At 39.7% G+C, this 72089-nt stretch overlaps 2 protein-coding genes across 2 annotated transcripts in view; one reads left to right on the top strand and one right to left on the bottom strand.

The window, feature by feature from the left end:
• The first annotated feature begins 26060 nt into the window (after positions 1-26060).
• Positions 26061-56009, top strand: psma1 (proteasome 20S subunit alpha 1). The gene is made up of 10 exons (XM_077247170.1): positions 26061-26203; positions 27142-27186; positions 32513-32614; positions 33941-34044; positions 42142-42230; positions 44296-44366; positions 46347-46476; positions 46552-46631; positions 55637-55741; positions 55827-56009. Exons 1-10 carry the CDS (start codon positions 26201-26203, stop codon positions 55884-55886), a joined length of 789 nt encoding a protein of 262 aa, XP_077103285.1. The 5' UTR covers positions 26061-26200; the 3' UTR covers positions 55887-56009.
• A 9943-nt stretch (positions 56010-65952) lies between these two features.
• ric3b (RIC3 acetylcholine receptor chaperone b) overlaps positions 65953-72089 on the bottom strand; it is a 30068-nt gene continuing 23931 nt past the window's right edge. Inside the window, exon 6 of the mRNA XM_077247166.1 lies at positions 65953-66837. Within this exon, the coding sequence (XP_077103281.1) occupies positions 66383-66837 (455 nt within the window). The 3' untranslated portion in view covers positions 65953-66382. The remainder of the gene's footprint in view (positions 66838-72089) is intronic.

The raw sequence follows: 72089 nt of genomic DNA, 5'->3' as shown, positions 1-72089 counted from the left end.
ATGCCATATTCTGCTGATTACTGTTATTATATTACTGTTGCCATATTCTGCTGATTACTGTTATTATATTACTGATGCCATATTCTGCTGATTACTGTTATTATATTACTGATGTCATATTCTGCTGATTACTGTTATTATATTACTGATGCCATATTCTGCTGATTACTGTTATTATATTACTGTTGCCATATTCTGCTGATTACTGTTATTATATTACTGATATCATATTCTGCTGATTACTGTTATTATATTACTGTTGCCATATTCTGCTGATTACTGTTATTATATTACTGATGTCATATTCTGCTGATTACTGTTATTATATTACTGATGTCATATTCTGCTGATTACTGTTATTATATTACTGATGTCATATTCTGCTGATTACTGTTATTATATTACTGATGTCATATTCTGCTGATTACTGTTATTATATTACTGATGTCATATTCTGCTGATTACTGTTATTATATTACTGTTGTCATATTCTGCTGATTACTGTTATTATATTACTGATGTCATATTCTGCTGATTACTGTTATTATATTACTGATGTCATATTCTGCTGATTACTGTTATTATATTACTGATGTCATATTCTGCTGATTACTTTTATTATATTACTGTTGCCATATTCTGCTGATTACTGTTATTATATTACTGTTGCCATATTCTGCTGATTACTGTTATTATATTACAGATTTCATATTCTGCTGATTACTGTTATTATATTACTGATGTCATATTCTGCTGATTACTGTTATTATATTACTGTTGCCATATTCTGCTGATTACTGTTATTATATTACTGTTGCCATATTCTGCTGATTACTGTTATTATATTACTGATGTAATATTCTGCTGATTACTGTTATTATATTACTGTTGCCATATTCTGCTGATTACTGTTATTATATTACTGTTGCCATATTCTGCTGATTACTGTTATTATATTACTGATGCCATATTCTGCTGATTACTGTTATTATATTACTGATGTCATATTCTGCTGATTACTGTTATTATATTACTGATGCCATATTCTGCTGATTACTGTTATTATATTACTGTTGCCATATATTCTGCTGATTACTGTTATTATATTACTGATACCATATTCTGCTGATTACTGTTATTATATTACTGTTGCCATATTCTGCTGATTACTGTTATTATATTACTGATGTCATATTCTGCTGATTACTGTTATTATATTACTGATGCAATATTCTGCTGATTACTGTTATTATATTACTGATGTCATATTCTGCTGATTACTGTTATTATATTACTGATGTCATATTCTGCTGATTACTGTTATTATATTACTGATGTCATATTCTGCTGATTACTGTTATTATATTACTGATGTCATATTCTGCTGATTACTGTTATTATATTACTGATGCCATATTCTGCTGATTACTGTTATTATATTACTGATGTCATATTCTGCTGATTACTGTTATTATATTACTGATGTCATATTCTGCTGATTACTGTTATTATATTACTGATGTCATATTCTGCTGATTACTGTTATTATATTACTGATGCCATATTCTGCTGATTACTGTTATTATATTACTGTTGCCATATTCTGCTTATTACTGTTATTATATTACTGATGTCATATTCTGCTGATTACTGTTATTATATTACTGATGTCATATTCTGCTGATTACTGTTATTATATTACTGTTGCCATATTCTGCTGATTACTGTTATTATATTACTGATGTCATATTCTGCTGATTACTGTTATTATATTACTGATGTCATATTCTGCTGATTACTGTTATTATATTACTGTTGTCATATACTGCTGATTACTGTTATTATATTACTGTTGTCATATACTGCTGATTACTGTTATTATATTACTGATGCCATATTCTGCTGATTACTGTTATTATATTACTGATATCATATTCTGCTGATTACTGTTATTATATTACTGATGTCATATTCTGCTGATTACTGTTATTATATTACTGATGTCATATTCTGCTGATTACTGTTATTATATTACTGATGTCATATTCTGCTGATTACTGTTATTATATCACTGATGTCATATTCTGCTGATTACTGTTATTATATTACTGATGTCATATTCTGCTGATTACTGTTATTATATCACTGTTGTCATATTCTGCTGATTACTGTTATTATATCACTGTTGTCATATTCTGCTGATCACTGTTATTATATTACTGATGCCATATTCTGCTGATTACTGTTATTATATTACTGATGTCATATTCTGCTGATTACTGTTATTATATTACTGTTGCCATATTCTGCTTATTACTGTTATTATATTACTGATGTCATATTCTGCTGATTACTGTTATTATATTACTGATGTCATATTCTGCTGATTACTGTTATTATATTACTGTTGCCATATTCTGCTGATTACTGTTATTATATTACTGATGTCATATTCTGCTGATTACTGTTATTATATTACTGATGTCATATTCTGCTGATTACTGTTATTATATTACTGTTGTCATATACTGCTGATTACTGTTATTATATTACTGTTGTCATATACTGCTGATTACTGTTATTATATTACTGATGCCATATTCTGCTGATTACTGTTATTATATTACTGATATCATATTCTGCTGATTACTGTTATTATATTACTGATGTCATATTCTGCTGATTACTGTTATTATATTACTGATGTCATATTCTGCTGATTACTGTTATTATATTACTGATGTCATATTCTGCTGATTACTGTTATTATATTACTGATGCCATATTCTGCTGATTACTGTTATTATATTACTGTTGCCATATTCTGCTGATTACTGTTATTATATCACTGTTGTCATATTCTGCTGATTACTGTTATTATATCACTGTTGTCATATTCTGCTGATTACTGTTATTATATTACTGATGTCATATTCTGCTGATTACTGTTATTATATTACTGATGCCATAATCTGCTGATTACTGTTATTATATTACTGTTGCCATATTCTGCTGATTACTGTTATTATATTACTGATGCCATATTCTGCTGATTACTGTTATTATATTACTGTTGCCATATTCTGCTGATTACTGTTATTATATTACTGATGCCATATTCTGCTGATTACTGTTATTATATTACTGATGTCATATTCTGCTGATTACTGTTATTATATTACTGATGTCATATTCTGCTGATTACTGTTATTATATAACTGATGCCATATTCTGCTGATTACTGTTATTATATTACTGTTGCCATATTCTGCTGATTACTGTTATTATATTACTGATGTCATATTCTGCTGATTACTGTTATTATATTACTGATGTCATATTCTGCTGATTACTGTTATTATATTACTGATGTCATATTCTGCTGATCACTGTTATTATATAACTGATGCCATATTCTGCTGATTACTGTTATTATATTACTGATGCCATATTCTGCTGATTACTGTTATTATATTACTGATGTCATATTCTGTTGATTACTGTTATTATATTACTGATGTCATATTCTGCTGATTACTGTTATTATATTACTGATGTCATATTCTGCTGATTACTGTTATTATATTACTGATGCCATATTCTGCTGATTACTGTTATTATATTACTGTTGCCATATTCTGGTTATTACTGTTATTATATTACTGATGCCATATTCTGCTGATTACTGTTATTATATTACTGATGTCATATTCTGCTCATTACTGTTATTATATTACTGATGTCATATTCTGCTGATTACTGTTATTATATTACTGATGTCATATTCTGCTGATTACTGTTATTATATTACTGATGCCATATTCTGCTGATTACTGTTATTATATTACTGTTGCCATATTCTGCTGATTACTGTTATTATATTACTGATGCCATATTCTGCTGATTACTGTTATTATATTACTGATATCATATTCTGCTGATTACTGTTATAATATTACTGTTGCCATATTCTGCTGATTACTGTTATTATATTACTGATGCCATATTCTGCTGATTACTGTTATTATATTACTGATGCCATATTCTGCTGATTACTGTTATTATATTACTGATGTAATATTCTGCTGATTACTGTTATTATATTACTGTTGCCATATTCTGGTTATTACTGTTATTATATTACTGATGCCATATTCTGCTGATTACTGTTATTATATTACTGATATCATATTCTGCTGATTACTGTTATAATATTACTGTTGCCATATTCTGCTGATTACTGTTATTATATTACTGATGTCATATTCTGCTGATTACTGTTATTATATTACTGTTGTCATATTCTGCTGATTACTGTTATTATATTACTAATGTCATATTCTGCTGATTACTGTTATTATATTACTGATGTCATATTCTGCTGATTACTGTTATTATATTACTGTTGCCATATTCTGCTGATTACTGTTATTATATTACTGTTGCCATATTCTGCTGATTACTGTTATTATATTACTGATGTCATATTCTGCTGATTACTGTTATTATATTACTGATGTCATATTCTGCTGATTACTGTTATTATATTACTGTTGTCATATTCTGCTGATTACTGTTATTATATTACTGTTGTCATATTCTGCTGATTACTGTTATTATATTACTGATGTCATATTCTGCTGATTACTGTTATTATATTACTGATGTAATATTCTGCTGATTACTGTTATTATATTACTGTTGCCATATTCTGCTGATTACTGTTATTATATTACTGATGTCATATTCTGCTGATTACTGTTATTATATTACTGATGCCATATTCTGCTGATTACTGTTATTATATTACTGATGCCATATTCTGCTGATTACTGTTATTATATTACTGATGTCATATTCTGCTGATTACTGTTATTATATTACTGATGCCATATTCTGCTGATTACTGTTATTATATTACTGTTGCCATATTCTGCTGATTACTGTTATTATATTACTGATGTCATATTCTGCTGATTACTGTTATTATATTACTGATGTCATATTCTGCTGATTACTGTTATTATATTACTGATGTCATATTCTGCTGATTACTGTTATTATATTACTGTTGTCATATACTGCTGATTACTGTTATTATATTACTGTTGTCATATTCTGCTGATTACTGTCATTATATTACTGTTGCCATATATTCTGCTGATTACTGTTATTATATTACTGTTGCCATATTCTGCTGTTTACTGTTATTATATTACTGATGTCATATTCTGCTGATTACTGTTATTATATTACTGATGTCATATTCTGCTGATTACTGTTATTATATTACTGATGTCATATTCTGCTGATTACTGTCATTATATTACTGTTGCCATATATTCTGCTGATTACTGTTATTATATTACTGTTGCCATATTCTGCTGTTTACTGTTATTATATTACTGTTGCCATATTCTGCTGATCACTGTTATTATATTACTGATGTCATATTCTGCTGATTACTGTCATTATATTACTGTTGCCATATATTCTGCTGATTACTGTTATTATATTACTGTTGCCATATTCTGCTGTTTACTGTTATTATATTACTGATGTCATATTCTGCTGATTACTGTTATTATATTACTGATGTCATATTCTGCTGATTACTGTTATTATATCACTGATGTCATATTCTGCTGATTACTGTTATTATATTACTGATGCCATATTCTGCTGATTACTGTTATTATATTACTGATGTCATATTCTGCTGATTACTGTTATTATATTACTGTTGCCATATTCTGCTGATCACTGTTATTATATTACTGATGTCATATTCTGCTGATTACTGTTATTATATTACTGATGTCATAATCTGCTGATTACTGTTATTATATTACTGTTGCCATATTCTGCTGATTACTGTTATTATATTACTGATGCCATATTCTGCTGATTACTGTTATTATATTACTGATGTCATATTCTGCTGATCACTGTTATTATATTACTGATGTCATATTCTGCTGATCACTGTTATTATATTACTGATGTCATATTCTGCTGATCACTGTTATTATATTACTGATGTCATATTCTGCTGATTACTGTTATTATATTACTGATGCCATATTCTGCTGATTACTGTTATTATGTTACTGATGCCATATTCTGCTGATTACTGTTATTATATTACTGTTGCCATATTCTGCTGATCACTGTTATTATATTACTGTTGCCATATTCTGCTGATCACTGTTATTATATTACTGTTGCCATATTCTGCTGATTACTGTTATTATATTACTGATGTCATATTTTGCTGATTACTGTTATTATATTACTGTTGTCATATTCTGCTGATTACTGTTATTATATTACTGATGCCATATTCTGCTGATTACTGTTATTATATTACTGATGTCATATTCTGCTGATTACTTTTATTATATTACTGATGTTATATTCTGCTGATTACTGTTATTATATTACTGTTGTCATATTCTGCTGATTACTGTTATTATATTACTGATGCCATATTCTGCTGATTACTGTTATTATATTACTGATGTCATATTCTGCTGATTACTGTTATTATATTACTGATGTTATATTCTGCTGATTACTGTTATTATATTACTGATGTCATATTCTGCTGATTACTGTTATTATATTACTGTTGCCATATTCTGCTGATAACTGTTATTATATTACTGATGTCATATTCTGCTGATTACTGTTATTATATTACTGTTGTCATATTCTGCTGATTACTGTTATTATATTACTGATGTCATATTCTGCTGATTACTGTTATTATATTACTGTTGCCATATTCTGCTGATTACTGTTATTATATTACTGATGTCATATTCTGCTGATTACTGTTATTATATTACTGTTGTCATATTCTGCTGATTACTGTTATTATATTACTGATGCCATATTCTGCTGATTACTGTTATTATATTACTGATGCCATATTCTGCTGATTACTGTTATTATATTACTGTTGTCATATTCTGCTGATTACTGTTATTATATTACTGATGTCATATTCTGCTGATTACTGTTATTATATTACTGTTGCCATATTCTGCTGATTTCTGTTATTATATTACTGATGTCATATTCTGCTGATTACTGTTATTATATTACTGTTGCCATATTCTGCTGATTACTGTTATTATATTACTGATGCCATATTCTGCTGATTACTGTTATTATATTACTGATGTCATATTCTGCTGATTACTGTTATTATATTACTGATGCCATATTCTGCTGATTACTGTTATTATATTACTGTTGCCATATTCTGCTGATTACTGTTATTATATTACTGATGTCATATTCTGCTGATTACTGTTATTATATTACTGTTGCCATATTCTGCTGATTACTGTTATTATATTACTGATGCCATATTCTGCTGATTACTGTTATTATATTACTGATGCCATATTCTGCTGATTACTGTTATTATATTACTGATGTCATATTCTGCTGATTACTGTTATTATATTACTGATGCCATATTCTGCTGATTACTGTTATTATATTACTGTTGCCATATTCTGCTGATTACTGTTATTATATTACTGATATCATATTCTGCTGATTACTGTTATTATATTACTGATGCCATATTCTGCTGATTACTGTTATTATATTACTGATGCCATATTCTGCTGATTACTGTTATTATATTACTGATGCCATATTCTGCTGATTACTGTTATTATATTACTGATGCCATATTCTGCTGATTACTGTTATTATATTACTGATGTCATATTCTGCTGATTACTGTTATTATATTACTGATGCCATATTCTGCTGATTACTGTTATTATATTACTGATATCATATTCTGCTGATTACTGTTATTATATTACTGATGTCATATTCTGCTGATTACTGTTATTATATTACTGTTGCCATATTCTGCTGATTACTGTTATTATATTACTGATGCCATATTCTGCTGATTACTGTTATTATATTACTGATGCCATACTCTGCTGATTACTGTTATTATATTACTGATGTCATATTCTGCTGATTACTGTTATTATATTACTGTTGTCATATTCTGCTGATTACTGTTATTATATTACTGTTGCCATATTCTGCTGATTACTGTTATTATATTACTGATGCCATATTCTGCTGATTACTGTTATTATATTACTGATGTCATATTCTGCTGATTACTGTTATTATATTACTGATATCATATTCTGCTGATTACTGTTATTATATTACTGATGTCATATTCTGCTGATTACTGTTATTATATTACTGTTGCCATATTCTGCTGATTACTGTTATTATATTACTGATGCCATATTCTGCTGATTACTGTTATTATATTACTGATGCCATACTCTGCTGATTACTGTTATTATATTACTGATGTCATATTCTGCTGATTACTGTTATTATATTACTGATGCCATATTCTGCTGATTACTGTTATTATATTACTGTTGTCATATTCTGCTGATCACTGTTATTATATTACTGTTGCCATATTCTGCTGATTACTGTTATTATATTACTGATGTCATATTCTGCTGATTACTGTTATTATATTACTGATATCATATTCTGCTGATTACTGTTATTATATTACTGATGTCATATTCTGCTGATTACTGTTATTATATTACTGATATCATATTCTGCTGATTACTGTTATTATATTACTGATGTCATATTCTGCTGATTACTGTTATTATATTACTGTTGCCATATTCTGCTGATTACTGTTATTATATTACTGATGCCATATTCTGCTGATTACTGTTATTATATTACTGATGCCATACTCTGCTGATTACTGTTATTATATTACTGATGTCATATTCTGCTGATTACTGTTATTATATTACTGATGCCATATTCTGCTGATTACTGTTATTATATTACTGTTGTCATATTCTGCTGATCACTGTTATTATATTACTGATGCCATACTCTGCTGATTACTGTTATTATATTACTGATGTCATATTCTGCTGATTACTGTTATTATATTACTGATGCCATATTCTGCTGATTACTGTTATTATATTACTGTTGTCATATTCTGCTGATTACTGTTATTATATTACTGATGCCATATTCTGCTGATTACTGTTATTATATTACTGTTGCCATATTCTGCTGATTACTGTTATTATATTACTGATGTCATATTCTGCTGATTACTGTTATTATATCACTGATGTCATATTCTGCTGATTACTGTTATTATATTACTGATGTCATATTCTGCTGATTACTGTTATTATATTACTGATGCCATACTCTGCTGATTACTGTTATTATATTACTGATGTCATATTCTGCTGATTACTGTTATTATATTACTGTTGCCATATTCTGCTGATTACTGTTATTATATTACTGTTGCCATATTCTGCTGATTACTGTTATTATATTACTGATATCATATTCTGCTGATTACTGTTATTATATTACTGATGCCATATTCTGCTGATTACTGTTATTATATTACTGTTGCCATATTCTGCTGATTACTGTTATTATATTACTGATATCATATTCTGCTGATTACTGTTATTATATTACTGATGCCATATTCTGCTGATTACTGTTATTATATTACTGTTGCCATATTCTGCTGATTACTGTTATTATATTACTGATGTCATATTCTGCTGATTACTGTTATTATATTACTGATGTCATATTCTGCTGATTACTGTTATTATATTACTGATGTCATATTCTGCTGATTACTGTTATTATATTACTGATGTCATATTCTGCTGATTACTGTTATTATATTACTGATATCATATTCTGCTGATTACTGTTATTATATTACTGATGCCATATTCTGCTGATTACTGTTATTATATTACTGATGCCATATTCTGCTGATTACTGTTATTATATTACTGATGCCATATTCTGCTGATTACTGTTATTATATTACTGATGTCATATTCTGCTGATTACTGTTATTATATTACTGATGCCATATTCTGCTGATTACTGTTATTATATTACTGATGCCATATTCTGCTGATTACTGTTATTATATTACTGATGTCATATTCTGCTGATTACTGTTATTATATTACTGTTGCCATATTCTGCTGATTACTGTTATTATATTACTGTTGTCATATTCTGCTGATTACTGTTATTATATTACTGATGCCATATTCTGCTGATTACTGTTATTATATTACTGTTGCCATATTCTGGTTATTACTGTTATTATATTACTGATGCCATATTCTGCTGATTACTGTTATTATATTACTGTTGCCATATTCTGCTGATTACTGTTATTATATTACTGATGTCATATTCTGCTGATTACTGTTATTATATTACTGATGCCATATTCTGCTGATTACTGTTATTATATTACTGTTGCCATATTCTGGTTATTACTGTTATTATATTACTGATGCCATATTCTGCTGATTACTGTTATTATATTACTGTTGCCATATTCTGCTGATTACTGTTATTATATTACTGTTGTCATATTCTGCTGATTACTGTTATTATATTACTGATGCCATATTCTGCTGATTACTGTTATTATATTACGGATGTCATATTCTGCTGATTACTGTTATTATATTACTGATGCCATATTCTGCTGATTACTGTTATTATATTACTGATGCCATATTCTGCTGATTACTGTTATTATATTACTGTTGCCATATTCTGCTGATTACTGTTATTATATTACTGATGCCATATTCTGCTGATTACTGTTATTATATTACTGATGCCATATTCTGCTGATTACTGTTATTATATTACTGATGTCATATTCTGCTGATTACTGTTATTATATTACTGATGCCATATTCTGCTGATTACTGTTATTATATTACTGATGCCATATTCTGCTGATTACTGTTATTATATTACTGATGCCATATTCTGCTGATTACTGTTATTATATTACTGATGTCATATTCTGCTGATTACTGTTATTATATTACTGATGTCATATTCTGCTGATTACTGTTATTATATTACTGTTGCCATATTCTGCTGATTACTGTTATTATATTACTGATGCCATATTCTGCTGATTACTGTTATTATATTACTGTTGCCATATTCTGCTGATTACTGTTATTATATTACTGTTGCCATATTCTGCTGATTACTGTTATTATATTACTGATGTCATATTCTGCTGATTACTGTTATTATATTACTGATGTCATATTCTGCTGATTACTGTTATTATATTACTGATGTCATATTCTGCTGATTACTGTTATTATATTACTGTTGCCATATTCTGCTGATTACTGTTATTATATTACTGATGCCATATTCTGCTGATTACTGTTATTATATTACTGATGCCATATTCTGCTGATTACTGTTATTATATTACTGTTGTCATATTCTGCTGATTACTGTTATTATATTACTGATGCCATATTCTGCTGATTACTGTTATTATATTACTGTTGTCATATTCTGCTGATTACTGTTATTATATTACTGATGTCATATTCTGCTGATTACTGTTATTATATTACTGATGTCATATTCTGCTGATTACTGTTATTATATTACTGTTGCCATATTCTGCTGATTACTGTTATTATATTACTGATGCCATATTCTGCTGATTACTGTTATTATATTACTGATGCCATATTCTGCTGATTACTGTTATTATATTACTGTTGCCATATTCTGCTGATTACTGTTATTATATTACTGATGTCATATTCTGCTGATTACTGTTATTATATTACTGTTGTCATATTCTGCTGATTACTGTTATTATATTACTGATGCCATATTCTGCTGATTACTGTTATTATATTACTGATGCCATATTCTGCTGATTACTGTTATTATATTACTGATGTCATATTCTGCTGATTACTGTTATTATATTACTGATGCCATATTCTGCTGATTACTGTTATTATATTACTGATGCCATATTCTGCTGATTACTGTTATTATATTACTGATGTCATATTCTGCTGATTACTGTTATTATATTACTGATGCCATATTCTGCTGATTACTGTTATTATATTACTGATGCCATATTCTGCTGATTACTGTTATTATATTACTGATGTCATATTCTGCTGATTACTGTTATTATATTACTGTTGCCATATTCTGCTGATTACTGTTATTATATTACTGATGCCATATTCTGCTGATTACTGTTATTATATTACTGTTGCCATATTCTGCTGATTACTGTTATTATATTACTGATATCATATTCTGCTGATTACTGTTATTATATTACTGATGTCATATTCTGCTGATTACTGTTATTATATTACTGATGCCATATTCTGCTGATTACTGTTATTATATTACTGTTGCCATATTCTGCTGATTACTGTTATTATATTACTGTTGCCATATTCTGCTGATTACTGTTATTATATTACTGATATCATATTCTGCTGATTACTGTTATTATATTACTGATGCCATATTCTGCTGATTACTGTTATTATATTACTGATGCCATATTCTGCTGATTACTGTTATTATATTACTGATGCCATATTCTGCTGATTACTGTTATTATATTACTGATGCCATATTCTGCTGATTACTGTTATTATATTACTGATGTCATATTCTGCTGATTACTGTTATTATATTACTGATGCCATATTCTGCTGATTACTGTTATTATATTACTGATGCCATATTCTGCTGATTACTGTTATTATATTACTGATGTCATATTCTGCTGATTACTGTTATTATATTACTGATGCCATATTCTGCTGATTACTGTTATTATATTACTGATATCATATTCTGCTGATTACTGTTATTATATTACTGTTGTCATATTCTGCTGATCACTGTTATTATATTACTGTTGCCATATTCTGCTGATTACTGTTATTATATTACTGATGTCATATTCTGCTGATTACTGTTATTATATTACTGATGTCATATTCTGCTGATTACTGTTATTATATTACTGATGCCATATTCTGCTGATTACTGTTATTATATTACTGTTGCCATATTCTGCTGATTACTGTTATTATATTACTGATATCATATTCTGCTGATTACTGTTATTATATTACTGATGCCATATTCTGCTGATTACTGTTATTATATTACTGTTGCCATATTCTGCTGATTACTGTTATTATATTACTGATATCATATTCTGCTGATTACTGTTATTATATTACTGATGCCATATTCTGCTGATTACTGTTATTATATTACTGTTGCCATATTCTGCTGATTACTGTTATTATATTACTGATATCATATTCTGCTGATTACTGTTATTATATTACTGATGCCATATTCTGCTGATTACTGTTATTATATTACTGATGTCATATTCTGCTGATTACTGTTATTATATTACTGTTGCCATATTCTGCTGATTACTGTTATTATATTACTGATGTCATATTCTGCTGATTACTGTTATTATATTACTGTTGTCATATTCTGCTGATTACTGTTATTATATTACTGTTGCCATATTCTGCTGATTACTGTTATTATATTACTGATGTCATATTCTGCTGATTACTGTTATTATATTACTGATGCCATATTCTGCTGATTACTGTTATTATATTACTGTTGCCATATTCTGGTTATTACTGTTATTATATTACTGATGCCATATTCTGCTGATTACTGTTATTATATTACTGATGCCATATTTCTGCTGATTACTGTTATTATATTACTGATGCCATATTCTGCTGATTACTGTTATTATATTACTGATGCCATATTCTGCTGATTACTGTTATTATATTACTGTTGTCATATTCTGCTGATTACTGTTATTATATTACTGATGTCATATTCTGCTGATTACTGTTATTATATTACTGTTGCCATATTCTGCTGATTACTGTTATTATATTACTGATGTCATATTCTGCTGATTACTGTTATTATATTACTGTTGCCATATTCTGCTGATTACTGTTATTATATTACTGATGCCATATTCTGCTGATTACTGTTATTATATTACTGATGTCATATTCTGCTGATTACTGTTATTATATTACTGATGCCATATTCTGCTGATTACTGTTATTATATTACTGTTGCCATATTCTGCTGATTACTGTTATTATATTACTGATGTCATATTCTGCTGATTACTGTTATTATATTACTGTTGCCATATTCTGCTGATTACTGTTATTATATTACTGATGCCATATTCTGCTGATTACTGTTATTATATTACTGATGCCATATTCTGCTGATTACTGTTATTATATTACTGATGTCATATTCTGCTGATTACTGTTATTATATTACTGATGCCATATTCTGCCGATTACTGTTATTATATTACTGTTGCCATATTCTGCTGATTACTGTTATTATATTACTGATATCATATTCTGCTGATTACTGTTATTATATTACTGATGCCATATTCTGCTGATTACTGTTATTATATTACTGATGCCATATTCTGCTGATTACTGTTATTATATTACTGATGCCATATTCTGCTGATTACTGTTATTATATTACTGATGCCATATTCTGCTGATTACTGTTATTATATTACTGATGTCATATTCTGCTGATTACTGTTATTATATTACTGATGCCATATTCTGCTGATTACTGTTATTATATTACTGATATCATATTCTGCTGATTACTGTTATTATATTACTGATGTCATATTCTGCTGATTACTGTTATTATATTACTGTTGCCATATTCTGCTGATTACTGTTATTATATTACTGATGCCATATTCTGCTGATTACTGTTATTATATTACTGTTGTCATATTCTGCTGATCACTGTTATTATATTACTGTTGCCATATTCTGCTGATTACTGTTATTATATTACTGTTGCCATATTCTGCTGATTACTGTTATTATATTACTGATATCATATTCTGCTGATTACTGTTATTATATTACTGATGTAATATTCTGCTGATTACTGTTATTATATTACTGATATCATATTCTGCTGATTACTGTTATTATATTACTGTTGCCATATTCTGCTGATTACTGTTATTATATTACTGATGTCATATTCTGCTGATTACTGTTATTATATTACTGTTGCCATATTCTGCTGATTACTGTTATTATATTACTGTTGCCATATTCTGCTGATTACTGTTATTATATTACTGATATCATATTCTGCTGATTACTGTTATTATATTACTGATGCCATATTCTGCTGATTACTGTTATTATATTACTGTTGCCATATTCTGCTGATTACTGTTATTATATTACTGATATCATATTCTGCTGATTACTGTTATTATATTACTGATGCCATATTCTGCTGATTACTGTTATTATATTACTGTTGCCATATTCTGCTGATTACTGTTATTATATTACTGATGTCATATTCTGCTGATTACTGTTATTATATTACTGATGTCATATTCTGCTGATTACTGTTATTATATTACTGATGTCATATTCTGCTGATTACTGTTATTATATTACTGATGTCATATTCTGCTGATTACTGTTATTATATTACTGATATCATATTCTGCTGATTACTGTTATTATATTACTGATGCCATATTCTGCTGATTACTGTTATTATATTACTGATGCCATATTCTGCTGATTACTGTTATTATATTACTGATGCCATATTCTGCTGATTACTGTTATTATATTACTGATGTCATATTCTGCTGATTACTGTTATTATATTACTGATGCCATATTCTGCTGATTACTGTTATTATATTACTGATGCCATATTCTGCTGATTACTGTTATTATATTACTGATGTCATATTCTGCTGATTACTGTTATTATATTACTGTTGCCATATTCTGCTGATTACTGTTATTATATTACTGTTGTCATATTCTGCTGATTACTGTTATTATATTACTGATGCCATATTCTGCTGATTACTGTTATTATATTACTGTTGCCATATTCTGGTTATTACTGTTATTATATTACTGATGCCATATTCTGCTGATTACTGTTATTATATTACTGTTGCCATATTCTGCTGATTACTGTTATTATATTACTGATGTCATATTCTGCTGATTACTGTTATTATATTACTGATGCCATATTCTGCTGATTACTGTTATTATATTACTGTTGCCATATTCTGGTTATTACTGTTATTATATTACTGATGCCATATTCTGCTGATTACTGTTATTATATTACTGTTGCCATATTCTGCTGATTACTGTTATTATATTACTGTTGTCATATTCTGCTGATTACTGTTATTATATTACTGATGCCATATTCTGCTGATTACTGTTATTATATTACGGATGTCATATTCTGCTGATTACTGTTATTATATTACTGATGCCATATTCTGCTGATTACTGTTATTATATTACTGATGCCATATTCTGCTGATTACTGTTATTATATTACTGTTGCCATATTCTGCTGATTACTGTTATTATATTACTGATGCCATATTCTGCTGATTACTGTTATTATATTACTGATGCCATATTCTGCTGATTACTGTTATTATATTACTGATGTCATATTCTGCTGATTACTGTTATTATATTACTGATGCCATATTCTGCTGATTACTGTTATTATATTACTGATGCCATATTCTGCTGATTACTGTTATTATATTACTGATGCCATATTCTGCTGATTACTGTTATTATATTACTGATGTCATATTCTGCTGATTACTGTTATTATATTACTGATGTCATATTCTGCTGATTACTGTTATTATATTACTGTTGCCATATTCTGCTGATTACTGTTATTATATTACTGATGCCATATTCTGCTGATTACTGTTATTATATTACTGTTGCCATATTCTGCTGATTACTGTTATTATATTACTGTTGCCATATTCTGCTGATTACTGTTATTATATTACTGATGTCATATTCTGCTGATTACTGTTATTATATTACTGTTGCCATATTCTGCTGATTACTGTTATTATATTACTGATGCCATATTCTGCTGATTACTGTTATTATATTACTGATGCCATATTCTGCTGATTACTGTTATTATATTACTGTTGCCATATTCTGCTGATTACTGTTATTATATTACTGATGTCATATTCTGCTGATTACTGTTATTATATTACTGTTGTCATATTCTGCTGATTACTGTTATTATATTACTGATGCCATATTCTGCTGATTACTGTTATTATATTACTGATGCCATATTCTGCTGATTACTGTTATTATATTACTGATGTCATATTCTGCTGATTACTGTTATTATATTACTGATGCCATATTCTGCTGATTACTGTTATTATATTACTGATGCCATATTCTGCTGATTACTGTTATTATATTACTGATGTCATATTCTGCTGATTACTGTTATTATATTACTGATGCCATATTCTGCTGATTACTGTTATTATATTACTGATGCCATATTCTGCTGATTACTGTTATTATATTACTGATGTCATATTCTGCTGATTACTGTTATTATATTACTGTTGCCATATTCTGCTGATTACTGTTATTATATTACTGATGCCATATTCTGCTGATTACTGTTATTATATTACTGATGTCATATTCTGCTGATTACTGTTATTATATTACTGATGCCATATTCTGCTGATTACTGTTATTATATTACTGTTGCCATATTCTGCTGATTACTGTTATTATATTACTGATGTCATATTCTGCTGATTACTGTTATTATATTACTGTTGCCATATTCTGCTGATTACTGTTATTATATTACTGATGCCATATTCTGCTGATTACTGTTATTATATTACTGTTGCCATATTCTGCTGATTACTGTTATTATATTACTGATATCATATTCTGCTGATTACTGTTATTATATTACTGATGTCATATTCTGCTGATTACTGTTATTATATTACTGATGCCATATTCTGCTGATTACTGTTATTATATTACTGTTGCCATATTCTGCTGATTACTGTTATTATATTACTGTTGCCATATTCTGCTGATTACTGTTATTATATTACTGATATCATATTCTGCTGATTACTGTTATTATATTACTGATGCCATATTCTGCTGATTACTGTTATTATATTACTGATGCCATATTCTGCTGATTACTGTTATTATATTACTGATGCCATATTCTGCTGATTACTGTTATTATATTACTGATGCCATATTCTGCTGATTACTGTTATTATATTACTGATGTCATATTCTGCTGATTACTGTTATTATATTACTGATGCCATATTCTGCTGATTACTGTTATTATATTACTGATGCCATATTCTGCTGATTACTGTTATTATATTACTGATGTCATATTCTGCTGATTACTGTTATTATATTACTGATGCCATATTCTGCTGATTACTGTTATTATATTACTGATATCATATTCTGCTGATTACTGTTATTATATTACTGTTGTCATATTCTGCTGATCACTGTTATTATATTACTGTTGCCATATTCTGCTGATTACTGTTATTATATTACTGATGTCATATTCTGCTGATTACTGTTATTATATTACTGATGTCATATTCTGCTGATTACTGTTATTATATTACTGATGCCATATTCTGCTGATTACTGTTATTATATTACTGTTGCCATATTCTGCTGATTACTGTTATTATATTACTGATATCATATTCTGCTGATTACTGTTATTATATTACTGATGCCATATTCTGCTGATTACTGTTATTATATTACTGTTGCCATATTCTGCTGATTACTGTTATTATATTACTGATATCATATTCTGCTGATTACTGTTATTATATTACTGATGCCATATTCTGCTGATTACTGTTATTATATTACTGTTGCCATATTCTGCTGATTACTGTTATTATATTACTGATATCATATTCTGCTGATTACTGTTATTATATTACTGATGCCATATTCTGCTGATTACTGTTATTATATTACTGATGCCATATTCTGCTGATTACTGTTATTATATTACTGATGCCATATTCTGCTGATTACTGTTATTATATTACTGATGCCATATTCTGCTGATTACTGTTATTATATTACTGATGTCATATTCTGCTGATTACTGTTATTATATTACTGATGCCATATTCTGCTGATTACTGTTATTATATTACTGATGCCATATTCTGCTGATTACTGTTATTATATTACTGATGTCATATTCTGCTGATTACTGTTATTATATTACTGATGCCATATTCTGCTGATTACTGTTATTATATTACTGTTGCCATATTCTGGTTATTACTGTTATTATATTACTGATGCCATATTCTGCTGATTACTGTTATTATATTACTGATGCCATATTCTGCTGATTACTGTTATTATATTACTGATGTCATATTCTGCTGATTACTGTTATTATATTACTGATGTCATATTCTGCTGATTACTGTTATTATATTACTGATGCCATATTCTGCTGATTACTGTTATTATATTACTGATGTCATATTCTGCTGATTACTGTTATTATATTACTGATGTCATATTCTGCTGATTACTGTTATTATATTACTGATGTCATATTCTGCTGATTACTGTTATTATATTACTGTTGTCATATTCTGCTGATTACTGTTATTATATTACTGATGCCATATTTCTGCTGATTACTGTTATTATATTACTGATGCCATATTCTGCTGATTACTGTTATTATATTACTGTTGCCATATTCTGCTGATTACTGTTATTATATTACTGTTGTCATATTCTGCTGATTACTGTTATTATATTACTGTTGTCATATTCTGCTGATTACTGTTATTATATTACTGATGTCATATTCTGCTGATTACTGTTATTATATTACTGATGCCATATTCTGCTGATTACTGTTATTATATTACTGTTGCCATATTCTGCTGATTACTGTTATTATATTACTGTTGTCATATTCTGCTGATTACTGTTATTATATTACTGTTGCCATATTCTGCTGATTACTGTTATTATATCACTGATGTCATATTCTGCTGATTACTGTTATTATATTACTGATGCCATATTTCTGCTGATTACTGTTATTATATTACTGATGCCATATTCTGCTGATTACTGTTATTATATTACTGTTGCCATATTCTGCTGATTACTGTTATTATATTACTGTTGTCATATTCTGCTGATTACTGTTATTATATTACTGTTGTCATATTCTGCTGATTACTGTTATTATATTACTGATGCCATATTCTGCTGATTACTGTTATTATATTACTGATGTCATATTCTGCTGATTACTGTTATTATATTACTGATGCCATATTCTGCTGATTACTGTTATTATATTACTGATGCCATATTCTGCTGATTACTGTTATTATATTACTGTTGTCATATTCTGCTGATTACTGTTATTATATTACTGATGCCATATTCTGCTGATTACTGTTATTATATTACTGATGTCATATTCTGCTGATTACTGTTATTATATTACTGTTGTCATATACTGCTGATTACTGTTATTATATTACTGATGTCATATTCTGCTGATTACTGTTATTATATTACTGATGCCATATTCTGCTGATTACTGTTATTATATTACTGATGTCATATTCTGCTGATTACTGTTATTATATTACTGTTGTCATATACTGCTGATTACTGTTATTATATTACTGTTGTCATATTCTGCTGATTACTGTTATTATATTACTGATGTCATATTCTGCTGATTACTGTTATTATATCACTGATGTCATATTCTGCTGATTACTGTTATTATATTACTGATGCCATATTCTGCTGATTACTGTTATTATATTACTGATGTCATATTCTGCTGATTACTGTTATTATATTACTGTTGCCATATTCTGCTGATTACTGTTATTATATTACTGTTGTCATATTCTGCTGATTACTGTTATTATATTACTGATGCCATATTCTGCTGATTACTGTTATTATATTACTGTTGCCATATTCTGGTTATTACTGTTATTATATTACTGATGCCATATTCTGCTGATTACTGTTATTATATTACTGATGCCATATTCTGCTGATTACTGTTATTATATTACTGATGTCATATTCTGCTGATTACTGTTATTATATTACTGATGCCATATTTCTGCTGATTACTGTTATTATATTACTGATGCCATATTCTGCTGATTACTGTTATTATATTACTGTTGCCATATTCTGCTGATTACTGTTATTATATTACTGTTGTCATATTCTGCTGATTACTGTTATTATATTACTGTTGTCATATTCTGCTGATTACTGTTATTATATCACTGATGTCATATTCTGCTGATTACTGTTATTATATTACTGTTGCCATATTCTGGTTATTACTGTTATTATATTACTGTTGCCATATTCTGCTGATTACTGTTATTATATCACTGATGTCATATTCTGCTGATTACTGTTATTATATTACTGTTGCCATATTCTGCTGATTACTGTTATTATATTACTGATGCCATATTCTGCTGATTACTGTTATTATATTACTGATGTCATATTCTGCTGATTACTTTTATTATATTACTGTTGCCATATTCTGGTTATTACTGTTATTATATTACTGTTGCCATATTCTGGTTATTACTGTTATTATATTACTGTTGCCATATTCTGCTGATTACTGTTATTATATCACTGATGTCATATTCTGCTGATTACTGTTATTATATTACTGTTGCCATATTCTGCTGATTACTGTTATTATATTACTGATGTCATATTCTGCTGATTACTGTTATTATATTACTGTTGCCATATTCTGCTGATTACTGTTATTATATTACTGATGCCATATTCTGCTGATTACTGTTATTATATTACTGTTGCCATATTCTGCTGATTACTGTTATTATATCACTGATGTCATATTCTGCTGATTACTGTTATTATATTACTGATGTCATATTCTGCTGATTACTGTTATTATATTACTGTTGCCATATTCTGCTGATTACTGTTATTATATTACTGATGCCATATTCTGCTGATTACTGTTATTATATTACTGTTGCCATATTCTGCTGATTACTGTTATTATATCACTGATGTCATATTCTGCTGATTACTGTTATTATATTACTGTTGCCATATTCTGCTGATTACTGTTATTATATTACTGATGCCATATTCTGCTGATTACTGTTATTATATTACTGTTGCCATATTCTGCTGATTACTGTTATTATATCACTGATGTCATATTCTGCTGATTACTGTTATTATATTACTGATGCCATATTCTGCTGATTACTGTTATTATATTACTGTTGCCATATTCTGCTGATTACTGTTATTATATTACTGTTGCCATATTCTGCTGATTACTGTTATTATATCACTGTTGCCATATTCTGCTGATTACTGTTATTATATTACTGTTGCCATATTCTGGTTATTACTGTTATTATATTACTGTTGCCATATTCTGCTGATTACTGTTATTATATCACTGATGTCATATTCTGCTGATTACTGTTATTATATTACTGTTGCCATATTCTGCTGATTACTGTTATTATATTACTGATGCCATATTCTGCTGATTACTGTTATTATATTACTGATGCCATATTCTGCTGATTACTGTTATTATATTACTGTTGCCATATTCTGCTGATTACTGTTATTATATTACTGTTGTCATATTCTGCTGATTACTGTTATTATATTACTGTTGTCATATTCTGCTGATTACTGTTATTATATCACTGATGTCATATTCTGCTGATTACTGTTATTATATCACTGATGTCATATTCTGCTGATTACTGTTATTATATTACTGATGTCATATTCTGCTGATTACTGTTATTATATTACTGATGTCATATTCTGCTGATTACTGTTATTATATTACTGATGTCATATTCTGCTGATTACTGTTATTATATCACTGATGTCATATTCTGCTGATTACTGTTATTATATCACTGATGTCATATTCTGCTGATTACTGTTATTATATCACTGATGTCATATTCTGCTGATTACTGTTATTATATTACTGATGTCATATTCTGCTGATTACTGTTATTATATCACTGATGTCATATTCTGCTGATTACTGTTATTATATCACTGATGTCATATTCTGCTGATTACTGTTATTATATTACTGATGTCATATTCTGCTGATTACTGTTATTATATTACTGATGTCATATTCTGCTGATCACTGTTATTATATTACTGATGCCATATTCTGCTGATTACTGTTATTATATTACTGATGTCATATTCTGCTGATCACTGTTATTATATTACTGATGTCATATTCTGCTGATTACTGTTATTATATTACTGTTGCCATATTCTGCTGATTACTGTTATTATATCACTGATGTCATATTCTGCTGATTACTGTTATTATATCACTGATGTCATATTCTGCTGATTACTGTTATTATATTACTGATGTCATATTCTGCTGATTACTGTTATTATATTACTGATGTCATATTCTGCTGATTACTGTTATTATATTACTGTTGCCATATTCTGCTGATTACTGTTATTATATTACTGTTTTCATATTCTGCTGATTACTGTTATTATATTACTGTTGCCATATTCTGCTGATTACTGTTATTATATTACTGTTGCCATATTCTGCTGATTACTGTTATTATATTACTGATGTCATATTCTGCTGATTACTGTTATTATATTACTGATGTCATATTCTGCTGATCACTGTTATTATATTACTGATGCCATATTCTGCTGATTACTGTTATTATATTACTGATGTCATATTCTGCTGATTACTGTTATTATATCACTGATGTCATATTCTGCTGATTACTGTTATTATATTACTGATGTCATATTCTGCTGATTACTGTTATTATATTACTGATGTCATATTCTGCTGATTACTGTTATTATATTACTGTTGCCATATTCTGCTGATTACTGTTATTATATCACTGATGTCATATTCTGCTGATTACTGTTATTATATTACTGATGTCATATTCTGCTGATTACTGTTATTATATTACTGATGTCATATTCTGCTGATCACTGTTATTATATTACTGATGTCATATTCTGCTGATTACTGTTATTATATTACTGATGTCATATTCTGCTGATCACTGTTATTATATTACTGATGTCATATTCTGCTGATTACTGTTATTATATTACTGATGTCATATTCTGCTGATCACTGTTATTATATCACTGATGTCATATTCTGCTGATTACTGTTATTATATTACTGATGTCATATTCTGCTGATTACTGTTATTATATTACTGATGCCATATTCTGCTGATTACTGTTATTATATTACTGTTGCCATATTCTGCTGATTACTGTTATTATATCACTGATGTCATATTCTGCTGATTACTGTTATTATATTACTGATGTCATATTCTGCTGATTACTGTTATTATATTACTGATGTCATATTCTGCTGATTACTGTTATTATATTACTGATGTCATATTCTGCTGATTACTGTTATTATATCACTGATGTCATATTCTGCTGATTACTGTTATTATATTACTGATGTCATATTCTGCTGATTACTGTTATTATATTACTGATGTCATATTCTGCTGATTACTGTTATTATATTACTGTTGCCATATTCTGCTGATTACTGTTATTATATTACTGATGTCATATTCTGCTGATTACTGTTATTATATTACTGATGTCATATTCTGCTGATTACTGTTATTATATCACTGATGTCATATTCTGCTGATTACTGTTATTATATTACTGATGTCATATTCTGCTGATTACTGTTATTATATTACTGATGTCATATTCTGCTGATTACTGTTATTATATTACTGATGTCATATTCTGCTGATTACTGTTATTATATTACTGATGTCATATTCTGCTGATTACTGTTATTATATTACTGTTGTCAGACTCCACAGACAGGGAGTTTTATTCCCACACGAGACACACACACATACTTCAGCTAAAATAATGTTAAATAATGTTAATACTTGTTCAAAACAATCACTTCAGGAAAGTTTGTATTTTCTGTTCATTTTGAATAATAAAATAATTAATTAAAATATGCTCATTTTCAAAACACAGAAACAAAATTATTTTAAAAGTAAAGATTCTGAAAGCATTGAAGGAGATCCCATAATAACTGAATATAGATTTACAGTGGTGACAATAAATATGACATTTTATTATATAATATGATTAAAATCTTTTAAATTTAATCTTAATTTTTTTTTAAATATGATGGTTTTATTATAAATATGGTGATTATCTCTAAGGTGGACACCCAACTTAATATATTAGGCTTATATTTCCCATCTGAATCATGTCGTCTGCTGTTTATGATCATGTTCATTATTGTGCCTTTTTTACCCCAAATACCATATTTTTACATATTGTTCTGTTATTGAAGAACTGTTGCTTTAATTACCATGAACTAAACTGTAAATCATTAACAAGACATGTGTCTCAAACTATATTCAATACCTTAGCGATTCTCATTTGGTACTTAGATCTACAACATTTTAAGAAACATCAAATATTAGATCAGATTATGCAGAATCTTGAAAATGATGAAAATTAATGATTTCTGTGCATGTGTTTAAAGAGAGTAAAGCCCTGCTGAACTCTATACAGGCTTCAAGTAAATCAACACCTAAAATTAATACATTTAGTACATTTTTAAACACATTAAAATTATGAAGTGAAGAGAATGTTGTATTTACAAATAATTTGTCATATTTTTCTTTAGAACCCTTCTTTACTCTCTTAGAGGAAGATGACAGAACAATGTAGATCTCAATGGATGTTGTGAAGAGAATAATTACATTTTGTGGATTTAACAATTAATGGATATTGAAATAATTCGGAAATGGGTTATGTAAGTCTGTTGCAAACCAAATATTCTTAAAATTAACTATTCTAATAAAGACCCTCGTCTAGCTTGTTTACGGTTAAAGTATCTCACATAAACTGCCTGATAAACACCTGGGGATGAAACCCCCTGTTGCTGTTGTTGTCGTGTTGCTGTTGTTGTTGTCATGTTGTAGTTGTCGTGTTGTTGTCGTCGTGCTGTGCGGTACAGTCTCCTGACAGCAGGGGCGCTGCAGAGATCAGCAGCGCGCAGACACGCGCTCGGGGCTCCATTACTTCCGCCTGCAGGACTGAGGAAAACAAATCGAGCTGAATCATCGCGCGCTCTGCGGATAGTCCCCTGATTTGCAGTAAATATGGTGAGAAATTGACATATTTTCCTCTTAAAGTTGCTGCTAGTGTTCTGCAGGATGGTTCCCGGAGCAGGCTTCGAGTTTACACTCTGAGGGGATGTGGATTGTGTGGTATTGTGAGTGTGTGCGCGTGAATGATGAGCATGAGTAAGCGGAATGAACGCGCTCGCGCGAGTGATGCAGAAACACGAACATTAAACAATAAACAACATTATCACTGGTTAATAAACTGGTGTTAGTGAATATTCGTGTGTGTTTGACGAGTATAACAGAGTTAGTGTGTTTATTCAGCGGGTTAATAGTGTGTGTGTCGGTGAACGAGGCCGCGCGCTTTCGCTTTCACTAAAGAGTTATTCTTCTAAAATATCACATCACTATGTTTCATAACTATTATGGGTATTATTTAAATAAATGTTCTTATAGTTTATTGTAACTTAACGTTTTTATTTTTCAGACTCATTATTCTGTTATAGTATACTCTTGTCTTACTATTTTAAAACATCTCATTTCAATAACGTCTTTATGAAAATCCTCAAAAAAGGCTTATTTTTCTCTTGAACTTTATTATTTTTCTTTCTGTATGTTGAAATATGTCCTAGAAGTGAACTTTTATGAAGAGCACTTATTACTGAAATAATGTACTTTAATGTTTGTAATGTTATGCAAGTTAATTGCAGTCCAAATAAGTGAAATGATAATGAAGTGCTTTAGTATGTTAGTCCGCACACAATCATGAGTTTCTGTAAAGCTCGACAAATATATATTTACAACATAATGATTTAAAATGAGCTTTTAATTTGACATTATTATGAAGTGTTCTGAAGAAGCGCAGTCATGCAAGTGTGCTGTCCTCTAAGTGCACTCGAGTAGTGTGTAGTGTGCAGTGTTGAGCACACACTCGATGAGATTCACTGCTGCAATGATGATGATGTTTGTGTTTTCAGTTTCGTAACCAGTATGACAATGACGTGACGGTATGGAGTCCTCAGGTGAGTGTGTGTGTGTGTGTGTGTGTGTGTGTGTGTGTGTGTGTTTGCAGTCCTCAGGTGAGTGTGTGTGTGTGTGTGTGTGTGTGTGTGTGTGTGTGTGTGTGTGTGCAGTCCTCAGGTGAGTGTGTGTGTGTGTGTGTGTGTGTGTGTGTGTGTGTGTGTGTGTTTGCAGTCCTCAGGTGAGTGTGTGTGTGTGTGTGTGTGTGTGTGTGTGTGTGAGTGTGTGTGTGTGTGTGTGTGTGTGGAGTCCTCAGGTGAATGTGTGTGTGTGTGTGTGGAGTCCTCAGGTGAGTGTGTGTGTGTGTGTGTGTGTGTGTGTGTGTGTGTTTGCAGTCCTCAGGTGAGTGTGTGTGTGTGTGTGTGTGTGTGTGTGTGTGTGTGTGTGTGTGTGTGTGTGTGTGTGTGCAGTCCTCAGGTGAGTGTGTGTGTGTGTGTGTGTGTGTGGAGTCCTCAGGTGAATGTGTGTGTGTGTGTGTGGAGTCCTCAGGTGAGTGTGTGTGTGTGTGTGTGTGTGTGTGTGTGAGTGTGTGTGTGTGTGTGTGTGTTTGCAGTCCTCAGGTGAGTGTGTGTGTGTGTGTGTGTGTGTGTGTGTGTGTGTGTGCAGTCCTCAGGTGAGTGTGTGTGTGTGTGTGTGTGTGTGGAGTCCTCAGGTGAATGTGTGTGTGTGTGTGTGGAGTCCTCAGGTGAGTGTGTGTGTGTGTGTGTGTGTGTGTGTTTGCAGTCCTCAGGTGAGTGTGTGTGTGTGTGTGTGTGTGTGTGTGTGTGTGTGTGTGCAGTCCTCAGGTGAGTGTGTGTGTGTGTGTGTGTGTGTGGAGTCCTCAGGTGAATGTGTGTGTGTGTGTGTGGAGTCCTCAGGTGAGTGTGTGTGTGTGTGTGTGTGTGTGTGTGTGTGTGTGTGTGTGTGTGTTTGCAGTCCTCAGGTGAGTGTGTGTGTGTGTGTGTGTGTGTGTGTGTGTGTGTGTGTGTGCAGTCCTCAGGTGAGTGTGTGTGTGTGTGTGTGTGTGTGGAGTCCTCAGGTGAATGTGTGTGTGTGTGTGTGGAGTCCTCAGGTGAGTGTGTGTGTGTGTGTGTGTGTGTGTGAGTGTGTGTGTGTGTGTGTGTTTGCAGTCCTCAGGTGAGTGTGTGTGTGTGTGTGTGTGTGTGTGTGCAGTCCTCAGGTGAGTGTGTGTGTGTGTGTGTGTGTGTGTGGAGTCCTCAGGTGAATGTGTGTGTGTGTGTGTGTGTGTGGAGTCCTCAGGTGAGTGTGTGTGTGTGTGTGTGTGTGTGTGTGTGTGTGTTTGCAGTCCTCAGGTGAGTGTGTGTGTGTGTGTGTGTGTGTGTGTGTGTGTGTGTGTGTGTGTGTGTGCAGTCCTCAGGTGAGTGTGTGTGTGTGTGTGTGTGTGTGGAGTCCTCAGGTGAATGTGTGTGTGTGTGTGTGTGTGTGTGTGGAGTCCTCAGGTGAGTGTGTGTGTGTGTGTGTGTGTGTGTGTGTGTGTGTGTGTGTGTTTGCAGTCCTCAGGTGAGTGTGTGTGTGTGTGTGTGTGTGTGTGTGTGTGTGTGTGTGCAGTCCTCAGGTGAGTGTGTGTGTGTGTGTGTGTGTGTGTGGAGTCCTCAGGTGAATGTGTGTGTGTGTGTGTGTGTAATGTTGATATGTGTGTGGAGTCCTCAGGTGAGTGTGTGTGTGTGTGTGTGTGTGGAGTCCTCAGGTGAGTGTGTGTGTGTGTGTGTGTATAATATTGATATGTGTGTGGAGTCCTCAGGTGAGTGTGTGTGTGTGTGTGTGTGTGTGTGTGTGTAATGTTGATATGTGTGTGGAGTCCTCAGGTGAGTGTGTGTGTGTGTGTGTGTGTGTGTAATGTTGATATGTGTGTGGAGTCCTCAGGTGAGTGTGTGTGTGTGTGTGTGTAATGTTGATATGTGTGTGGAGTCCTCAGGTGAGTGTGTGTGTGTGTGTGTGTGTGTAATGTTGATCTGTGTGTGGAGTCCTCAGGTGAGTGTGTGTGTGTGTGTGTGTGTGTGTGTGTAATGTTGATATGTGTGTGGAGTCCTCAGGTGAGTGTGTGTGTGTGTGTGTGTGTGTGTGTGTGTGTAATGTTGATATGTGTGTGGAGTCCTCAGGTGAGTGTGTGTGTGTGTGTGTGTGTGTGTAATGTTGATATGTGTGTGGAGTCCTCAGGTGAGTGTGTGTGTGTGTGTGTGTGTGTGTGTGTGTGTGTGTAATGTTGATATGTGTGTGGAGTCCTCAGGTGAGTGTGTGTGTGTGTGTGTGTGTGTGTGTGTGTGTGTGTGTTTGCAGTCCTCAGGTGAGTGTGTGTGTGTGTGTGTGTGTGTGTGTGTGTGCAGTCCTCAGGTGAGTGTGTGTGTGTGTGTGTGTGTGTGTGTGGAGTCCTCAGGTGAATGTGTGTGTGTGTGGAGTCCTCAGGTGAGTGTGTGTGTGTGTGTGTGTGTGTGTGTTTGCAGTCCTCAGGTGAGTGTGTGTGTGTGTGTGTGTGTGTGTGTGTGTGTGTGTGTGCAGTCCTCAGGTGAGTGTGTGTGTGTGTGTGTGTGTGTGGAGTCCTCAGGTGAATGTGTGTGTGTGTGTGTGTGTGTGGAGTCCTCAGGTGAGTGTGTGTGTGTGTGTGTGTGTGTGTGTGTGTGTGTGTGTTTGCAGTCCTCAGGTGAGTGTGTGTGTGTGTGTGTGTGTGTGTGTGTGTGTGTGTGTGTGTGTGCAGTCCTCAGGTGAGTGTGTGTGTGTGTGTGTGTGTGTGTGTGGAGTCCTCAGGTGAATGTGTGTGTGTGTGTGTGTGTGTTTGCAGTCCTCAGGTGAGTGTGTGTGTGTGTGTGTGTGTGTGTTTGCAGTCCTCAGGTGAGTGTGTGTGTGTGTGTGTGTGTGCAGTCCTCAGGTGAGTGTGTGTGTGTGTGTGTGTGTGTGTGGAGTCCTCAGGTGAATGTGTGTGTGTGTGTGTGTGTAATGTTGATATGTGTGTGGAGTCCTCAGGTGAGTGTGTGTGTGTGTGTGTGTGGAGTCCTCAGGTGAGTGTGTGTGTGTGTGTGTGTAATGTTGATATGTGTGTGGAGTCCTCAGGTGAGTGTGTGTGTATAATATTGATATGTGTGTGGAGTCCTCAGGTGAGTGTGTGTGTGTGTGTGTGTGTGTGGAGTCCTCAGGTGAGTGTGTGTGTGTAATGTTGATATGTGTGTGGAGTCCTCAGGTGAGTGTGTGTGTGTGTGTGTGTGTGTGTAATGTTGATCTGTGTGTGGAGTCCTCAGGTGAGTGTGTGTGTGTGTGTGTGTGTGTGTGTGTAATGTTGATATGTGTGTGGAGTCCTCAGGTGAGTGTGTGTGTGTGTGTGTGTGTGTGTGTGTGTGTGTGTGTGTGTGTAATGTTGATATGTGTGTGGAGTCCTCAGGTGAGTGTGTGTGTGTGTGTGTGTGTGTGTGTGTGTGTGTAATGTTGATATGTGTGTGGAGTCCTCAGGTGAGTGTGTGTGTGTGTGTGTGTGTGTGTGTGTGTGTGTGTGTGTGTGTGTGTGTGTGTGTGTGTGTAATGTTGATATGTGTGTGGAGTCCTCAGGTGAGTGTGTGTGTGTGTGTGTGTGGAGTCCTCAGGTGAGTGTGTGTGTGTAATGTTGATATGTGTGTGGAGTCCTCAGGTGAGTGTGTGTGTGTGTGTGTGTGTGTGTAATGTTGATCTGTGTGTGGAGTCCTCAGGTGAGTGTGTGTGTGTGTGTGTGTGTGTGTGTGTAATGTTGATATGTGTGTGGAGTCCTCAGGTGAGTGTGTGTGTGTGTGTGTGTGTGTGTGTGTGTAATGTTGATATGTGTGTGGAGTCCTCAGGTGAGTGTGTGTGTGTGTGTGTGTGTGTGTGTAATGTTGATATGTGTGTGGAGTCCTCAGGTGAGTGTGTGTGTGTGTGTGTGTGTGTGTGTGTGTGTGTGTGTGTAATGTTGATATGTGTGTGGAGTCCTCAGGTGAGTGTGTGTGTGTGTGTGTGTGTGTGTGTGTGTGTGTGTGTGTGTGTGTGTGTGTGTGTGTGTGTGTGTGTGTAATGTTGATAGGGCTGGACGATTTTGGCTATAATCATAATCGTGATTAATCGAACAGGTTACCTCGATTACGATTATTGAACGATTATTCAAAAAAAATTCTTTCTCATGTGTCACTGGCAAGGCTTATACTGTAAATATGTTCACGGTTATTTTTTAATGAAAGAATGCATAATCCTATCCTTGTGATTCTAAAATAAGGAAACACACAGATAGATTTTAATGCTTATTAAATATTTCAAACAATTGAATCAAACAAAGCACACAATGCTTGAAATAAAAACGTCTTATAAAAAAGTGATTAAGTTTTAATATAAAAAGAAAGTTTCCTAAAAATGTAGAAAATTTGTAAACAAAATAAATTATTGTAAATATTGCCATCTTAAAAGTAAAATATAACTTGTATAAAACTAAAAAAACGAATCCTTTTCATATTGTGTAGCATTTGTAAATGCTTGTGTTATCTGCTTTGTGTTATCTGGAGTGTTGCACGTGTTGCTGGGCGTTTGTCAGTCTCTCTCTGTTTTCGCGTGTTTCTTTGGTACAAGCGGCTCCTGTTGCTGAGTCGACTCAGTGTTTGAGTTCCCTTTCACACAGAGATTCCGGAAAACACACGGATAAAGTGACCCGGGATTTGACCCGGGTTCGTACTTTGGTTCATTCACACTGCCAGTGATTTTCCGGAATCAAGAGAGTGCGTTCACACAGACACACACAACCCGCAAAGACACGTGACATGTCCCAGCGGCGTCTATAGTTTGCTTATGAGCTGCGATTTCTCTCGAGAAACTTGTGCATTTTTTTCTCTGATTCGATCATAAACTAGCGCATTACGAACCGTTTCACGCTGGCGAACGATCCCGGCTTAGCGCCATCATTACGACACGGCATTGATTATGGCTTTTGTTCACACAGCGCGCGTTCCGGGACTGAACACGGCAATGTTACTACGTCCCCAACCTGGCATCAACCCCGGGTCGTGTTTCCGTTCACAGAAGGTGTTTGTTCTGGCAATTTCCCGGGATCAACGCGCTGTGTGAAAGGGGCTCATGTTGCTTCAGTGTCGCAGACTGGACGGGGCGGAGTCACGTGACTACACGCGCTAATATGTTTTAAGGGGAAAGTACATTAACACACAGTGGGCGGAAATATTAATAGGATTAAAAAACCGAAATAACCCACATGGTAAAATTACGTCGGTTATAGGCTCTGAATTTCGGTTTCGATTATTTTTCGATTAATCATCCAGCCCTAAATGTTGATGTGTGTGTGTGTTCAGGTGAGTGTGTGTGTAATGTTGATATATGTGTGTGTGTGTTCAGGGTCGCATCCATCAGATCGAGTACGCTATGGAGGCGGTGAAGCAGGGCTCAGCCACTGTCGGCCTGAAGTCTCACAGTCACGCTGTGCTGGTGGCGCTGAAGGTACGACACACACACACACACACACACACACACACACACTCTCACACGCTGTGCTGGTGGCGCTGAAGGTACGACACACACACACACACACACTCTCACGCTGTGCTGGTGGCGCTGAAGGTACGACACACACACACACACACACACACACACACACACTCTCACACGCTGTGCTGGTGGCGCTGAAGGTACGACACACACACACACACACACTCTCACGCTGTGCTGGTGGCGCTGAAGGTACGACACACACACACACACACACACACACACACACACACACACACACTCTCACGCTGTGCTGGTGGCGCTGAAGGTACGACACACACACACACACACTCTCACGCTGTGCTGGTGGCGCTGAAGGTACGACACACACACACACACACACTCTCACGCTGTGCTGGTGGCGCTGAAGGTACGACACTCACACACACACACACACTCTCACGCTGTGCTGGTGGCGTTGAAGGTACGACACTCACACACACACACACACACACACACACACACACACACACACACACACACACACACACTCTCACGCTGTGCTGGTGGCGCTGAAGGTACGTCTCACACACACACACACACACACACACACACACATACACACACACACACACACACTCTCACGCTGTGCTGGTGGCACTGAAGGTACGACACACACGCTCTCTCTCACACTGTGCTGAAGGTACGTCACACACACACTCTCTCTCTCACACTGTGCTGAAGGTACATCACACACACTCTCTCTCTCACACTGTGCTGAAGGTACGTCACACACACACTCTCTCTCTCACACTGTGCTGAAGGTACATCACACACACACACACTCTCTCACACTGTGCTGAAGGTACATCACACACACACACACTCTCTCACACTGTGCTGAAGGTACGTCACACACACACACTCTCTCACACTGTGCTGAAGGTACGTCACACACACTCTCTCTCTCACACTGTGCTGAAGGTACATCACACACACACACACTCTCTCACACTGTGCTGAAGGTACATCACACACACACACACTCTCTCACACTGTGCTGAAGGTACGTCACACACACACACTCTCTTACACTGTGCTGAAGGTACATCACACACACACACACACTCTCTCTCTCACACTGTGCTGAAGGTACGTCACACAAACACACACACACTCTCTCTCTCACACTGTGCTGAAGGTACATCACACACACACTCTCTCACACTGTGCTGAAGGTACGTCTCTAGCGTTCGAGCCGCTAGCGCTCGCTCCAGTAACCCTGTGTGTGTGTGTGTCTGTGTGTGTGTCTGTGTGTGTGTGTGTGTGCTCCTGCAGAGAGCTCAGTCTGAGCTGGCCGCTCATCAGAAGAAGATCCTGCATGTGGACAGTCACGTGGGCATCTCCATCGCCGGGCTGACGGCCGACGCCAGACTCCTCTGGTAACTTCAGCCGGAGCTAATGAGCATTCAGGAAATCTCAACAATCAGGACATATATACAGTACCAGTCAAACGTTTGGACACAATTACTATTTCTTTTTTCTTTTGAAAGAGTCAAAGCTGCATTTATTTGATCAAAAACAGTGAAATATTATTCCAATGTAAAACTGCTGAATGCTGTAAATTCTGCTTTAATCACAGAAATAAATCACACTTTACTATATATTCACATAGAAAACAGCTGTTTTACACTGGAATAATACTGTAGCGATACACTAATCTCACGATACGATATATATCACGATTTTCAGCCAACGATGCGATATATAGTAATAATAAAGTAAAAATAGTAATGTCCAAACTTTCAACCCTTACTGAATGTGTGTATATAAATATACAGTTGCAATCTAAATTATTGAACCCCTATTGCAAATCAGCTTTATTGGCAAACTACATCCTTTCAGCTGTTTGTAATGAACAAATCAAACAAAAGTAAAAAAAAGTAAATTGAAAATAAAATTAATTGAAATAGTTCAACACAACAAAAGTGGTTTCCCCAAAATCACCTGAAAATGCAACTTTTAATGACTTCTGCAGTCTCAACATTATTCACCCCCTGAATATAATCCCTCACAACAGCACAGATCTGCAGAACGGTTGTTGTCTCGCAAATCAAGGGCTTCATTAGCTCTACCAGGTGTGCTAGAGCTAGAACACATGACATATCTGAACTGGTTTGAGTGTCACGTTTGAAGAAGTTAAAAGAATGGACCAAAAAATTAAGAGATTTCATCTCCCTTCACAAACAAGGAGCAGGATATATTAAAAGATAGCGACGGCACTAAGTGCTCCTAGAGACACAGTTGGAAGCATAGTTCGCAAGATTAAAGTGAAAGGAACAGTGGTTACTCTCCCTGGACGGGGCAGAAGGAGGAAGATATACAGTACAGCTCGTTCTAAAAGCACCAGAACTCCAGGACTACACTTCTACTGACCCAAACACACAAGACAAATCAGCTCAAAATCATATAAAAAGCCACAGAAGTTCTAAGATTCTGTTCTGTGGAGCGATGAGACTACACTGGAGCTTCTCGTCCCTCTGGATCAGCAGTGTGTCTGAGGAAGAATGAAACGTGTGCTGTGATGAACACGCTCTACAGTTCAGCATGATGGGTCAGTGATGGGTCAGTGATGGATCAGGATCAGTGATGGGTCAATGGTGGGTCAGTGGTGGATCAGTGATGGGTCAGTGGTGGGTCAGTGATGGATCCGGATCAGTGATGGGTCAATGGTGGGTCAGTGATGGATCAGGATCAGTGATGGGTCAGTGGTGGGTCAGTGATGGATCCGGATCAGTGATGGGTCAGTGGTGGGTCAGTGATGGATCAGGATCAGTGATGGGTCAATGGTGGGTCAGTGATGGATCAGGATCAGTGATGGGTCAGTGGTGGGTCAGTGATGGATCAGGATCAGTGATGGGTAAATGGTGGGTCAATGGTGGGTCAGTGGAGGGTCAGTGATGGATCAGTGATGGGTCAATGGTGGGTCAGTGATGGGTCAGTGGTGGGTCAGTGGAGGGTCAGTGATTGATCAGGATCAGTGATGGGTCAATGGTGGGTCAGTGGTGGATCAGTGATGGGTCAATGGTGGGTCAGTGATGGGTCAGTGATGGGTTAGTGGTGTATCAGTGATGGGTCAATGGTGGGTCAGTGATGGATCAGTGATGGGTCAGTGGAGGGTCAGTGATGAGTCAGTGGTGGGTCTGTGATGGGTCAATGGTGGGTCAGTGATGGGTCAGTGGTGGGTCAGTGGAGGGTCAGTGATCGGTGAGTGGTGGGTCAGTGATGGGTGAGTGGTGGATCAGTGATGGGTCATGGTGGGTCAGTGATGGGTCAGTGGTGGATCAGTGATCGGTGAGTGGTGGGTCAGTGATGGGTGAGTGGTGGATCAGTGATGGGTCATGGTGGGTCAGTGATGGGTCAGTGGTGGGTCAGTGGTGGATCAGTGATGGGTCAGTGGTGGATCAGTGATGGGTCAATGGTGGGTCAGTGATGGGTCAGTGGTGGATCAGTGATCGGTGAGTGGTGGGTCAGTGATGGGTGAGTGGTGGATCAGTGATGGGTCAGTGATGGGTCAATGGTGGGTCAGTGATGGGTCTGTGGTGGATCAGTGATCGGTGAGTGGTGGGTCAGTGATGGGTGAGTGGTGGATCAGTGATGGGTCATGCTGGGTCAGTGGTGGGTCAGTGATGGGTCAATGGTGGGTCAGTGATGGGTCAGTGGTGGGTCAGTGGTGGGTCAGTGATGGGTCAGTGGTGGATCAGTGATCGGTGATGGGTCAGTGATGGGTCAGTGATGGGTCAGTGATGCTCTGCGGCTGATCTCTATCCTCCGGCTCTGGAAACCTGCAGCGTGAGGAAGGAGAGATGATTCACTGAAGTATCAGGAGATCCTGGAGAACATCTCGTTAGTGAGGAGCTGAACAGGACCTTCAACAGGACAACGATCCCCAGCGTTCCTCAGACTCACCCAGGCTGGGTTTCAGAAGTCCTGGGAGATACAGTGGCATCACAGGCACATGACTCGAACCCCATAGAAAACCTCTGGTGGGATTAGAAGGCCAAGAGTATTCCTGAACCGGAGGCCGTTGCTCAAGAGTGACTCAGACTCAGACACAGAAGCTGCTGTCGATCATACATCTCGCTTCAGCAGACGATGGCTGTTCTGCTAACTGATTAAGATGCTCGCCGTGAAGGGGGTGAAGAGTTTTGAGACTGCAGAAGTCATAAAGGGATAGTTCACCAAAAAATGTAAATTCTGTCAGTAATTACTCTCCCTCATGTTGTTCAACCCCGTAAGACCTTCGTTCATCTTCGGGACACGAATTAAGATATTTGTGATTAAATTTGAGAGCTGGATCACTCCTCCATAGGCTTCTAAGGGATTGAACTTGCCGGCCTCAAAAAGTTATTAAAGACATCGTTAAAATAGTCCAAGTGACTACAGTGGCTCAATCTTAAGCTTATCAAGCGACGAGAATACTTTTTGTGCGCAAAAACAAACAAAAATAACTAATTTATTTCAACTATTGATTTCGTTCTCTGTGGGCCTCCAGTCAGATAGTAGTGTGATGGCGTAGTGTGATGGCGTAGTGTGATGGCGTAGTGTGATGGCGTAGTGTGATGGCGTAGTGTGATGGCGTAGTGTGATGGCGTAGTGTGATGGCGTAGTGTGATGGCGTAGTGTGATGGCGTAGTGTGATGGCGTAGTGTGATGGCGTAGTGTGATGGCGTAGTGTGATGGCGTAGTGTGATGGCGTAGTGTGATGGCGTAGTGTGTAGTGTGATGGCGTAGTGTGTAGTGTGATAGCGTAGTGTGATAGCGTAGTGTGATAGCGTAGTGTGATAGCGTAGTGTGATAGCGTAGTGTGATAGCGTAGTGTGATAGTGTAGTGTGATGGCGTAGTGTGTAGTGTGATAACGTAGTGTGATGGCGTAGTGTGATGGCGTAGTGTGATGGCGTAGTGTGATGGCGTAGTGTGATGGCGTAGTGTGATGGCGTAGTGTGATAGCGTAGTGTGATAGCGTAGGTTGATAGGGTAGGTTGATAGCGTAGTGTGATGGCGTAGAGGGATAGCGTAGTGTGATAGCGTAGTGTGATAGCGTAGTGTGATAGCGTAGTGTCATTGCGTAGTGTCATTGCGTAGTGTCATTGCGTAGTGTCATTGCGTAGTGTCATTGCGTAGTGTCATTGCGTAGTGTCATTGCGTAGTGTCATTGCGTAGTGTCATTGCGTAGTGTCATTGCGTAGTGTCATTGCGTAGTGTCATTGCGTAGTGTGATGGCGTAGTGTGATGGCGTAGTGTGATGGCGTAGTGTGATGGCGTAGTGTGATGGCGTAGTGTGATGGCGTAGTGTGATGGCGTAGTGTGATGGCGTAGTGTGATGGCGTAGTGTGATGGCGTAGTGTGATGGCGTAGTGTGATGGCGTAGTGTGATGGCGTAGTGTGATGGCGTAGTGTGATGGCGTAGTGTGATGGCGTAGTGTGATGGCGTAGTGTGATGGCGTAGTGTGATGGCGTAGTGTGATGGCGTAGTGTGATGGCGTAGTGTGATGGCGTAGTGTGATGGCGTAGTGTGATGGCGTAGTGTGATGGCGTAGTGTGATGGCGTAGTGTGATGGCGTAGTGTGATGGCGTAGTGTGTAGTGTGATGGCGTAGTGTGATGGCGTAGTGTGTAGTGTGATAGCGTAGTGTGATAGCGTAGTGTGATAGCGTAGTGTGATAGCGTAGTGTGATAGCGTAGTGTGATGGCGTAGTGTGATGGCGTAGTGTGATGGCGTAGTGTGATGGCGTAGTGTGTAGTGTGATAACGTAGTGTGATAACGTAGTGTGATGGCGTAGTGTGATGGCGTAGTGTGATGGCGTAGTGTGATGGCGTAGTGTGATAGCGTAGTGTGATAGGGTAGGTTGATGGCGTAGTGTGATGGCGTAGAGGGATAGCGTAGTGTGATAGCGTAGTGTGATAGCGTAGTGTGATAGCGTAGTGTCATTGCGTAGTGTCATTGCGTAGTGTCATTGCGTAGTGTCATTGCGTAGTGTCATTGCGTAGTGTCATTGCGTAGTGTCATAGCGTAGTGTGATGGCGTAGTGTGATGGCGTAGTGTGATGGCGTAGAGGGATAACGTAGTGTGATAGCGTAGTGTGATAGCGTAGTGTGATAGCGTAGTGTCATTGCGTAGTGTCATTGCGTAGTGTCATTGCGTAGTGTCATTGCGTAGTGTCATTGCGTAGTGTCATTGCGTAGTGTCATTGCGTAGTGTCATTGCGTAGTGTCATTGCGTAGTGTCATAGCGTAGTGTGATAGCGTAGTGTGATAGCGTAGTGTGATAGCGTAGTGTGATAACGTAGTGTGATAGCGTAGTGTGATAGCGTAGAGGGATAGCGTAGTGTGATAGCGTAGTGTGATAGCGTAGTGTGATAGCGTAGTGTGATAGCGTAGTGTCATTGCGTAGTGTCATTGCGTAGTGTCATTGCGTAGTGTCATTGCGTAGTGTCATTGCGTAGTGTCATTGCGTAGTGTCATTGCGTAGTGTCATTGCGTAGTGTCATTGCGTAGTGTCATTGCGTAGTGTCATTGCGTAGTGTCATTGCGTAGTGTGATAGCGTAGTGTGATAGCGTAGTGTGATAGCGTAGTGTCATAGCGTAGTGTGATAACGTAGTGTGATAGCGTAGTGTGATAGCGTAGTGTCATTGCGTAGTGTGATAGCGTAGTGTCATTGCGTAGTGTGATAGCGTAGAGCTACGTCACACGTAGGCTCACTATTGGCCGCCGCTGGTCATGTGTGTGATGCGTGTGACGTACAACACAGAAGCGCTGCGCTGTTACACTAGTGAACTCACTAGAGGCCCACAGAGAAGGAAATCAATAGTTGAAATAAAGTCGTTATTTTTGTTTGTTTTTGCGCACAAAAAGTATTCTCGTCGCTTGATAAACTTAAGATTGAGCCACTGTAGTCACTTGGACTATTTTAACGATGTCTTTAATAACGTGTAACAAGTTCGAGGAACAAGTTCAATCCCTTAGAAGCCTATGGAGGAGTGATCCAGCTCTCAGATTTAATCACAAATATCTTAATTCGTGTTTCCGAAGATGAACGAAGGTCTTACGGGGTTGAACAACATGAGGGAGTGTAATTACTGACAGAATTTACATTTTTGGGTGAACGATCCCTTTAAGTTGCATTTTCAGTTGAATTTGGAGAAACCAATTGAAACATTTGTTGTGTTGATCTATTTCAATTACTTTTGTTTGATTTGTTCATTGCTAACAGCTGAAAGTCAGTAAATGTTGCCAATAAACCTGATGTGCAATGGGGTTGAATAATTTCGATTGAAACTCTATGTGTGTATAATTTTGGTTTAAAGGCTGTAATGTGAGGTTTATTGTTTTATAACACTTTTTGTTGTTGTATTCTGAGTTAAATAGTGTTTTGTACAGTGGTTCTATGGTTTGTATGTCAGCACAGCTCTTGCTCTGTACAGCGCAGGTTTATAAAGCCTTAACCCTCTGGGGTCTGAGGTGTTTTCTGGGACCTGGAGGTGTTCTGACATGCTCTGACGTTTGTGCTTTTTTAAGTTATTTATAAACATGTTAATGGCAAAGGTGTAAATTCACTTTATATAGCACAAACGGGGCTACCGTAATATTTGAGCAACATGTATGTACATGTTTGTATTTTTTAGAGAATATTGTTTATGCGTGGTTATTGAAAATACTACACCTTAAAGTGTCTGAAATAAGGCCACAAAACACATACTAAATATGTGTCCACAAGACTTTTGACTAATGGGTGTTGTTGCCTAGAGTTTTTGCTTCAAAATGATCTGAAAATCATCCTGCCTAATCATTTACACAAAACAATACATTGATTTATATTTTATAAGACACCTTTTGTTTGGAAAGGCAATATGTGTGGAAGCGTGTGCACACCTGAGAAGACAAAGGCCGGATAATGTGCCACATACATAATGAGCTGCATATTAATTAGCTTCACACAGGTGTGTCACAGGATCCTAAAGAACGCAAGGACAAATTATTAAATTATCTATATATACATATTTTACAATTCGAAATTGCAACCAATTACAAATAGGTTACAATTACAACAACAATTACAATTTTAACAATATTTCAAGTGTATTGCTTTGTAAAAAGTATACATTTTATCATACGTATTAAAAAAGGTAAGGATTCATTAATTTGAATATTGGAACAAACACTATAATAACATCTTAGTTGATAATTCAATATACCTACTTTATTTTTGACAAAACATCATACTATAGTATATTTAACATATGAGCAGAAATTGGTGAACAAAAGCTTAGCTATTTAATGTGACAGTAGTCTTTTTTTACAGTCAAAACTTTATAATCAATCCAAAACTAATCACAAAATCTTGTCTAAACATTCATATTTAGTCTGTAACATATTGTGTATGATATATTAACATATACATGTTAATTTGCAGTTTGTTGCTTATACAGACATTTTATTTCAGCATATTTCAGTCTATTTTTACTCATCTTAGTAGGCTATAGCAATATAGTTTGGATGTGTTCATGTAAACATAACGTTTACTAATGTAGGTGCGAGAGTGAATGAACGGCACAGACACGCGCTGTATAACTGTAGTAAACAACAGCGCGCGCGCCTGTGCCGTTCATTCCTCATTTAGTCTACACATTCATATTTAAACAGTCTTTTTGTGGTTTATAGACACTATTCAATATCGCGATTAGAACAAAGCACTTAAGAATAAATGACTTACTACATCAGCTGGATCCGTTGCTCCTCGAAATGAAACTACCAGCACTTCTGGTACATTTTCCAGGGTTATTAGATAGTATTATTCCTCACAGCGAAAGGATACGCTGTGTTCACAGCGGTAGTAAGATACTTACTAAACACGATGTGTTTTATAATCCAGCTGGTGGGCGTTGGCATGTTTGCATGGCTTGCCTTAGATCATTTGCGTTTGAATACGGCGCGCTCTCCGTGGGCGTGGCACATTAACACGTAATCAGGTATAATGAGCTGGAAAGAAAAAGACTGACATCTCTCTCTTTTCATACAGATTACATAAACTGAGTATTAGTTTTTTTTATATAAATTAATTCATTTAAAAGAAGAGAATTCAAGCTTCATTATGGAAAAACACTCGTGCCTGTATGACAAGTAACCCCTAAGTTACAGTTAATTTTCGGACACATTTCAGAATGGACTTCACTCACAGAGTAAAAGCAAAATGCGCATCATGTTTGTTTTTCTTTATTTGGCGAAAAGCACAAAACTTTGTTTTTATTGTGAGTATCCACAAAAAAAATAGACACTTATCAGGATCTAATGACGTACAGCACTTAATATGTAAGATCAAAATTAACAGAGTATTTTGAGTTTCTTTTGCACTGTCTAGCCGACTCCAGGGGGTTAAGCTTGATCTGAAAGCCTGCAGTAAATGATCAGCTGTGAGGATGTGTGGGTCAGCCGGTGTATTCAGTGTGTTCTCTCTCTCTCTCTCTCTCTCTCTCTCTAGTAACTTCATGCGTCAGGAGTGTCTGGACTCCAGGTTTGTGTTCGACAGGCCTCTCCCCGTGTCCAGACTGGTGTCGCTCATCGGGAGCAGTATCCTCTCAGAAGTGTGCATCTGTGCATGTGTAGGGCTGACCCCTAATAGTCCACTAACCGTTAGTCGACTACGAGGCTTGGTCCACCAAAGTTTATTAGTCATTTATGCTGAGTACACACCAAAAGATTTTTTACATCTTAAAAGATTTTCAAAATGTGATATACCACAAACATGAGGACAAAAAAATCCTAGATTTAACCGTTTTACTCCTATAGTGTGGTGTGCCGAGATGTGACGGACACAGCACACCTCATACGGACACTGTGAAGTCTTGACTCTGAACACAGGAAATCTCGCATGGCGGACGATATGCAGGACGAAATTGCGATGATAGTGTTTGGATTGATTTTCACAGTAAATTCATGGGGGGAAAAAGTAAAGAGTTTGGGTGAAAATTCGTATTTCAGAAGCAAATCATAAGTTGATTTAGGATTCTTATCCTATCTTATAAAATCTCTTCATATCTGTAGTTAGGAAATCTTAAAGGGATACTCCACTTTTTTTGGAAATAGGCTCATTTTGCAACTCCCCCAGAGTTAAACTGTTGAGTTTTACCGTTTTTGACCATGAGTGCAGCAGGCGTAATGATATGACGCAGCGCCTGAAAATAGTCCCCACCTCGTCATGTCATATTATGCTTGCTATGGTACGGCAGTAAAGTTTCTTGATTATCACGCAGGAATGAGAGTATAGTTCCTAGCCATATCAGCCTTGAAAATCGCAACTTTACATTTTCCGTCGGTCTTAGTGCACGTTGTAACTACAGAAGAGTCAAGTTTTAAATAGGAAAAATATCTAAACACTTTGGTCATTTTTTTTGAGAAATGCTAATGGTCTTGTCCACTTTAATGATGTATGCTAAGCTATGCTAAAAGTGGTACCGGCAGAACCGGAGATCGGCTGAATGGATTCAAAAACGGTAAAACTCAACAGTTTTACTCTGGGGGAGTTGTAAAATGAGCCTATTTCCAAAAAAAGTGGAGTATCCCTTTAAATCCCTCCATCGATCTCGGTAATCAACTCTCAGGTCTGTTACCCAGCAACCAACAACACCAAACAGCTGTGAGGTAAAGCGGAGAAACTGGAGAATGGAGAAATAAAATGAGTGTGCTTGTTTTGATAACCTTGGTAGAAAGGGCAAAGCCTAATCCCTTTGTTTCATATTAGCCTGTAATTATTTGTCAGAGTTTTTTTTCCCCCTCGGTTTCTGATTGGATATTGTTTCGTTTCACGTGATAATCTCCAGAGCGTGCGTGTTTGTCATCGGGGTTCCCACACCACATGTTGAATATTCACGATTCGCCATCGGGGCGGCTCCGGCGTTCTTCCGAGCAGATCCGCACACTATAACACCCTCACACCACAGGAATATCTGATCAGATAATCTGAAGAACCATCAAGATAATTGGGAAAGAGCTGGGACTGTCGGGAGGAGGGAAATCGGCCCAAAATCAGCCGATTATCTTCTGGTGTGTACCCAGCATTAGTTACAACAAAAAACCTTGAAAAAGTGGTGAAATCACACAGGCTGTAACAGACAGATCATTAACAGCAGGAAATCCAAACATTCTCCTATCATTTGTCCTATCCTATTCAAATATGGCTTATATCACTTGAAACATGTAAGAAGCAGCAACTTTACAAGTGCACTCTAATGTTAACCTCGATACATGTGTTTGTGTGGGGAGCCGCTTACTGCATGACATACAGGCGCCAGCGCATCACTGCATTTAACCTGAAATACTCCGTCATACAGAAAACACAGAAAACATTACCAGTGAATTATTAAAATGTTCAGACAGTCTCATTCTGTTTTTTTCACGACACTCATAATCATTACATTCGCCGGTGCGCTTTGGCTTTATGTGTGCGTTTGAGCGCATATTAGGCCATACGTATCTTATATAGGCAATTTATTTTGATAAAGGTGCGATTAGTCAACTAATGGCTTAAATGAACGACTAGCCTATTAGTTGACCAGAAAAATCTTTGTTTGAGGGCGGCCCTAGTAATGTGTCATGTGCTGAGATTAACTGTTGTGTTTCCTGAACGCTGTGTCAGAAACACAGATTCCCACGCAGCGCTACGGCAGACGCCCGTATGGAGTCGGGCTGCTCATCGCAGGATATGATGTGAGTACCGGAGGCGTGTGTGTGTTGAGCGCTGTATCTGATGAGCTGTGTGTGTGTGTGTTGAGCACTGTATCTGATGAGCTGTGTGTGTGTTGACCACTGTATCTGATGAGCTGTGTGTGTGTTGACCACTGTATCTGATGAGCTCAGTGTGTGTGTGTTTGTTCTGTGCTGTATCTGATGAGCTCAGTGTAAGTGTATGTTCAGCTGTATCTGATGAGCTCTGAGTGTGTGTCAGAGAGAGAGAGAGAGAGAGAGAGAGAGTGTGTGTGTGTGTGTTGAGCAGGGGTGGTAAAAGTACTCAAAAATTATACTCGAGTAAAAGTATATATACCTAAATAAAAAATGACTCCAGTAAAAGTAGAAAATCCTCCATTCAAACACCACTTGAGTAAAAGTACAAAAGTATCCGATTTAAAACGTACTTAAGTACCGAAAGTAAAAAGTAAATATTCAAACTGTAAATATCAATAATTAAACATTGCATATCACTCCCAAAACAATTTATCTGTTTTAATTGAACAACTTATTAGATACTGCAATTAAGAATTTGTTAGATTTGCAATCATAAGAGACAATGAAGCACCTTGCATTATTCTAAACAATTTCATTAAGTTTAGTGACAGCATATTATGGTGCAATGACTGGTAGGCCATTCTTTGATACAAATTTTACAATTTCAATTCAATTATTGTGGTTTGATTCCGATCTTGATTCAATAGATTCATTTTGATAAATATTTGGTACAGTAGATGCATGTTAATTTTTAAATTAAGAAAATCTCACCTAATTCTGTAAACATAGGCTACAGAGAGCCCTGTCAGCTGGTATTATTACATGTTAAAAATACATGTGATTTTTATTATAATAACAACTTTATAATATTTTAATGATATAAGTAAAAATATAATACATATATAGTGCACATATTTAGCAAAATACTAATTTATACTAATATTACATATATTATAAAATACTAATTTTTCTAGCCAACTAACATACTATGGTCATTAAATGTTTTTTTTTTTTTCCTGAGGTAAATGTAACATTATGTGACATATTGTTCTCCAGCTGTTTTATTGACCTCTATTCTCAGTTGAAAAACACTGATTTATTGATATTATGTATAAGTTATATACATTTCGGTAAGTTGTACTGTATCTTTCAACATAGGCTACCTATTATTGTTCATTTGTGTTTATTTACAATTAACTAGTAGTAAAGAGATTAACGGCACCCTGCATAGCAGGCGCTAGCTATCTGTCACATCACATTTAAAAGCTCCAAAACGGTATTTATTGTTTGAATTTCATAATAAAATTGACAGAATCTGAGAGCTGAGAATTTGTTCCATATCAAAAGAAACCTAATCTGTCTTGTCTGTCGGTGTCAGTGTCCTCTTTGCTACGCGATTTTTCTCTGCGTGAGAAAATGGATGTGTCGTGAGAGCGTGTGGAAAGTGTCAATTGCGTGAGTCTCACACTGAAAGAGTGAGAGTTGGCAGCTCTGCAATAGACATGTTCCATAACATTAGCTGCATCAAACAGAAGATGTGCAAGATACAGTGTAAGCGGGAATCTCGGGATCATTGCTGGTTAGAGCTGCACCTTCACCTGTTTCTGCGGTCATCTTCCACAATGGCGAACTGACTGCTATGTGAGCGTATGCTGGCAAAGAGCTTGCGCGTTCTTTTTTTCAAAATAAAACCAAGTTTTTCATTGGTTTGGAAAGCAAGTGTAATAAATACTTGGAGCAGGCATGGGGGAAATGTAACTGAGTAAAAAGTAAACTTTGTCTTTAATATTGTAGTGGAGTAAGAGTAAAAGTAGATGCAAATAAAACATACTCAAGTAAAGTACAGATCCCCGAAAAAAATACTTAAGTAAAGTAACGAAGTATTTCTACTTCGTTACTTACCACCACTGGTGTTGAGCGCTGTATCTCATGAGCTCTGACGTGTGTGTTTGTGTGTGTGAGCAGGACATGGGTCCGCACATCTTCCAGACGTGTCCATCTGCGAACTACTTCGACTGTAAGGCCATGTCGATCGGCGCGCGCTCGCAGTCGGCCCGCACTTACCTGGAGCGCCACATGGAGGCCTTCCTGGACTGTACGTCTCACACTCACTCACACAGGCCTGCCGTTTATTAATGCTCAGTCATCTAATGAGTGTGTGTGTGTGCAGGTAACCTGAACGATCTGGTGCAGCACGGCCTGCGTGCGCTGAGAGAGACTCTTCCTGCTGAACAGGATCTGACCACCAAGGTATGATATTTCCTCTCGCTCCCGGCAGCCTTACACACACTGTTGGAGTAACTCATTACAAGTAACGCAATACATAATCAAGATTACTTTCTAATGTAACAAGTATCTCATTACAAGTAACTTGAGTTACGTAATCAGACTACTTTTTCAAGTAACCAGTAAAGTAACGCATTACTTTAAATATTCACAACAAAATTTCTGAGTTACTTTTACAAAGTTAATTTGTTTTCCCATTTATTGACTGACATCTCTCGTCACCATGTTGAGACAAATCGAAGTGCAGAGGCGTTGTGTAAACTTGATGGTATTGTAGTTCTAGACTAAATGTGAGCATGCATTTACTCATCTCAATTGCACAAAAAGATTCAATATTCCTCAAAATGAATGAAATCAGTGATATGCAGAATCAGAATACTATGCAAACCTCCTAATAAAACATACATTTTTATGCATTTAATCTCACTTTATTGTTGAACATACTTGCTTCTGACTTTCGATGATTCGGTTAAACCATAAGCTAAAATGACTATAGAACTTTTGTTTTTGTCACACACTCCTGTAGCCACGCACACTCCTGTAGCCACGCACACTCCTGTAGCCACGCACACTCCTGTAGCCACGCACACTCCTGTAGCCACACACTCCTGTAGCCACACACTCCTGTAGCCACACACTCCTGTAGCCACACACTCCTGTAGCCACACACTCCTGTAGCCACACACTCCTGTAACCACACACTCCTGTAGCCACACACTCCTGTAACCACACACTCCTGTAGCCACACACTCCTGTAGCCACGCACACTCCTGTAGCCACACACTCCTGTAGCCACGCACACTCCTGTAGCCACGCACACTCCTGTAGCCACGCACACTCCTGTAGCCACACACTCCTGTAACCACACACTCCTGTAGCCACACACTCCTGTAACCACACACTCCTGTAGCCACACACTCCTGTAGCCACACACACTCCTGTAGCCACACACTCCTGTAACCACACACTCCTGTAGCCACACACTCCTGTAGCCGCGCACACTCCTGTAACCACACACTCCTGTAGCCACACACTCCTGTAACCACACACTCCTGTAGCCACACACTCCTGTAGCCACACACTCCTGTAACCACACACTCCTGTAGCCACACACTCCTGTAACCACACACTCCTGTAGCCACACACTCCTGTAGCCACGCACACTCCTGTAGCCACACACTCCTGTAACCGCACACACTCCTGTAGCCACACACTCCTGTAGCCACACACTCCTGTAGCCACTCACACTCCTGTAGCCACACACTCCTGTAGCCACGCACTCCTGTAGCCACTCACTCCTGTAGCCGCACACTCCTGTAACCACACACTCCTGTAGCCACACACTCCTGTAACCACACACTCCTGTAGCCACACACTCCTGTAGCCGCGCACACTCCTGTAACCACACACTCCTGTAGCCACACACTCCTGTAACCACACACTCCTGTAGCCACACACTCCTGTAACCACACACTCCTGTAGCCACACACTCCTGTAACCACACACTCCTGTAGCCACACACTCCTGTAGCCACGCACACTCCTGTAGCCACACACTCCTGTAGCCACACACTCCTGTAGCCACTCACTCCTGTAGCCGCGCACACTCCTGTAACCACACACTCCTGTAGCCACACACTCCTGTAACCACACACTCCTGTAGCCACACACTCCTGTAGCCACACACTCCTGTAGCCACACACTCCTGTAGCCACACACTCCTGTAGCCACGCACACTCCTGTAACCACACACTCCTGTAGCCACACACTCCTGTAGCCGCGCACACTCCTGTAACCACACACTCCTGTAGCCACACACTCCTGTAGCCACACACTCCTGTAGCCACACACTCCTGTAACCACACACTCCTGTAGCCACACACTCCTGTAACCACACACTCCTGTAGCCGCACACTCCTGTAGCCACGCACACTCCTGTAGCCACACACTCCTGTAACCGCACACACTCCTGTAGCCACGCACACTCCTGTAGCCACACACTCCTGTAGCCACTCACTCCTGTAGCCGCACACTCCTGTAGCCGCACACTCCTGTAGCCACTCACACTCCTGTAGCCACACACTCCTGTAGCCACACACTCCTGTAACCACACACTCCTGTAGCCACACACTCCTGTAACCACACACTCCTGTAGCCACACACTCCTGTAGCCACACACTCCTGTAGCCGCACACTCCTGTAGCCACGCACACTCCTGTAGCCACGCACACTCCTGTAGCCACTCACTCCTGTAGCCGCACACACTCCTGTAGCCACGCACACTCCTGTAGCCACTCACTCCTGTAGCCGCTCACTCCTGTAGCCGCACACTCCTGTAGCCGCACACTCCTGTAGCCACGCACACTCCTGTAGCCACTCACTCCTGTAGCCGCTCACTCCTGTAGCCGCACACTCCTGTAGCCGCACACTCCTGTAGCCGCACACTCCTGTAGCCTCACACTCCTGTAGCCACGCACACTCCTGTAGCCACGCACACTCCTGTAGCCGCATACTCCTGTAGCCACGCACACTCCTGTAGCCACGCACACTCCTGTAGCCGCACACACTCCTGTAGCCGCACACTCCTGTAGCCACTCACTCCTGTAGCCACGCACACTCCTGTAGCCACTCACTCCTGTAGCCACTCACTCCTGTAGCCACGCACACTCCTGTAGCCACGCACACTCCTGTAGCCACACACTCCTGTAACCGCACACACTCCTGTAGCCACGCACACTCCTGTAGCCACACACTCCTGTAGCCACTCACTCCTGTAGCCGCACACTCCTGTAGCCGCACACTCCTGTAGCCACACACTCCTGTAGCCACACACTCCTGTAACCACACACTCCTGTAGCCACACACTCCTGTAACCACACACTCCTGTAGCCACACACTCCTGTAGCCACACACTCCTGTAGCCACGCACACTCCTGTAGCCACACACTCCTGTAACCGCGCACACTCCTGTAGCCACGCACACTCCTGTAGCCACACACACTCCTGTAGCCGCGCACACTCCTGTAGCCGCAAACTCCTGTAGCCACTCACACTCCTGTAGCCACACACTCCTGTAGCCACACACTCCTGTAGCCACACACTCCTGTAACCACACACTCCTGTAGCCACACACTCCTGTAGCCACACACTCCTGTAGCCACGCACACTCCTGTAGCCACACACTCCTGTAACCGCACACACTCCTGTAGCCACGCACACTCCTGTAGCCACACACTCCTGTAGCCACTCACTCCTGTAGCCGCACACTCCTGTAGCCGCACACTCCTGTAGCCACTCACACTCCTGTAGCCACTCACACTCCTGTAACCACACACTCCTGTAGCCGCACACTCCTGTAGCCACACACACTCCTGTAGCCACACACACTCCTGTAGCCACACACACTCCTGTAGCCACACACACTCCTGTAGCCACACACACTCTTGTAGCCACACACACTCCTGTAGCCACACACTCCTGTAGCCACACACTCCTGTAGCCACACACTCCTGTAGCCACACACTCCTGTAGCCGCACACTCCTGTAGCCACGCACACTCCTGTAGCCACGCACACTCCTGTAGCCACTCACTCCTGTAGCCGCACACACTCCTGTAGCCACGCACACTCCTGTAGCCACGCACACTCCTGTAGCCACTCACTCCTGTAGCCGCACACTCCTGTAGCCGCTCACTCCTGTAGCCGCACACTCCTGTAGCCGCACACTCCTGTAGCCGCACACTCCTGTAGCCTCACACTCCTGTAGCCACGCACACTCCTGTAGCCACGCACACTCCTGTAGCCGCATACTCCTGTAGCCACGCACACTCCTGTAGCCACGCACACTCCTGTAGCCGCACACACTCCTGTAGCCGCACACTCCTGTAGCCACTCACTCCTGTAGCCACGCACACTCCTGTAGCCACTCACTCCTGTAGCCACTCACTCCTGTAGCCACACACTCCTGTAGCCACTCACTCCTGTAGCCGCACACTCCTGTAGCCGCACACTCCTGTAGCCACTCACACTCCTGTAGCCACTCACACTCCTGTAACCACACACTCCTGTAGCCGCACACTCCTGTAGCCACACACACTCCTGTAGCCACACACACTCCTGTAGCCACACACACTCCTGTAGCCACACACACTCCTGTAGCCACACACACTCTTGTAGCCACACACACTCCTGTAGCCACACACTCCTGTAGCCACACACTCCTGTAGCCACACACTCCTGTAGCCGCACACTCCTGTAGCCACGCACACTCCTGTAGCCACTCACTCCTGTAGCCGCACACTCCTGTAGCCGCACACTCCTGTAGCCACGCACACTCCTGTAGCCACTCACTCCTGTAGCCGCTCACTCCTGTAGCCGCACACTCCTGTAGCCGCACACTCCTGTAGCCGCACACTCCTGTAGCCGCACACTCCTGTAGCCACGCACACTCCTGTAGCCACGCACACTCCTGTAGCCACGCACACTCCTGTAGCCGCATACTCCTGTAGCCACGCACACTCCTGTAGCCACGCACACTCCTGTAGCCGCACACACTCCTGTAGCCGCACACTCCTGTAGCCACTCACTCCTGTAGCCACGCACACTCCTGTAGCCACTCACTCCTGTAGCCACTCACTCCTGTAGCCACGCACACTCCTGTAGCCACGCACACTCCTGTAGCCGCACACACTCCTGTAGCCACTCACTCCTGTAGCCACGCACACTCCTGTAGCCACGCACACTCCTGTAGCCACGCACACTCCTGTAGCCGCACACTCCTGTAGCCGCACACTCCTGTAGCCACTCACACTCCTGTAGCCACTCACACTCCTGTAGCCACACACTCCTGTAGCCGCACACTCCTGTAGCCGCACACTCCTGTAGCCGCACACTCCTGTAGCCGCGCACACTCCTGTAGCCGCGCACACTCCTGTAGCCGCGCACACTCCTGTAGCCGCACACTCCTGTAACCGCACACTCCTGTAACCGCACACTCCTGTAGCCACGCACACTCCTGTAGCCGCACACTCCTGTAGCCACGCACACTCCTGTAGCCACGCACACTCCTGTAGCCACGCACACTCCTGTAGCCACGCACACTCCTGTAGCCGCACACTCCTGTAGCCGCACACTCCTGTAGCCACGCACACTCCTGTAGCCACGCACACTCCTGTAGCCGCACACTCCTGTAGCCGCACACTCCTGTAGCCGCACACTCCTGTAGCCACGCACACTCCTGTAGCCACTCACTCCTGTAGCCGCACACTCCTGTAGCCGCACACTCCTGTAGCCACGCACACTCCTGTAGCCACGCACACTCCTGTAGCCACGCACACTCCTGTAGCCACGCACACTCCTGTAGCCACGCACACTCCTGTAGCCACTCACACTCCTGTAGCCGCGCACACTCCTGTAGCCGCGCACACTCCTGTAGCCGCGCACACTCCTGTAGCCGCACACTCCTGTAGCCGCTCACTCCTGTAGCCGCACACACTCCTGTAGCCACTCACTCCTGTAGCCACACACTCCTGTAGCCACACACTCCTGTAACCACACACTCCTGTAGCCACACACTCCTGTAGCCGCACACTCCTGTAGCCGCACACTCCTGTAGCCGCACACTCCTGTAGCCACTCACACTCCTGTAGCCACTCACACTCCTGTAGCCGCACACTCCTGTAGCCGCACACTCCTGTAGCCACTCACACTCCTGTAGCCGCACACTCCTGTAGCCACTCACACTCCTGTAGCCGCACACTCCTGTAGCCACTCGCACTCCTGTAGCCACTCACACTCCTGTAGCCACACACTCCTGTAACCACACACTCCTGTAGCCACTCACACTCCTGTAGCCACTCACACTCCTGTAGCCACTCACACTCCTGTAGCCACTCACACTCCTGTAACCACTCACACTCCTGTAGCCGCACACTCCTGTAGCCGCACACTCCTGTAGCCGCACACTCCTGTAGCCGCACACTCCTGTAGCCGCACACTCCTGTAGCCGCACACTCCTGTAGCCGCACACTCCTGTAGCCGCACACTCCTGTAGCCGCACACTCCTGTAGCCGCACACTCCTGTAGCCACTCACACTCCTGTAGCCACTCACACTCCTGTAGCCGCACACTCCTGTAACCACTCACACTCCTGTAGCCGCACACTCCTGTAGCCGCACACTCCTGTAGCCGCACACTCCTGTAGCCACTCACACTCCTGTAGCCACTCACACTCCTGTAGCCACTCACACTCCTGTAACCACACACTCCTGTAACCGCACACACTCCTGTAACCGCACACACTCCTGTAGCCACTCACACTCCTGTAGCCACTCACACTCCTGTAGCCACTCACACTCCTGTAACCTCACACTCCTGTAACCGCACACTCCTGTAGCCGCACACACTCCTGTAGCCGCACACACTCCTGTAGCCGCACACTCCTGTAGCCGCACACTCCTGTAGCCGCACACTCCTGTAGCCACTCACACTCCTGTAGCCGCACACTCCTGTAGCCACTGCAACTCACACTCCTGTAGCCACTCACACTCCTGTAGCCACTCAGCCAAATACTATGCAAATACTATGCAAACCTCCTAATAAAACATACATTTTTATGCATTTAATCTCACTTTATTGTTGAACATACTTGCTTCTGACTTTCGATGATTCGGTTAAACTATAAGCTAAAATGACTATAGATCTTTTTATTTTTATTGGTAAAGTAAGTGTTAATCTTTCTTCTGTTACCTGGAATAATAGCAGAAGCTGAAAGGTTTGTTTGAGCGGCGCCCTCTACTGTACAGGCCTGAATCTGCCTTTACTTCAGCCTGAGGATTATTATTTCACTTTTGGTGTGAAAGGGTCTTTACGTTTGCCCAAAAATATATATTTTTTGTTATAAAAAAACAAGCTCAGCCCATGTTAAAAAAGTAACGCATTACTAACGCAGTTAGTCACTTTTTAAGGGAGTAACGCCACATTGTAATGCATAACTTTTGAAAGTAAGTCCCCAAGCGCGCCACACACTCCTGTAGCCACTCACACCTGTAACCACACACACTCCTGTAGCCACACACTCCTGTAGCCACTCACTCCTGTAGCCACTCACTCCTGTAGCCACTCACACCTGTAACCACACACACTCCTGTAGCCACACACTCCTGTAGCCACTCACTCCTGTAGCCACTCACACCTGTAACCACACACACTCCTGTAACCACACACACTCCTGTAGCCACACACTCCTGTAGCCACTCACTCCTGTAGCCACTCACACCTGTAACCACACACACTCCTGTAGCCACACACTCCTGTAGCCACTCACACCTGTAACCACACACACTCCTGTAGCCACACACTCCTGTAGCCACACACTCCTGTAGCCACTCACTCCTGTAGCCACTCACACCTGTAACCACACACACTCCTGTAGCCACTCACACCTGTAACCACACACACTCCTGTAGCCACACACTCCTGTAGCCACACACTCCTGTAGCCACTCACTCCTGTAGCCACACTCTCCTGTAGCCACTCACACCTGTAACCACACACACTCCTGTAGCCACACACTCCTGTAGCCACACACTCCTGTAGCCACACACTCCTGTAGCCGCACACTCCTGTAGCCGCACACTCCTGTAGCCGCACACTCCTGTAGCCACGCACACTCCTGTAGCCGCACACTCCTGTAGCCGCACACTCCTGTAGCCGCACACTCCTGTAGCCGCACACTCCTGTAGCCGCACACTCCTGTAGCCGCACACTCCTGTAGCCGCACACTCCTGTAGCCACGCACACTCCTGTAGCCGCACACTCCTGTAGCCGCACACTCCTGTAGCCGCTCACTCCTGTAGCCGCACACTCCTGTAGCCACACACTCCTGTAGCCACTCACTCCTGTAGCCACACTCTCCTGTAGCCACTCACACCTGTAACCACACACACTCCTGTAGCCGCACACTCCTGTAGCCGCACACTCCTGTAGCCGCACACTCCTGTAGCCACGCACACTCCTGTAGCCGCACACTCCTGTAGCCGCACACTCCTGTAGCCGCACACTCCTGTAGCCACACTCTCCTTTAGCCACTCACTCCTGTAGCCGCACACTCCTGTAGCCGCACACTCCTGTAGCCGCACACTCCTGTAGCCGCACACTCCTGTAGCCGCACACTCCTGTAGCCGCACACTCCTGTAGCCGCACACTCCTGTAGCCGCACACTCCTGTAGCCACGCACACTCCTGTAGCCACGCACACTCCTGTAGCCGCACACTCCTGTAGCCGCACACTCCTGTAGCCGCACACTCCTGTAGCCGCACACTCCTGTAGCCGCACACTCCTGTAGCCGCACACTCCTGTAACCGCACACACTCCTGTAACCGCACACACTCCTGTAGCCACACACACTCCTGTAGCCACACACACTCCTGTAGCCACACACACTCCTGTAGCCACACACACTCCTGTAGCCACTCACTCCTGTAGCCACTCACACTCCTGTAGCCGCGCACACTCCTGTAGCCGCGCACACTCCTGTAGCCACGCACACTCCTGTAGCCGCACACTCCTGTAGCCACGCACACTCCTGTAGCCACGCACACTCCTGTAGCCACGCACACTCCTGTAGCCACGCACACTCCTGTAGCCACGCACACTCCTGTAGCCACGCACACTCCTGTAGCCACTCACTCCTGTAGCCACACACTCCTGTAGCCGCGCACACTCCTGTAGCCGCGCACACTCCTGTAGCCGCACACTCCTGTAACCGCACACTCCTGTAACCGCACACTCCTGTAACCGCACACTCCTGTAGCCACGCACACTCCTGTAGCCACGCACACTCCTGTAGCCACGCACACTCCTGTAGCCACGCACACTCCTGTAGCCACGCACACTCCTGTAGCCACGCACACTCCTGTAGCCACGCACACTCCTGTAGCCACTCACTCCTGTAACTGCTGCTGTCCTGCAGAACGTGTCGATCGGGATCGTGGGGAAGGAGCTGGAGTTCACCATCTATGATGATGACGAGGTGTCGCGGTTCCTGGAGGGTCTGGAGGAGCGACCGCAGAGACGGGTGAGTGTGTGTGTCCTGTCCTCCACAGCACATGGGTTCCTGCAGCGTCTGACGCTGTGTGTGTGTGTGTGTGTGTGTGTCACAGGTGGGCCCGCCGGCGGACGAAGCGGCTCCAGCGGTGCCTGATGAACCCATGGAGCACTAACACACACTCCTGCACTTCTGACCCGAGATTGCACATCTAAACTCATCACATATAACACAATGAAACCTTCATTTTCTATCTGTGAGTGTTAGAGAAATAAAACTGTTCTTGTTCCTTTCTGAATGTGTGTTCACGCTTTCACTGTATATATTCATTCAGAGGGATTATATAATAATTATCCACGCTCAAAAGCTGCTGGCGTTCATCTGATTCCCTTCATCAAGCAGACTGCCATGATTATAGTGGAGTAGAAGATGAACTTCCTTTTCCAGAAACGGCTTCAATCAACATTTCTCATAACTACATAAGCTCAGTGCGATTGGTTAGATTTGACACGTATGATTGATTTGCTGGATGATTCAGAGATGCACACAGTTATATAGATCTGTCTCTTTTGGCACTTTTCCACTGGATGGTACGGCTCGGTAAGGTTCAGTACGGTTCGGCGCGGCACGGAACGGCTCGCTTCGCTTTTCCACTGCGTGGTACGACTCGGCACGGCTCGGTTCGCTTTAGCTCGGTTGCTTTTCCACTGCAGTTAGTACCGCTTCAAAGTGTGTGGGATTATGACTGATCGTTATAGTTTATCCGCTCCTCTGCAACTAACATGCGGTTCACGTCCACTGACCACGATTCAGCCATTTCTTTTTTGGAAGTTTTTTTCTTCTTCAAGCAAGTAGTTTTAAAACATTGGAGGCTGTTACTGGCTATTTAAATCTAGCGGGTTTGATGTCTCACAAATACAGTGACGCTGGTAGTGACGATTCTGTCTGTCTGACCAATCAGTGATCTACAGTGGTTCCACGTCACATTTTAGTATCGGTACGGTACGCTTGGAACCTCAACAGAGGTGGTACCAATTAAAGCGAGCCGTACCGTACCATGCAGTGGAAAAGCGCCACAAGTGAGCCGAGCCGAGCCGTACCGTACCATGCAATGGAAAAGCGCCAAAGCGTGCCGTACCGAACCGTACCATGCAGTGGAAAAGCGCCATATGAAGCCCCTCCTTCTGAAAAGCAAACTGTGCTCTGATTGGTTGGCTGGAGCAGTGTGTTGTGATTGGTCCAGTGTGTTTGGGAAATGTCCCGCCCTTACCATAACGGCAGTTTAACACACAACTAACTCAACCATGCCCCGCCCCTTTATTCTGCGTATGAATTATTATGAGGAATATTCTGACGTGTTCGTTCCCGGAAGAAACTCAAGATATAATGGAGGCGTTTCAGGAGTTCAGAAACACTGACACTGATATAGAGAATAACTGGAGCTTTCTCATGATCAAACAGCAACATTACTGAAGTCGTCATGAAAGAGAAGCTGAGCTCCTCTATAATCTTAGGCCCCATCCATACTACTGTTTTAGTTTAGAAACGGAGTATTAAAACGAATACGATCTCCGTCCACACCAGCGTTTTAGCTGCGTATTAGAACTGATCTCAGTCCACATTAAAACGACTGAAAACGCGGATCACGTGACCATTCACCTACACTAGGCGTGCGCGTGCCGGTGTAAACAGGAATCAGATTGACTATTCCTCAGATTTCGCTGAGGTTAATAAGTGCCGATCTGAACACTCAAAAGTTTTCGTACCATTCATCAGGAACCACAACTTCATTGATATAATTATCCCACCATGCGCTGGTTCTTCGGTTTAACCCAAAACTGGCCCTGCCCACATCATCAGAGAAGCGCTGAAGAAGAGGAAGTTCTTCTGATTCAAGATAGACCAACGCTACTTTTGCGTCATCGAAGGGTAACGCCCCTTTTTGGGGGAAAACAAACGGATTCCTTTGAGAACAGTACTCGCTGTAGATCTGCAAAGTTTCTTGATAGCAAAAATGGCACAACATACACACTCTCTTTGCCGGACTACTCAGACATCTACCACTATCTCGTGGAATCAAGTAAGTAGCCTATTTTTTTGTCATTAACACACTCACAGTATGACAAACTAGACGATGAGGCCATGAGGGATGTTCCATTGTGGCGGTTTGTATTTTGGTGAAGAAATAACTTTTTTTATTTTTTATCTGACGGATATTTTCTTCATCTTCCGAGAATTCAACACCGGTAAATGCACTGTTATCTCAGACCATGCCTCTGTTTGTTCAAGATAGCTGGTGAAATTATATATTAAAGATGTTAACCAAACCTTAAGTGACCGGAGTAAAGATAGTTTGCGGTTTGATCTTCAGATTTCGTTTCGCTGTGGTCCCGCAGTGCGTTGTCGTAGACATGCAAATAATATCTCATGTCGTTATTTATGATTTGTGAATTTGTGTAACGGTGTTACTCCGGTCCGAAATCTTTTTTTTTTCCTGAATTTGAATTTTAAATTGGGTATAGCTCCAAAAGTCGGTAACTTAAAGGTCTGAACCCAGTGTCATCTTGACATGCTAGATTTGTGAATTTTTTCACAGCAAAGCTCTTGTCTGTAAACCAGTCGCTAAGTCCGGTTAGACAGGAATGTGGAAAATAGGCGTTTCAATTTGTGAAAACTTTCACAGATCAGTTTGGGTCAGTTAACCCTTCCCTGAGTGGTTAACTTGGTCAATCTGATTTGTGAAAACTTTCACAGATCAGTTTGGGTCAGTTAACCCTTCCCTGAGTGGTTAACTTGGTCAATCTGATTTGTGAAAACTTTCACAGGTCATTTTGGGTCAGTTAACCCTTCCCTGAGTGGTTAACTAGGTCAATCCGATTTGTGAAAACTTTCACAGATCAGTTTGGGTCAGTTAACCCTTCCCTGAGTGGTTAACTTGGTCATTCTGATTTGTGAAAACTTTCACAGGTCAGTTAACCCTTCCCTGAGTGTTTAACTAGGTCAATCTGATTTGTGAAAACTACCGTAGGTCAGTTTGGGTCATTTAACCCTTCCCTGAGGGGTTAACTAGGTTAATCTGATTTGTGAAAACCTTCACAGGTCAGTTTGGGTCAGTTAACCCTTCCGTTAGTGGTTAACTAGGTCATTCTGATTGGTGAAAACTTTCACAGGTCAGTTTGGGTCAGTTAACCCTTCCCTTAGTGGTTAACTAGGTCATTCTGATTTGTGAAAACTTTCACAGATCAGATTGGGTCAGTTAACCCTTCCCTGAGTAGTTAACTAGGTCAATCTGATTTGTGAAAACTACTGTAGGTCAGTTTGGGTCAGTTAACCCTTCCCTGAGTGCTTAACTAGGTCAATCTGATTTATGAAAACTTTCACAGGTCAGTTTGGGTCAGTTAACCCTTCCCTGAGTGGTTAACTAGGTCATTCTGATTTGTGAAAACCTTCACAGGTCAGTTTAGGTCAGTTAACCCTTCCCTGAGTGTTTAACTAGGTCATTCTGATTTGTGAAAACTACGGTAGGTCAGTTTGGGTCAGTTAACTCTTTCCTGAGTGGTTAACTATGTCAATCTGATTTGTGAAACCTTTCACAGATCAGTTTGGGTCAGTTAACCCTTCCCTGAGTGATTAACTAGGTCAATCTGATTTGTGAAACCTTTCACAGATCAGTTTGGGTCAGTTAAACCTTCCCTGAGTGGTTAACTTGGTCAATCTGATTTGTGAAAACTTTCACAGGTAAGTTTGGGTCAGTTAACCCTTCCCTGAGTGTTTAACTAGGTCAATCTTATTTGTGAAAACTACTGTAGGTCAGTTTGGGTCAGTTAACCCTTCCATGAGTGGTTAACTAGGTCATTCTGATTTGTGAAAACTTTCACAGATCAGTTTGGGTCAGTTAACCCTTCCCTGAGTGGTTAACATGGTCATTCTGTTTTGTGAAAACTACCGTAGGTCAGTTTGGGTCAGTTAACCCTTCCCTGAGTGGTTAACTAGGTCAATCTGATTTAGGAAAACTTTCACAGGTCAGTTTGGGTCAGTTAACCCTTCCCTGAGTAGTTAACTAGGTCAATCTGATTTGTGAAAACTTTCACAGATCAGTTTGGGTCAGTTAACCCTTCCCTGAGTGGTTAACATGGTCATTCTGATTTGTGAAAACTACCGTAGGTCAGTTTGGGTCAGTTAACCCTTCCCTGAGTGGTTAACTAGGTCAATCTGATTTGTGAAAACTTTCACAGATCAGTTTGGGTCAGTTAACCCTTCCCTGAGTGGTTAACTTGGTCAATCTGATTTGTGAAAACTTTCACAGGTCAGTTTTGGTCAGTTAACCCTTCCCTGAGTGGTTAACTAGGTCAATCCGATTTGTGAAAACTTTCACAGATCAGTTTGGGTCAGTTAACCCTTCCCTGAGTGGTTAACTTGGTCATTCTGATTTGTGAAAACTTTCACAGGTCAGTTAACCCTTCCCTGAGTGTTTAACTAGGTCAATCTGATTTGTGAAAACTACCGTAGGTCAGTTTGGGTCATTTAACCCTTCCCTGAGGGGTTAACTAGGTCAATCTGATTTGTGAAAACCTTCACAGGTCAGTATGGGTCAGTTAACCCTTCCGTTAGTGGTTAACTAGGTCATTCTGATTGGTGAAAACTTTCACAGGTCAGTTTGGGTCAGTTAACCCTTCCCTGAGTGGTTAACTAGTTCAATCTGATTTGTGAAAACTTTCACAGATCAGTTTGGGTCAGTTAACCCTTCCCTGAGTGTTTAACTAGGTCAATCTGTTTTGTGAAAACTACTGTAGGTCAGTTTGGGTCAGTTAACCCTTCCCTGAGTGGTTAACTAGGTCAATCTGATTTATGAAAACTTTCACAGGTCAGTTTGGGTCAGTTAACCCTTCCCTGAGTGGTTAACTAGGTCATTCTGATTTGTGAAAACTTTCACAGATCAGTTTGGGTCAGTTAACCCTTCCCTGAGTGGTTAACTTGGTCATTCTGATTTGTGAAAACTACCGTAGGTAAGTTTGGGTCAGTTAATCCTTCCCTGAGTGGTTAACTATGTCAATCTGATTTGTGAAAACCTTCACAGGTCAGTTTAGGTCAGTTAACCCTTCCCTGAGTGGTTAACTTGGTCAATCTGATTTGTGAAAACTTTCACAGGTAAGTTTGGGTCAGTTAACCCTTCACTGAGTGGTTAACTAGGCCAATCCGATTTGTGAAAACTTTCACAGATCAGTTTGGGCCAGTTAACCCTTCCCTGAGTGTTTAACTAGGTCATTCTGATTTGTGAAAACTACGGTAGGTCAGTTTGGGTCAGTTAACCCTTCACTGAGTGGTTAACTAGGTCAATCTGATTTGTGAAACCTTTCACAGATCAGTTTGGGTCAGTTAAACCTTCCCTGAGTGGTTAACTTGCTCAATCTGATTTGTGAAAACTTTCACAGGTAAGTTTGGGTCAGTTAACCCTTCCCTGAGTGTTTAACTAGGTCAATCTTATTTGTGAAAACTACTGTAGGTCAGTTTGGGTCAGTTAACCCTTCCCTGAGTGGTTAACTAGGTCATTCTGATTTGTGAAAACTTTCACAGATCAGTTTGGGTCAGTTAACCCTTCCCTGAGTGGTTAACATGGTCATTCTGATTTGTGAAAACTACCGTAGGTCAGTTTGGGTCAGTTAACCCTTCCCTGAGTGGTTAACTAGGTCAATCCGATTTAGGAAAACTTTCACAGGTCAGTTTGGGTCAGTTAACCCTTCCCTGAGTGGTTAACTAGGTTAATCTGATTTGTGAAAACTTTCACAGATCAGTTTGGGTCAGTTAACCCTTCCCTGAGTGGTTAACATGGTCATTCTGATTTGTGAAAACTACCTTAGGTCAGTTTGGGTCAGTTAACCCTTCCCTGAGTGGTTAACTAGGTCAATCTGATTTGTGAAAACCTTCACAGGTCAGTTTAGGTCAGTTAACCCTTCCCTGAGTGGTTAACTTGGTCAATCTGATTTGTGAAAACTTTCACAGGTCAGTTTGGGTCAGTTAACCCTTCCCTGAGTGGTTAACTAGGTCAATCTGATTTGTGAAAACTTTCACTGATCAGTTTGGGTCAGTTAACCCTTCCCTGAGTGTTTAACTAGGTCAATCCGATTTGTGAAAACTTTCACAGATCAGTTTGGGTCAGTTAACCCTTCCCTGAGTGTTTAACTAGGTCATTCTGATTTGTGAAAACTACCGTAGGTCAGTTTGGGTCAGTTAACTCTTTCCTGAGTGGTTAACTAGGTCAATCTGATTTGTGAAACCTTTCACAGATCAGTTTGGGTCAGTTAACCCTTCCCTGAGTGATTAACTAGGTCAATCTGATTTGTGAAACCTTTCACAGATTAGTTTGGGTCAGTTAAACCTTCCCTGAGTGGTTAACTTGGTCAATCTGATTTGTGAAAACTTTCACAGGTAAGTTTGGGTCAGTTAACCCTTCCCTGAGTGTTTAACTAGGTCAATCTGATTTGTGAAAACTACTGTAGGTCAGTTTGGGTCAGTTAACCCTTCCCTGAGTGGTTAACTAGGTCATTCTGATTTGTTAAAACTTTCACAGATCTGTTTGGGTCAGTTAACCCTTCCCTGAGTGGTTAACTAGGTCAATCCGATTTGTGAAAACTTTCACAGATCAGTTTGGGTCAGGTAACCCTTCCCTGAGTGTTTAACTAGGTCATTCTGATTTGTGAAAACTACCGTAGGTCAGTTTGGGTCAGTTAACTCTTTCCTGAGTGGTTAACTAGGTCAATCTGATTTGTGAAACCTTTCACAGATCAGTTTGGGTCAGTTAACCCTTCCCTGACTGATTAACTAGGTCAATCTGATTTGTGAAACCTTTCACAGATCAGTTTGGGTCAGTTAAACCTTCCCTGAGTGGTTAAATTGGTCAATCTGATTTGTGAAAACTTTCACAGGTAAGTTTGGGTCAGTTAACCCTTCCCTGAGTGTTTAACTAGGTCAATCTGATTTGTGAAAACTACTGTAGGTCAGTTTGGGTCAGTTAACCCTTCCCTGAGTGTTTAACTAGGTCAATCTGATTTGTGAAAACTACTGTAGGTCAGTTTGGGTCAGTTAACCCTTCCCTGAGTGTTTAACTAGGTCAATCTGATTTGTGAAAACTACCTTAGGTCAGGTTGGGTCATTTAACCCTTCCCTGAGGGGTTAACTAGGTCAATCTGATTTGTGAAAACCTTCACAGGTCAGTATGGGTCAGTTAACCCTTCCGTTAGTGGTTAACTAGGTCATTCTGATTGGTGAAAACTTTCACAGGTCAGTTTGGGTCAGTTAACCCTTCCCTGAGTGGTTAACTAGGTCATTCTGATTTGTGAAAACTTTCACAGATCAGATTGGGTCAGTTAACCCTTCCCTGAGTGGTTAACTAGGTCAATCTGATTTGTGAAAACTTTCACAGATCAGTTTGGGTCAGTTAACCCTTCCCTGAGTGTTTAACTAGGTCAATCTGTTTTGTGAAAACTACCGTAGGTCAGTTTGGGTCAGTTAACCCTTCCCTGAGTGGTTAACTAGGTCAATCTGATTTATGAAAACTTTCACAGGTCAGTTTGGGTCAGTTAACCCTTCCCTGAGTGGTTAACTAGGTCATTCTGATTTGTGAAAACTTTCACAGATCAGTTTGGGTCAGTTAACCCTTCCCTGAGTGGTTAACATGGTCATTCTGATTTGTGAAAACTACCGTAGGTAAGTTTGGGTCAGTTAACCCTTCCCTGAGTGGTTAACTATGTCAATCTGATTTGTGAAAACCTTCACAGGTCAGTTTAGGTCAGTTAACCCTTCCCTGAGTGGTTAACTTGGTCAATCTGATTTGTGAAAACTTTCACAGGTAAGTTTGGGTCAGTTAACCCTTCCCTGAGTGGTTAACTAGGTCAAACTGATTTGTGAAAACTTTCACTGATCAGTTTGGGTCAGTTAACCCTTCCCTGAGTGGTTAACTAGGTCAATCCGATTTGTGAAAACTTTCACAGATCAGTTTGGGTCAGTTAACCCTTCCCTGAGTGTTTAACTAGGTCATTCTGATTTGTGAAAACTACCGTAGGTCAGTTTGGGTCAGTTAACTCTTTCCTGAGTGGTTAACTAGGTCAATCTGATTTGTGAAACCTTTCACAGATCAGTTTGGGTCAGTTAACCCTTCCCTGAGTGATTAACTAGGTCAATCTGATTTGTGAAACCTTTCACAGATCAGTTTGGGTCAGTTAAACCTTCCCTGAGTGGTTAACTTGGTCAATCTGATTTGTGACAACTTTCACAGGTAAGTTTGGGTCAGTTAACCCTTCCCTGAGTGTTTAACTAGTTCAATCTGATTTGTGAAAAGTACTGTAGGTCAGTTTGGGTCAGTTAACCCTTCCCTGAGTGGTTAACTAGGTCATTCTGATTTGTTAAAACTTTCACAGATCAGTCTGGGTCAGTTAACCCTTCCCTGAGTGGTTAACTAGGTCATTCTGATTTGTGAAAACTTTCACAGATCAGTCTGGGTCAGTTAACCCTTCTCTGAGTGGTTAACTAGGTCAATCTGATTTGTGAAAACTTTCACAGGTCAGTTTGGGTCAGTTAACCCTTCCCTGAGTGTTTAACTAGGTCAATCTGACCCAAACTGACCTACGGTAGGTTTCACAAATCAGTTTGACCTAGTTAACCACTCAGGGAAGGGTTAACTGACCCAAACTGACCTGTGAAAGTTTTCATAAATCAGTTAACCCTTCCCTGAGTGGTTAACTAGGTCAATCTGATTTGTGAAAACCTTAAGTGACCCAAACTGATCTGTGAAAGTTTTCAAACAAGTGTTTTTTGTAAACCAGCAGTGTTTGTGTTTATTATAAATTGTTGTTAAACAATTTGTTAAACATTAAAAACGCCTATTTTCCACATTCCTGTCTACCGGACTTAGCGACCGGTTTACAGACGAGCTTTGCTGTGAAAAAATTCACAAATCTAGCATGTTAAGATGACACTGGGTTCAGACTTCAGACTTCACTAAGTGACTGACTTTTGGAGCTATACCCAATTTAAAATTAAAGTTCAGGAAAAAAACTGATTTCGGACCGGAGTAACACCGTTACACGAATTCACAAATCATAAATAACGACATGAGATATTATTTGCATGTCTACGACAACGCACTGCGGGACCACAGCGAAACGAAATCTGAAGATCAAACCGCAAACTATCTTAAACCGATGGGAAAAGATGAGATGCCAGGAAAGATTAGGCTATAATAGTTTTTGCGTTTAACGTTACTTGCATAACTTTTGTGATGATATAGGCTATATATTTCCTCCCAGCTCTTTATTTCATTCTCTAAAGTTTTTCTGGGGAAATTTTTCGTAGAAATTTTATGACCGAATAAAACTTTCTCGTGCAATTCAAAAGTTTGGCAAGTGAACACAGAATAGAGATATGATTTGTTAGGATAGACCAACGCTAAATATTTTGCAGTACACTGTAAAACTTTTTACAACTTTCAAAGTCCTAGCACTTTCTAGACACAAGCAGAAACCAGCCAAGTCCACTTTAGTCCTAGCCTGCCACTATTTCAACAGTAAAATCAGATAACAGCCAAGGTAACTTTAACGTGCCTAGTGAGAGCTAATCACGTAGCGTAGCTGCAGCTTCGTCTTTCTAACTAGTTTAGCTAGTCGATAACAGAACTATGTCAATAGTTTAAATCAAGTTAAATATGATCCAAGTGTCATGGCCACATTGTCTAGTTTGTCATACTGTGAGTGTGTGTTAATGACAAAAAATATGCTACTTGGTGATTCCACGAGATAGTGGTAGATGTCTGAGTAGTCCATATTTGGCCACCGCGTGGGGTCATTAATCCAGTTTTCGACCATTTCAAAGGGACACCTCTGTAACCCCGTATCCAGTAGCTTCTTTAAATACCGCTTACAGTCCTCGGCCGGCAAAGAGAGTGTGTGTGTTTGTGCCATTTTTGCTATCAAGAAACTTTGCAGATCTACAGCGAGTTCTGTTCTCAAAGGAATCCGTTTGTTTTCCCCCAAAAAGGGGCGTTACCCTTCGATGACGCAAAAGTAGCGTTGGTCTATTACGGGATCATCCACTCAAAAACTGTTGGGAATATGTGTTGTGCCGGAGCTCAGTCTGTCACATCATCAGATAATCATAATTACGGTTTTATTACAAATATTGTTGACTATAGGTCAGTCCACATTCATCATATACGTGTTTCTCATCGGCTCACTGAGAGATGAACCAAAGAAACATCAGATGTGAGTTTTATTAACACATAGCAGAATATGATACACATTCATGCAGTCATGCAAGCATGACAAGAAAATATCAATAAATAATAAAAGCATCAGTTACAAAATTGATTAAACATAAACAAGTGATGAAATGTGAAGTACTTACACTAAAGTCATAATTCAGTTTACTGTGATGATCAGAACCCCTTCATTGCCTTCAGGCCTGTTGTACATTATGGGTCATTTTCTTTCAGTGACGAATTACATGTAAATATAGAGTATATAATAATATTTGAGGTCCGTGAAATGTTTCACATATAAACATGCAAAATTAATATTTCATGCTAAATGTTTTTCTGTGTGCATATTATGAAGATCTGTATGAAATGGATCATTTATAGTGATGTGAGCTCGTATGTGGAGGTTCTCAGGAATCCAGTGCTCAACAACACTGTTTGTTCCTCCGTCTGACGGCGCTGTGCTCTGACTCTGGGCCGGGCGTGATGTCACTTCCTGCCATGGCGCTGTGCTCTGACTCTGGGCCGAGCGTGATGTCACTTCCTGCCATGGCGCTGTGCTCTGACTCTGGGCCGGGCGTGATGTCACTTCCTGCCATGGCGCTGTGCTCTGACTCTGGGCCGGGCGTGATGTCACTTCCTGCCATGGCGCTGTGCTCTGACTCTGGGCCGGGCGTGATGTCACTTTCTGCCATGGCGCTGTGCTCTGACTCTGGGCCGGGCGTGATGTCACTTCCTGCCTGAGCGTCTGTCTCTGGCTGTGATTGGCTGATGGTCTCCTCATGTTCATTAGGATCATCGCTGTCTCTCGTCTGTGTGTGTGTGCTCGGGTCATGTGAATGAACACAGCAGAAATGCTCGTTACGACTGTCAGGAAGATCTGTGAAAATAACAGGCCACATTACACAACAGTGCCAGTAAAGACTGCAAATGATTTCCCAGCACCACCACAGGTTTTTTTTATTTCTCAATACTTAGCTCACTTTTTCAAAACTCTTCACGCAAGTCTCCTTACTTTCAGCTTCACAACAGTAAATATCACACTAACACTTCATGTCTTCTGAACACTAGCAGAGGTTTCACCCAACAGACACACGCATCACTCATTAAACAACCCAAAACACTCACAACAGGAGCATTATGTAGTTATTTATTTAGACAAATTTCTTTACAAAACAAGAATGGCAGTATATGTTCACAAATACAGGTGAAAGTCTAAAAATTAGAATATCGTGCAAAAGTTATAATTTTGTGATTATGGCTTACAGTTTATGAAAACCCCATATTCAAAATCTCAGATAATTAGAATATTAAATGAAATCAATAAAAAAAAGATTTTAAATACAGAAATGTCGGCCCTCTGTAAAGTATAATCATGCATATGTATATAGTTATATATACTAAATATATTAGTTTCACCTTTTAATTTGAATTACTGATATACATAAACTGTTGCACGATATTCTAATTTTTTTTTTATTCTAAAGTGTGCTGAAATTAATGAATAGAATGATATACTTCTTTGATCCACTTCAAAAGTTGACTACCGTATTATACAGTTGTCCTAAGACATGAACGGGTATTGTTCAAAATTCATGTATAACTTCAGATGTTGGCCGTATATAGGCTTGAAGGATTGATCTGACGCACAGAGGGACAGAGCGGGGGTTTCCTGAGATCAGGAGACGCACAGCCACAATCAGAGAATACTGTATATAGAGTTTAACTGATGAATGTTTCTGTGTGGATGTGTGTGTGTCACGTGAGCTCACTGAAGGAAGCGCATTCATTTAGGAAACTTCACATTTTTTGAATATTTATTTCTTAAATGTAGTATGCAGTAAACAGCTGTTATAATAAATTCTGCTAAGGTGAATTTTAGTGCAGACCCGTATAATGATATTAAAGCACTAGCGCTGATGAAAGACTGCGTCGCCTGAGTCAGGGAAAAAACCTGTGCTTGAACCAGAGGTCATGTTAACCGAATATTTTCCGTCATTAACAGATTTATTTTAGTAGTGATGGAAAACTCTGAAGGCCATCCGTCATTTTAACAGATTACGCTGAGGGTGATCTATTATAATTTGTAACTGTAATTCTCACTCCTCTCCACTTGGTGGCGAGTGTGCAAATTAATTGACAAATATCTTGTATTGTCTCGTCTTTGTCACTGCTGCAAACAGTTGCAAAAATGTCACGGCAGTTGAGTGTGAAAAGTTTCTTCCAACGGCCAAATAGTTGTGATAGTGTTAAAAAGGTGAAAAAAGAGGAGATGCAGTGGAGGATGAAGGACAAATAGACAACATTGACCCGCCACGACAGCTGTGACGGGGCACCCGAGCGGCAGCAAGGCGGTCGGAGGGAGAACCGCGCTCAGTGGGAGCAGGACTTCACGTGGCTGAGGAGGGAAGGAGGCTAAATGTTCTGCGATATCTGTAGAAAAGCTAATGAGTATCCAGAGCCACTGAAGCTTCACGGGTGGTCGACCAGAGCGTGGCGATGGTCAAGCATGTCGAACAATCACAGGCTGCCTGTAACGAGGCATTAACAACAGTTCAAGGTTGTGTTGCATATGGCAAATACAAACACCCCGAGCCACCTTTACCCTAACCTAACGCACCTCTTTAGCCTGGAACACACCAAGCCGACACCAAGTTTTTGTGCGTCGGCCGACTAAGTTTTCTCAGTGTGTTCCGCACCGTCGGCTGAAATTAGTCCTCGTCGGCTTTGTTTTGGCCGATTCGACATGTTGAATCGGCGTCGGGCCGTCGGTGAAAGAGGGAACTCTGATTGGCTGTTCAGCTTAGTGAACGAGTCAGTGCACGAGAATAATAGCAAAACGGCGAGCAAAGAAGTCAAAACGCTACAGATAGAAGGCTGTCCTTATGTTACATCATCTTACCTAAGTGTTCCTTGGCAAATATTTCAATATTAACATGAGTGGAGTGGAATAAAGGAAGTGTTTAGCGGGATTGATATTCAAAACGGTAAGCACACACTGCTTTGTTTACGGTATGTGTATCTACATCCTGCAGCGTCGGTTTCCCTTTCTGAATGACGAATATAGACGCATATATCTGCAGAAATAGACAGTTGTCTCATTTACACGCAGGAGCAGAACACACACGCTAGCTGACAGTCGGCTGTAGTTCTCTCGGTGTGTTCAAGTGCAGCTTTTGCCCCGACGCGAGGCAACAACACAGTCGGCTTTCATCAGCGCTAGTTGGTGTGTTCCAGGCTTTACAGTCTGCTGGGTGTCCAAACCTGAACAGGTTGTGTATTAATCGTCTCCGCTGTCAGTGCGGAAAACATCGTGTTGAATCCATGCTCAGATGAAACAAAAAAAAGCCTTTTTGGCAGCAAACACTTAAGATGGGTTTGGTGCACACAGGGATGAAAAAGTACCCCATTTTTAAAATGAAATACTCTGCTGTATCTTTAATGCTATAGGCCTAATTTTCTGCCAGAGGTCCTGGACATCTATTTCTGATACATGCCATCATGGATTCGATCAAATACCAACAGATAAAAAAATCAAAACCTGACAACCTCTGCTAGAAATCTTATAACAGGCCATGTTTGGATCTTCCAACAGGACAGTGATCCAAAAACAAACATCGAAATCAAAACAAAAATGTGTCACTGAGCACAAAGCCAAGCATCTGCAATGGCCATCCCAGTCGCTGAGCTGAACCCTGTAGAAGACCAGTGGCTGAACTGAAGAAGAGAAGAGCCAACATCTGGGAATCTGCAGGATCTGGAGAGATTCTGTCAGGAGGAACGGTCTCTGATCTAAGGTCAGGCGTTCTCCAAACTCATCCGGCATTATAGAAGAAGACTCAGAGCTGTTATCTTGGAAAAAGGAGGTTGCAAAAACTATATAATAAAAGGGGGCAAATAATTGTTCCCAACGTGTTTTAGAGAAAAACATCTATTAAATAATGGGATTTTCTCCCCACTTTCAATTATTTTACTTCAATAAAAGGTTAGATTTTTGCATCTGTGCCTCATTGCAGTAATTGGCGCGGAGAGATCGTTAAAGCCACTAAGAACTGTGGCTGGGAGAGAGGAGAAAGACTGAGGACTCGTGGGTGCAGTGAAGGCTCTGGAGAGTGTAGAAAGAGCAGCGCAGTGTGCACATCTTTATGTTGAATTTGTGCCAAGATCAATAAATACCCACGATCCTCAGTATCGCCGATCTTGTCTTCCTTCCTTCATACGAACATTATCACACTGGTGCCGAAACCCAGGAAGGAAGAAGAGTGCCGCCGCCGTCATGCAGACTCCGTCAGCCACGCCATTTGTGGACATCATCCACTCGATCGCGAGACTCCACCAGGAACATCACAAAGCGTTGCTGGACATGCGGGAGGACCAAGAGCACGGGTTCCAAACCCTTGTCCATGCCCAGCAAGAGGACCACGAGCTGTTCCAGAGCTGGATAGACCGGGAGGTTCGGGCCGAGGGACAAACAGCAGCCGCTGCACCTGTCCCATCCACACACCTGCCTCTCATGGAAATGGGTAGCCAGGACGACCCAGAGGCATTCCTGGACCTCTTAGAGAGGACCGCCAAGGCCTATGGGTGGGCACAAGATCAATCATCCCCCTGCTGACGGGGGAGGCGCAGATAGCGGCCCAGCAGCTGCTGGTCCAGAATCTCCTGATCTACCAAAACCTGAAGAGAGCCATCCTCCAGCGGGTCAGCTGAACCCCTGAACAGCACCGGCAGCAGTTAAGGTCACTGGACCTGGGTGAAAGTGGCCAGGGGGGCTCATGCGGGGCATATGTCCAGCTCCGTTCCATGCCAATACATTTACCCACTTCCTGCCACTAGGGCGGTTGGGAAGTCTGGGCCGGCCTGTTGGCATTGCAGGGACCTGGGACATTTTATCGACAGGTGTCCGGTGATGGAGGTGGGGACACTGGTCCGGGTCCTGGACGCACCACAGACTGTCCTCGATCAAGCTGAGTTGTACCAAATACCAAATAAAAATTATAGTGTAGGGGTCGCGGTTAGTCCGCACCTCAGACATCCGCTAATTCTGGGAACAAATTGGCCAGCATTTAGTCATTTATTGGGGTTTCTTTGTGCAGATGTCTCTTGGGAGAACAGAGGGTCGGTAAAGGGCACGATTGCACAGCTAGGGTAAGCTAAGCCGGGACCGCTGGGACCAGAGCCAGGGGAATGTAACACTATTGAAAGGCTAATCCTTACAGAGCGCGATGATTTTCCCCTGGAACAGTCCCAGTATGAGTCGCTGAAAAATGCATTTGAACAGGTCCAGTCAATCGACGGGCAGCTTCTCCAACCTGCGCAACCATTCTCTTATTCTTATTTTGCTATTTTAAAAGATAAGTTCTAGCGAGTGACCCAAAACACTCAGACAAAGCAAAATACAACTCAGTTGTTAGTTTTAAAGAGCTGTCGGGAAATACTTTTCCAGGCGGCTCACTGTTACCCTATGGCAGGGCTTTGGGACATGCAACAAACTTAAATTGTTTAATGACCCGATTTTTCTGGCCGGTGCCTTCACGAGAATGTTAGTAGTTGGTGTGCCGCTTTTCGTGAATGTCAGTTGGTAAACCCACCGGCCGCTCTAAAATCACCTTTGCGCTCTTCCTCTCATTGAGGTCCCATGAGAGAGAATTAGTCCTGGTGGATTATGCAACACGACACCCTGAAGCAGTGGTGCTCTGCAGCATTTCTGCAAAAAGCATGGCGGACACTCTGTTTTGTTTAATCTCCCGAGTGGGAATCCTGAAGGAGATTCTCACTGACCAAGGCACGGGGTCTATGTAACGTACGATTCGCGAACAGTAAGAATTACTGGGCATTAAATCAATTCGAAACAGTGTCTATCACCAACAACAGACGGCTTGGTCGAACGATTTAATCGCACTTTAAAAACCATGATTCGGAAGTTCGTTGTGAGGGAGGTCCCACAAGCCTCCACGGGTTTTCCCCCTTAGATCTTCTGTATGGGCCTCAACCCCGTGGGGTGCTTGGCATCATGTGAGAGGCTTGGAAGGAAGGACCGTCCTATAGTAAGAACGAAATTCAGAATGTTATGGACCTGAGAGCAAAACTTCACACTTTGGGACGGCTTTAAAAGGAGAATATGCTACAGGC

This window comes from Siphateles boraxobius, unplaced genomic scaffold (assembly GCF_051911475.1).
Source record: "Siphateles boraxobius isolate OS27281-9 unplaced genomic scaffold, OSU_SipBor_1 107, whole genome shotgun sequence".
NCBI classification, from domain to species: domain Eukaryota; kingdom Metazoa; phylum Chordata; class Actinopteri; order Cypriniformes; family Leuciscidae; genus Siphateles; species Siphateles boraxobius.
Note: the sequence above shows the minus strand (reverse complement) of the source record. Positions and strands in the feature narration are given on the sequence as shown.

Coding starts and splice junctions, on each gene's coding strand:
- psma1 (XM_077247170.1), top strand. Junction 27,187..32,512: donor TGACGGTATGGAGTCCTCAG/GTGAGTGTGTGT, acceptor GTGTGTGTTCAG/GGTCGCATCCATCAGATCGA. Junction 42,231..44,295: donor GGTGTCGCTCATCGGGAGCA/GTATCCTCTCAG, acceptor ACGCTGTGTCAG/AAACACAGATTCCCACGCAG.